This window comes from Panicum virgatum, chromosome 2K, assembly GCF_016808335.1.
Source record: "Panicum virgatum strain AP13 chromosome 2K, P.virgatum_v5, whole genome shotgun sequence".
NCBI classification, from domain to species: domain Eukaryota; kingdom Viridiplantae; phylum Streptophyta; class Magnoliopsida; order Poales; family Poaceae; genus Panicum; species Panicum virgatum.
This window is the reverse complement of record NC_053137.1, coordinates 7,075,035-7,136,430: the sequence shown is the minus strand read 5'-3', so window position 1 is coordinate 7,136,430 and position 61,396 is coordinate 7,075,035. Positions and strand designations below refer to the sequence as shown.

The window sequence follows — 61,396 nt, the reverse complement described above, 5'->3', positions numbered from 1 at the left end:
AGCTGCTACAGTTGCGAGCGGCGACCAGGGGCGATTTCGAGTCTCCCCGTCGATTCGCCGTCGCCCTTGCCTCTGGCGCCCTCGCCGGCGTCGGAGGACGAGGGGGCTGGTTGAATCGACGGAGGATTTGTATATACCCGTACTTATTAGGCTTTGGTTAATTAAGTTAGGGTTCTTCTCGCCCTCCTGTTCACTGTCGTCTTCGGCAGCGTTGTCCTGGCTGTCCTCGGGGGCGTGCTCCGGCGCTGCGGCGGCGGCTCGGTGGCCGTGCTCGGCCCAAGCGTCACCCGCCTCTGGCTTGAAGCCGCGTTCGTCCGTGGTGCACAGGTGCTACGCGACGGACGGGGCCGGGTGGCTATTGTGGCTGGGTAGGTGGCCGTGTCGGGGTGCCGCGCGGCGCGCGCCTTCTGGGACGGCGGCGTGCTCGTCCTGGGCGGTGAGGCAGGGGTTCTTCTTCCTGGGCTCCGTCTCCAGCGGGCGACGACGTGGGCGTGCGGAGGACGACTCCGACATCTACGACGGCTTCCCCGACTTCGGGGCGTCTCCAGCGGGCGACGACGTGGGCGTGCGGAGGACGACTCCGACATCTACGGCGGCTTCCCCGACTTCGGGGGCGGCGACGGCACCAGTAAAGACTTCGAGCTCGCCGGATTTGGAGTTCTGGTACCTGTGGATCTGGTTGAGTCCACCTTTTGTCCCTTTCTTTTCTTCGCCGGTAGTGGCGTCGGAGGCTGGCCCCTCCGGTGAAGATTTTGGAAGGTATTATCCCTTCCAAGTCTACATTGGCAGATTTGGAAGGTTTGCCTACCAACTTGCTAATAAGTCGGGTTGGGATTTGTGTACCACTACTTTTGGTGGTTTATTTTCCCTTCTGGAAATCTCGTCGGGGAGCCGGGGTTGTTGGTGATTGAGGCGCCAGATGCCTTAGTTCGTCGGCGAGGTGATGGCCTCTGGTCATCTCGATTGGCCTGTTCGTTCAGTGCTCAAAAAACATGTCAGTCTCCCTGATGTTCTGTTTATGGTGCCGCTGAAATTCTCTACTATTCTTCGTCAGCAAAACGGTCGGCTTCACGGGCGGCAGTTTCCATCGTCGGCGACGTGACAGACTGGGAGTATCTTGTAAGGGCGTGGATGTACTTTATTTTTCTTTCGTTTAAGTAAATATAATCCGGGTTTCTCAAAAAATAATCCAAGCAAAGAAAAGAGGCGGCGAAAATTGGTTGGACAGCGGAGAGTCCCCGCGCCGCGCCCGCCGTGTGCGTGTGGAGAGAGGAAGAGAGAGCACGCTGACCGTTGTGGGGGGATGCCTCTGGTCCCCTGCTGGTCTGGCGCCTGCTACGGCGTTTAACCGTTGGTCCACCCGCCGCTCCGTCCCATCTTTTCAGCGCCGGCTCCATTTATTCACTATTTACTGCTCCGTCTCGCCACCGACCCACCGTCCTCTACTTTTACTGCCTGTAGCTGTAGCAGTATCAGCAACTAGCATGGGCCAGCGCTGGTACACGGGCGGCCGGGGTCCCTTCTCGGTTTTACTCTTCTTCTTTACAGTACCTCCATCTTCGTTGCCAACAGCGAGGAACCTCACCGATCAAGACATCAAGTAGTTGTTCTCTCTTATACTCAGCCACAGAACCTCATCAGCCAAGTTTAAAACCATTGAAAAGATCTGCACCATCTAGCAGTTACTGCTGCACTGCAATCTTGCTGTAAATGTTTTCCAGGTTTCCCTGAAAATACAATTGCTAATGCATAGACCAGGCCACCTCTATCAGATACAGTACAGCCTATCAGATACAGTACAGCTTTACCAGTTGTGCTTTGACCTCGCATACAGCTTAGGCGTATCAACCACCTGTCTTGGCTAAAATCCTAGCTGGTGGTTCATACCCAAAATCTGTAGGCTGCCTCCAAAGTCCAAACAAACCAATCCTGGGATGATACTATTTCCATTTGAACAGTCTGTAAACAGAGCAAGCCTTCCTCCCAGTACTATTCTAGCCGCCGGCGCCTATTTGTTGCAGTATTAACTGAAATATTTTGAGTTAATTCCCTGAATGCCATTGAAATTTTCGCCAATCCCTTGAATGCCACTAAATGACATTGAAGGGATTTTTTTGTGTCTGACATGTGGGGCCAATGGCAATCAAGGGATTAGCTAAAATTTTAATGGCATTGAGGGAATTGGCCCAAATATTTTCGGCTGCATCGACTCTGCCTACCATAGCCAACACTCACCTAACACAGACTTCTTGTTCTTGGGCCACCCATGCTGTGATGATTTAGGTCGCATCTCATTCTGGACCATTTTATATACACAGCTATCTTGAATATCTCAGACGATCAAAATTTATTCTATACGTCCGTTCAAATTGATCAAGTTGACTCACCTGAGCAAGAGATCCCAGAAATGGTTCATTTTGTTGTGCTGAACCCTTTTGTTTTTGCCATCTGCCTGAAGGCAACCCCCACCCCCCGGCCCCCCCTCTCCCCCAAATCACTTGGCTGCACAAAGGTAATATTTTTTCCTTTTAGATTCAACATGTGAAGATATTGTCAAAGAAATAATAAAATTTTCCTATTTTTTAGAACACATGGATTGAGTCATTACCAAAGAATGAATGTACATCAAGTGCAGAAGGATTCTACTCAGAAAGCAGAGAGACAGTGCTGGCCGCTTCAGCTCTTCAGTCAAGGATAAACATTTCTTTCTTTTTACAATAACCTGGTAATTTCTGCCAGGTATGGCTTGGGAAACGGGAGCAAAATGCCGCACAACAGAGAACATTCCATTCCTGCTGTGCGATTGCGCATCTACATATGCTAAATCTTACCAAACACCAACATTGCTGCCACTAGAACTTCCCATTCCTGCTCACACTGAGGAGTTAGCACCCGCAGTATTTAATACACTGTTCCGAGGTATGGCAACGGATGGGCTCAAAGAGACAAAACGGGGGTCCGTAACCTAATATGAAACAATGGCTGCATATGTGAGATTGCCAGAATCAATAGCCTGCTCTCTTCTTCATGTTCCTCCACTTGACTCTCAAGTCAGATGGGAGGCGCGTCCTGTGGAACACATCCCTACCGTACTCTAGTATCTGAACCCATGGAATTGGCGTGTCATCCTGTGGGGTGAATTTTGCCATTGCTTCCTGGATTAGCAGCAGTGAGAAGTACAAATATCTACAATTATTGCGCGTCTAACCATAGAACACCCAGCTCAGGAGATGATGCAAGGATTCGGCAGTGAAAATTTACAGCCAAGTATGATTACCTTCAGAGCTGCTTCTTCTTCTTCTGTCCAACAGAGCTTTGAACGCCTTCCACTTGGTACAACAGGATTGGAACTGCGAATAGATATGTTTAGTTCTTGGAATAGCATACATTGACACCATAAAATGGTAAATTTTCCAAAAATGAAATGTCCCACAAAGCCACAATAATAGAACATCTGAATATATGAAAAAGGAAGATAGTGGTCTCTTAAGAAAGCTGGGACAAATTTTACCATTCAGTCTCCTTTCTAAAGCCAAAGCTGGTACATAATAATTTATCATGGCTATCAACACACAACAGAGTGTGAAACCGTGTGATCATTCAACACTATGTTAAATACCATTGTTGCCTAAGGTTGTTAGCCCAGTTGGTGCGAAGCAACCGGCGGCACCCCACAGGTGGGGGGTTCGAACCCCTACTGGGGCGGATTTACCCCGCCCGTGGGGAAAAAGCCCCCTCGCTGTGCCCCCATTAAGCTTGGCTGTGCGACACGGCTCTTGGGCTACGGACCCGGCCCATGAAGGTTACGGACCCGGCCCAGGGCCAAGGTGCCGCCAGGCCAAGGCCGGAAAGAGCCGGCTTTCGGGGGTTTTCTCGGCTGGGGTCAAACTGGCCTCTTCTTAGTTGAAAGCCGCAGGGGCGGTCTTTCCCCCGCCCGGTCGAGTTTTTTTTTTATAAAAAAATACCATTGTTACAATAGTATGTATTGCAACATAACAGAATGACCATTGATAAACAAAACTCCATCTGAATTTACATTTATGCTGAAAAATGAGGTCCACTTTCCATCATACAATCAGCATGGCATGGTTAATGTTCTCTTCAAAAACTTCAGATCTTTAAAGCTCAAACTTAGGGGTGCAACTTGATGACCTTTAGGTGCACCTCCAACCCTCCTTAGTTCAAAATTTTGTACTATTTCTCAAAGTGGGATCCTATTTTAGAGAAGTAGTACAAAATTTTAAACTAAAGAGGGTTGGAGGTGCACCTAAGGGTCATCTCTTTGCACCCCTACTCAAACTCAAGCTAATGGGCATTATATTATCCATGATATTGGGCTTAGAAAATAGTGGAAAAAGTTTGAGCAAGAACACAATAACATTACCATAAGAAAAAAAAGAAAAACAAGAGAACATTCGGACTCAACACATGCCAGCACACTGGCATCTGCAGTAGAAGTTTTAGATATAGCATATATAAACCCACACTCTCAATATGATTCTAACAGACCTCAGTAATGTTTAGTTAATCCAAAGAACAACTAAATAATTTAGGCTTTTGGCTATATGAAAAAGCAAGTGAGAATAAAGTCAGAGAAAGAAATGGTAGTGATAACACTTACTAACGCTTCTGTTGATATGCATAATTTCTTTGTCTCAATGAAGATGGCATGTGCTGATCCTTCTGTGCAGTTTTTCTATAGCTACTTGATGCCATTGTCTCCTCCGCATGTAATCTTGCTTTGCTGTGTCTCAGGTTACGCCAAGGTGGGGATGATCTATTGCCAGAGTCATTTGAAGATGTGGCTTCTAATTTATCAGTATCATCAGGTTGGTGAGAATTTGCAAGACCATCCTCCCTGTCAGCCTCAACTTCCTCATTTGCAGGAGGACCACATTTTTTCTGAGATAAACTTCTTGTTTCATGGGAGGAATTATCATTGCCAGCTTCTTTGCTTTCCACCTGCTGCTGTTTATCTGCACCCTGGACTCTCTTGCTACTATTATTCTTGAGAACGGTATGTTTATTCACGGGTGCAACATCAGAACTCGGAAAAGGAACCTTCTCAGTAACTACCTGTTCAGGATAACCATTACCTGTAGCATTTATTTTCTGCTTCTTCCTCTGTTGATAAGGCTCTTCATCCTGATGAGTAAGGTTATCTGCTTCATTTTGATCGATATTTTTCCTTGTTGGCGAGTCACACTCATTTGAATGTCCCTTTCTGTTGGCAGCTCCTGGCAGAGCTCCAGTTGGTTGCTCATCATGTTGCTTGACCAAATGTGTTGTGCCAAGGAAAGCAGCTAGGTTTTTCCTAGCTTCACAATATGTTTTCTTTGCATTTTTATATGCTTCAGTGGCTTTTGTATAGAAGCATACTGGGCAGTAGAATAGTCCAGTATCTTCAAATGTTGCTGATGAACCAAAACAGCTATCATGAGCAGTTAACAAACAGCTGCTGCATTTCAGCAACTGACCATCTTTGCCACATTTTATGCACAAATCTTGTTGTGACAAGTCCCCAAGAGAATCATTAATGTCTTGATCCTTGGTATGGAAAGGCATTTTGTCAGTCATTGCCAGAAGACCAGCAGCAGCAGTGCCACGTAAACTATAATCTGAGCAAGGGACAGATACTTCTACAGAGGTATCCCCAAAAGTTTCCTTGTTCGGTATCTTCGTTGCACCTTTTCCGTCTCCATCCTGAGCAGAGCTTGGAACAGACGCACTGCAACCACATTTCTGAACATCACTTCTGTTCTTTCCAGTATTCTCAGATAAATAATCAGCTTCTGAAATTTTATCATGAAAGGCTATGTTGCAGGGTTGTGAACTTGGAGCAATCCGTGCATTAGGCCCACCATTAACCGCATTATTTTCCTGGATGCTGCCATCATGTAGTGCTTGATTAATCTTGTTGGCACTACTGACTTCTAGATGTGACCTGTCGACATTCTGTTGTTCAAACACCATAGTATGCTCTGTAGTATTCCCTGACTGATGGTTGGTTTCAGATTTCCCTCCTTGAATATCATCATTGCAGCTTATAGAAAGTAAAGCACTAGCAGCTTGCAGAGTCAGCTCCTCATAAACATGGTCCTTTTCCACTGGCTCAATACTTGCGCTGACATCATCTAGATGTTGGTTTACTCTCTCACCACTTCCATTCTGCAGAGTACTCAGATGAGTTCCGCTGCTGTCAGGTTGTGAAATCATGGTTGTATCCGGTGTGGTAACAAACTCAGGTTTAGATGCATTTGTTGGTAAAGCATCACTGCTTCTGTCAATATCTGGATTTACAGTGGTATGCACGGAGAACTCTTCATGCCTGGGATCCTTCAATGGCAGATCGCTAGTGCTATCATCATGTGGTCTCCCTCCATCGATATAGTGTGGTGGGCTTTGAGATGTTTCTCTATTAGATTGTCGTTGAACCACGGTAGTATGATACTCCATAACATGCTTGGACAATGGTTCAGTAATGCTTCCCTGCAAAGCTGCATCACAGCTAGCCGAAGCAGGCACGGTTTCAACTGAAATGTTCCCCTCCACAATACGACTCCTCTCTTGAGACCTGGGACCCAAACTAGCAGCATCTATAGCATCTTCTTGCAGAGGATAGCGACACTTACTGTCGGATGTGCATGGTTGGTGAAGAACAGAAGTTGGTGCGACTGAATCCTTTTCAATACTTGAGTCTGATTCATCCACTAAATTTACCAGGGCCTCTTGCTGAAGCTCCCCATTGTCCGTAGGAAGCCTAGGCTTCTCTATACTTACATGATCATTGCTACTGCTCAGGGACTGCTCATTGTCAAGTTGGGTGGTGACATTCTGCTCCAGTTGGGATGATGGGGCCATAGACTCGATGTCCGGATCAACTTCTCTTAGCTGAACAGAAAAAAAAGATGTTTAACATAAACTTATTCTATTTCTAATTTTGACATTAGCTATTTAATTAACTTACCAACTCAAAGGAAGTTTGTGGTAATGTAGGTTTCTTGATGCAAATAATATTCTGGATGTCTTGACTGAAAGGTGGAAGCAAATCCTTCTCCAAGTTTCCAGAATTTCCAACCTGCAAACTTTCCTCGTGTATTACAACATGCCTTATTTGCAAAAAAAAAAAAGACCTAAAAGCTCATGAACTTTCAAAATGTGAAAAGCAAAGTCACAATATGACAAAGTGGAAGCGATGAACACAAGGCTCCACATGGGACTAGGTACTTTCTACACTTGATGCACATGGACACTTATGCGATAAATGGTAGGCAAGTTGGCAATTGGCACCACTAGATTTTTGCAGTAGATTCGAGTATTGGCACAGCCCAGCAATGCGGTAATATTTCTGAACTTCACAATCATATATGCAACAGAGCAGTAGCAGAAGTGTCACAGCAATCAACATTTACAGAATAATTGGTGCTAACTTAGCAAAGTTTTTCTTGTATGAATTAGGTAAGGGAAATATACTGAAGCATGTCACTAGAATACATCAACTTGATTAATAGCAGTGTCCAGCCTAGAAATATTGTAAAATTACAATAGAATCAGTGATAAGGGAGGAAGCAGTGAAGCTACACAAAAAGAACAGAGAGTAGTTTAAAATGCAACAAATCCCAGACTCTAAAATGGAATGAAAATCCTATAGCATTAACCCCAATATGTCTTCATTTTTTTTGTTTCAACAAGTAATGATAGTGACATTGCCTAGCAAGACAAGTTTGCGATGGGTCGCCCTGTCTAGATTTATATCAATCCCCCAAACCCACAATCGCTAGTTTCAGGACACATTCCTTGCTCTGTCACCTGTGACTCAATCACTACCACTCTACCAAAGTCCAAAGGCCAACAAATGTGAAAAAGCGGCAATGCCGAGTTATGAACAAGGTGGCTAACAGAAACATGAACAGAAATGTCCCCGCGGCTATCCACAACCCGTTGGACGAAATGTCCCCAAACATGAACAGAAACAAATGCAAGCGCTCCACCCAGCTTCTGCGTTATCCAACGAAATCGGAAGGCGAATGCGAACCGCGAGAATGCACATGGGCGCATACGAACAACGCACCTCTCCAATAAGCTGAAGCAGCAAATCCTCACATGACCGGTCGTCATCAACCCTAAGCGCCTTCCCCGTCCCCGCGGCATCTCCCCCAGCAGCTACCACGGCCGACACCTCCTCCAGGCACCGGAGCGCAACCCGCTCCCGCGTGGCCTCGGGGGCGCCCGCGAGGGACTCCGGCGAGGCGCCCACGAGCGCTGCGAAACCGCCAGCAAGCCAAAACCAAAAACCACCCCACAGGTGAGAGACCGGAGCTGTCGAGGCCAACGGAGGAGGAGGTTAGAGGTTCGGAGCCTCACCCTTGAGGACGGAGAACTCGAGGGTCTCGTCTCCGGCGAGGGCGTCGGCGACCCAGTGGGCGGCGAAGCGGGTGGCGGTGGCCGAGGCCGAGAGAGGCGGCATGGCGGGAGGCGGAGGAGTTTGAGGGGCCGATGTGCAAAAAGGCATTTTCGTGGGGGCTGGGGCCCCGTATCGGGGAAGATTCAAAATCCGACCTGGATTTAAAGCAATAATACATTTTGTGAAAACCGGAAACAATTCTGGAAACTCAGTTCAGCATCCGGAAAAAATGGTGAAAAATATATATAAAAAAATCTCAAATCCTGACAGCACCGAATTGATCGGTCTGTCCTGCTTTTCATTCGGTCACGGGTCACCTAATTTTCATTGGACGAAACTGAGCTTCGAGTTAAGCAAACTCATCTAATTCGATTTTTTTTTAGTTTCTCACTCAAGTCTCATGGCTTCAACTGCACTACTAGATTTTCACAAGTGTGCATTACACCTAATTCCAGGCTTAGGTCATGCTACAACTCAAAAGAAAAACAAAATCCTAAACTACTCTATAAAAATAAAATCCTAAACTACTTTAAGCGTCTCTCAACACCGAACAACACTTAGAACTACCTTATCCTTAATCTCCGCGCAAATCCTTTGAACCAACTCAATGAGAACCATAACAAGGAGGGCTAAGAAAACCATGAAACCCATCATTGCACTAACTTAATATTGCTGCTGCAAAACACACATTAGTCGCAATAATTATATTGTTATTAATCGCCAAAATCAAATTAGAGGCCTAGTTGCTCTTTCAATCTCCCACTTTTTGCTGATCGATGACAACACAACCTTCAAACATATAATGTGAATGGAATGTGAGGTACGACACACTTTAAGTGCATGAACTTGTTCCAAATAAGATAAAAGTGCTAGCCAGTTCACGCAATTCGAGTCCAACAACGCCTATGAATAAAGATTTAGGTGATCAAACACATTCGCAATCACCAATAGACATGGCAAAGCATATGGATAAAGCGCAAGCACATGTCAAACACAGTAGCAGGCAATATATACAAGTGCACAAAAGTGACATGATGCATGAGAGTAGCACATCATAAGATCCAAAAGTCTAGCTACCAAACGCTCCTCCTGACTCACATCTCTCCACTCTCTCCCCCTTTGGCGTAAGCACCAAAAACTCTAAGAGCAAGTTTTATGAATTTCGGCGGCTGCGGGCTGGGAACGGGCGTCGGGTGGTGGTGGGCTCCGCTGCTGCTCGCTGCTCAGCCAATGGCAGAGCGCGGAACGCGATTTCGCCTGTGTCAGCCGGCGTTTGGCTCCCCGCCCGCTTGATTCTCTCTCCTATGCCACGTCTGCTCTCAGCCGGCATCTCGCCTCCCATAATACTTGCTCTAAGCGCCAGAAGATGGAGGAGGTGCAGAAGTGTCCTCGGGAGATGGAGTCGTGGCACGAACAGCAGCTGTCACTGGAAGAGGACTGCTCAATTGTCTGGGACGCTAAGGGTGCCACGGGAGCCGTAAACACGTGGGGAGGCCTCAGCGGTAACTGCTGTAAGGACTGGCGCAACTAAGGATCCTACAACTGAAACTGTCGGAGCTGCTGGTGCTGAAGTCTGAACTGCAGCCTGCTCGGTCTCCATTTACTGGAACATATCCTCGGCCTCCTAAAGTGCTGAATCAATGTAACCAAGTGGGGCAGACGATGGCGGAGTAGCCATGCCGGTGAGCAAGCTGTAGGTAAGCCCGAGCTAGCGGGGAGACGGAAGACTCGGCGAGCCCACCGGTGGACGCTGGCAATGAAGCAAAAGCTGCTAGTGTCGAAGTGGTGCCATACTGTCCAAACAGTGCTGAGGTGGGAGTGCGGAAGGACGTCGAGATGTCTGGCAGCGCTGGTGAGTGAGGTACTGAAGTAGCTGACAGCGGTATCTGAGGAACAGCTCCTGGTGTAGCCATAGGGCAGATCGGCTGAGTCACTAACAGACTCTGAAGCTGAGCAAGAGGGACTGTCGGAACCGGTAGTGGAGGGGGAGCAGGCAGGCTAGTCCGCTGAGAAATATAGAATTCTAACCGCAGCAGCAGCTGCTGTGTGTAAAGCTCTCTCTGAATCTGCTCGTGGGCTCCGAGGCCCAGTCTCCCTACAGGTTATCATCCCCCATTTGCGGGTCTGCAGCAGCATCGAATTCGGCTATCGGCGGGATGTCAGCTTCGAGCTTTCCGGCCAGGACTGTGGCGAACTCCTCGACGGCTGCGTCGGCGTCGTCCATGATGGCCGACGCGGCGTCCGCATCGGCGTCGTTGGGAACGACGTACCCCGACGACACCCTCTGGAGGTCCATGATATAGTGCGTCGAGGCCACGGCGAGGGCTCGCACGACACCGAGGCGGAAGGTGCTCTTGGCGTGCTCGGCGATCCGGCCACCTAGCGCTCGCAGGCGGCTGATCACCGAGCTACCAGACACGGCGCCCTCCCCCTCGAGCTCCTGGCACACGCTCACAGCGGTCCGCTCCAGGTCAGCGTACTCCGCTTGCGCCGCCATGAGCGCGGTGTTGACCGCCTCCTTCGCCGCAGTCTCGTCTGCCACTCTCTGCCTCAGCTCTGACCAAAGGAACCAAGATAAGCTGCGAAAAATTAGAATCCAACAACAGCGAGATTTCGAGCACACACCCGCGATATTCTTCTGCGCCTCCTCCAGCTGGACTCGGGCGGCCTCCTCGAGTGAAGACAAGGAGTTCTCCTTCTCCTTGAGGGCGGCCTCCGCATTCCGGATGGCCACCTCCTTTCCCTTGAGGGCTTTGCCCTTCTCCTCGAGGGTCCCGGTGAGTGTGGCGACGGTCGCCTTCTTGCGTTGGAGCTCGGCCTCCTTGCCTTGGAGCTCGGCCTCCTTCTGCTCGAGCGTCGTCCTAGTGCGCTGCAGCTTGGCGGTTTGCGCCTCGGCTTCCTGAGCCTTCTGCTCCGCTGCGGCTCTCTGGACGTCACGCTCGCTGGCGGTCCGCGCCAGCTCCTCCTCTAGCGCCTGCTGATGCGCCCCCAGATCCGTCATCTTGGTGTTGGCGTCGATAATCTGGAGCACCAAGCCAGCATTGTGCTGCCCAAGCCAGCGCACCTGGGAGTACAGCCGGGTCATCTCGGCGCTCTTTTTGCGCGAGATGTCCCTCAGCCGCTGCAAGTGGAAAGGCGTGGGTAAAACACACGAAATCAAGACCAAATACGAACGATTCTCGGGAGGGAGCCGCTTACCTGACTGATCTGGTAATCCGTCGTGCTATGGAGCTTCAGGGCGCGATCGAGGTGGTTCAGAATCTGAGAGCCGGCCTCGATCTGCGCCTGCAAGACGGCCTCCTCCTCCTGCTCGTCGCGGAGAAACTCCGGGAGGACCCTGGACTGGATGATTGCCCCGTGATGGGGCCCCTCGAACGTCCCCTCGTTGAGCACCTCCTCGCAGGCCGACGTAAACTCGGCGATCCGGTCAGCGGCGCTTGCCGCAGCAGCGGGGTCGATGTCCCTCGAGTCCCCGAACTCCTCGCTGTTATCCGGCAGCTGCACCACCGGCACCACGCTTTTCGGCGCCGCCTGCGCCATCGTTGCCGCAACAACACCCTCGTCCCGGGCCTCTGCAGGCACCGAGACGCGGGTTTCCTCCGCCAACTCAAAGGAAGTTCCTGGTAATGTAGGTTTCTTGATGTGAATAACATTGTGGATGTCTTGACTGAAAGGTGGAAGCAAATACTTCTCCGAGTTTCCAGAATTTCCAACCTGCAAAATTTACTCGTTTATTACAACATGCCTTATGTGCAAAAAAAAACCCTAAAAGCTCATGATCTTTCACAATGTGAAAAGCCAAATCGCACTATCACATAGTGGAAACGATAAACACAAGGCTCTACATGGGACTAGGAACTTTCAACACTTGGTGCACATGGATACTTATGCGATAAATGATATGCAAGATGGCAATTGACACCACTAGATTTTTACAGTAGATTAGAGCATTGGCACAATCCAGCAATATAGTAATCTTCTGAACTTCGCAATCATATATGCAATGGAGCAGTAGCAGAATATGTCACATCAATTAATGTTTACAGAATAATTGGTGCTGAGGTACCACACAATTGGTATATCTTTACAGGAGGAAGTAGCTAAAAAAAATTTATATGAATTAGGTAAGGGAAATATACTGAAGCATGTCACTAGAATACATCAACTTGATTAATACCAGTGTCCAGCCAAGAAATATTGTAAAACTACAATAGAATGAGTGATTAAGGCGGAAGCAGTGAAGCTACACAAAAAGAACAGAGAGTAGTTTAGAATGTGTTGCACATGTTAGATAATAGAAATTAACAGTTAATCTTACAATCATAAATTCTTAAGTTAACAAACTCTCATTGCCTTCAGCATCACCTCATTCCCTACCTTTTGTACCTCGCCTCCGGAAGCAGCATGAGGCAGTGCAGTCCTTTCTGCAGCGATTTCCACTTTTGAAGAAAGGGTGTCAGCATCCATGGACACACCTAGCTAGGAATGAGTGTGCACACTATGAGGCTGCATCTATTATGTGTTTTTCTCTTAAAAAAAGGTCTAAATGGCAACCTGTGCCTGCTGTAAAAGAAGCGAGGGAGTCTTGCTACTTACCAATGGCAATGGTGGCAATATCTGGTACCGGCTACCAGGAGTGGATTGGGTGCTTTCATAGCCAATAGGGGTCAAGACTCAAGAGGAGTAAAATGGGATACATGAATGCATCTGACTCGAGATGAATTTAGCAAGAGATTGATTCCATTTTCTACAACTCAGCAATGCTCCAAACAACTGTTTCTTTTTTTTTGCGTAAAGATACATGCTGCACGACACATTTACAATGTCAACATCCGTTGTTTCAGTTCCAAGGCGCACCATACTTCATATTCTTAAGTTCCTCCAGCTGCAAGATGATATAGAGATTAACAGATCAATGCCAGTTTCATTTATGGCAAAATCATTTGTAAATCTTGCTTCGGCTTCAAAACAAAATTGTGAAATCATAAAAGAAAGATAGCCCAAATGAATGCTGTCATGTGCTCAGGAAATACAATCTTATTTTTTTGAAAGCGTAGAACTTTGCAAGTTCAAGACGCTAGCTGTCATATGATGAAATGGCACGAAAAAGGTAACTACAGCTCACAAATGCATAGGATAAACCAGGTTCAGGAATACCAACTAGCTTAATTACCAACTCCTTGTCATGCACCTTACCTACCTGTCAGTCTAACAAAAAAATTTGATGTAAAAGAAAAGGGAACACAAGCATGAGTAGAGAAACATGACCCCATACATGTTTTTTGCAGAATCACAGCGATGAAAAGGAAAAAAAAAGGAAAGCTTTCATGTATATTGGATACAACTGAACATTATGCAGGCTGGTAAAATTCAGGAACATTACCATTTACCAGTACTTAGGTTCAAGACAAAAGTTTTGCAATCAGTACTTTCTTGGAATGAAAGAGTTTCAACAACAAATAAGTGGAATCACTTCAAACAAACTGTAATCTTAACAAAATAACAATGAACCCTTGTTAATAATAAATAACATTTATGTGGAGCTCTATATTTGCATAGAAAAAATGTATGGAAGTTGTAACACCAAATACTACCGAACATTGGAAATTGGTATGCCCTGTAAACAGATACAGCAGTATGCATTGCCAACATAGTAATATGGCATACCTGTCTGCACGTATCCTTGTGGGTATCTAGAAGCTCATTATACTTCAGTTGCAAATCCAACTTCTCTGCCTTGAGCTTTTCATAGTCAGAAATTGATGGGCCGCCCAGCTTCTGCTGAACAAATCTATGATACACAAGCATGTTAGAAAATCCAGGGATAATGTTAAGGATCATCGAACAAAGATTAAGCAAAGGCCATACTGGAGTCACAAGTAAATTATACATGATATAAGTCGACTTACTCGACTGCAGATGAAGGCTTATCGTTCTCCTCATACAGCGCAACAAGAACTGCAAGGCGACAAGAAGATATAACTAGCAAGTCATGTAACTGGTGATTTACAGGTGCACAAAATGGATGGGGATGCAAACCTTTCGTGAGGGTATCGAGCACGCCACTGGACTCAAGATACTTCCTGAACGCTTCTTTCTTGGCTTCCCTATCCTATAATGGAAAGCCATAACCATCATGTTGGGAGGGAAATGTAGAATAAAGCATTAAGCAGAGTCGTGGGTCAGGTTCTCCTTTATTTGCATCTTAGTTCTTACATACAAACAAATAAATGGAAGCAATCTGCCCTTTCAATGGTTACTCCTTTCCAGTGGAAATGAAAGCTTTGCTTACCCTGGGTCTAAAAGTCAAGATGAAACTACTACAATCTAGACGAAATCAAACTGCAAGCAGAACAATTGATGACAGAAGCCAATCCATCCTCCCTCCCACATTGCGGACACTACACAGTTCAGATAAATTCAAGCTACCACTCCCTTCAAATGCTACTGCTCCGCAGTGGGAACAAAAAGCTCACCACAGAATCGGATTTTTGATATCATCCAAAGGAATGGTTGCGCATAAGCAACACGCGAAAACCCTGAATGTGGCATGATTTTCTCAACAGCTAAGAGCATAAGCTGCCTGCTGGTCCCAGGACAGCAACCAGCAAATGCAGGGAGGGAGCAGAGTGGGGAGACAAGAAGAGAGGGGCCGTACCATGCTAACGCAGATCCGGTTGAGGCTCGGGCGGGAACTTGCAGGCGGCCTCGACGTTACCGGAGCGAGGAAGGAAGGCAGGGGAGATGGCGAGCTTGGCGACGAAGTGTCGGCCGGATCTGTCCCCTGCTGTATGTACTGCCGCGAAGCCAAGCCGTAGTGTGGTGGTGGTGGTGGTGGTGGCCGGTGGGGAGACAGGTCTTTGCGTAAAGCGGTTGTACCGTGGGCCGGCTCGTGTCCTGATCTGATCTGGTTCCTATCAGATTTGGTTGATGCTTTTTCTTTTATTTTATACTCTGCCCTCCCAAATAGTTCCTGCCATATTTAGTCTCTAAAAAAATTTCTACGTTAAAAAATAACTAATTACACAATTTAACTGTAAACGGCGAGACGAATTTTTTAAGACTAATTAGTCTATGATTTTATCAAATAACAACGAAAGTGCTATAATACCAAAACTAAAAAATTTCCGCGAACTAAACAAGATCCTGGTGAAGTTCCTGGGCAATTTGTTTCCAACAGTCAATTTTAGATTTATCTGACATCAGTTTTGTATTGCTTCTGTTTCGAAACCAACCTGCGAAAGCGAAACACGTGCGCTTCAATAAAACAACAGAAGGAAGCGTAACTCAATGAAACTTATTTGGATTTGAATTAAATCTGATTTATCAAACAAACTTCTGCTTCTCTGAGTCCCTCTATTCTTTTGCCCCCATGGCTGTAAAAAGGAACAATACTCCACAAGGAAAACTGGTGAAGCTACAGAAATTCACAAAGTAACGAAAAATAAAAAATAAAAAGCGTCCGTGCATTAAAGAGAGATATACAATTGAGAAAGAATAGTAAGAATGCCGTGCTGAGCATTCACAATGTATTCTCTCTTTTTTTCCCATAAAACTCTGCTGAGTGTATTATTTGCACAGGTGCCACAGAGGGAAAAAAAATGTTTTTGAGGACGCTGAGGAATATACATTTGCAGTATTGCAGACGACCGCAACTTCCCTGGGGTCAAAAAAAAACGAACGAACTAGCTAACTAGGCAAAGAGATACGATGCTGGTTCGGGTTGGGAATCAGAGTGGCGTGCTAAAAACAATTCGACACACCTCGACTACTCAGGTAGACCTCTAACGCGGGAAACCAGCTCTTTCACTTCATCCTCGAGTCGTTCTGGGCGGCAGAAGAAATCGACGAACACCTGCCTTTTCTGCTGAGCGTTGCGTGAAGTCTGTTTCAGAATCTGCAGAGCATTTGTAAACATAGCAACTGTTAAGGCAGGCAGGCAGCTCAGGAAGAAGCACGGCGTGTTCTGAACCCGCAGCATGCAGAATACCTCGGCCTTTTGGTCTCGAGCCAGTGTCACGTCAGTAACAGAGGCAGAGACCTGTTGGCTGACCATTTCAAGTTCTTCAAGCCATTGAGCCAGTGGCTGCAGGAAAACCATTGCAAATGACTTCGTGACAGATCACAAAATAGAGAGGATGGAGGGAAAGGTAACAGTCATGGATGAGAGCCATGTACCCATGGTGTCAGTTTTGGTTGCTCATCTGAAAGGGGGACGCCGAGAATTTGCTCCAGAGTTTGGACCATCCTGCATCTGCCAAAATAGGTGGAAAGGATGTAATGATTAGACCACGAGTCTAACATACTATCCTATCCTGTCAGTAGGTGCTTGTTACTGTCATGTTCAGCCTAACACATTCATCATCATGACAATGCACAGCAAGAGAGTCAAACATCCAATGCACAGATGAAAACTAAAATTTCTGGTAAGTGGAAGAAGTGGCAGATGAAAAACAAAATATCTGATAAGTGGAAGAAGCGGCAGGGCACAATGTGCAAGGACAACTCACAGCTCGTCAGTGCATCTCCCTCGCTCTCGTGGAAGAACATTTTCAGCCTCATGCTGAAGGTACTGAAGCTCATCTTGCAGCTCCGATATCTGCTCGACCAAACCATACGATGAAACGTATGCTGGTGCCATTGCTTGAGAACCTACAGAAAATGGAAGGGATGACTCAACTGTTCCAAATTGCAGTAGATAATAATGTTAGAAACTGCAAGTGGATCCTGCTTACTGGAGGGACTGCTAAGAATATCCCTCACAGCATGAAGAAAAGAATCGCGGTCATCAACAGATCCTTCTTCAAACATTTCAGATGCAGCTTGATCAATTGAATGATATCGATCCTAAACATTCATGCAGTACATTTTTTAAGCAATACCGGGGGGGACATTGACAATAAGCTAAACAATATTCCAAACTTATAATGGATAAAATCAGTAATCAGTACCAGCCGGACATCAACAGCTGATAAGTAGCTATGCAGTTCCAATTCTATTGCTTTCAGCATTAAATAAGCATTCGATATTTTTGCCCGTTTTTCAAGCTGGCAACTTATCTTGAGAAACCGATGAGCAGCAAGCTGATTGACCAGATAATTGATGAACTGCAAGAAATAAAGGTCCACATGAGCACTTATTTGCTAAAAGGATGGGTTGCTCCAAAACAACTCGTCATAAATCGTAAAGTACCTTCTTCTGATGGCTTATGTAGCATTCCTGACGCAAAAGCTTCACATTGTGACCTCCTAAAAGGTCATAGCCTCATCGTTAGAAACATGCTATACTATTGGCTCGATAATGCAAAAAAATGGTGTAAATATCTATTGAGTTATGAGAAAATCACACCTTCCAAAATATTTGCACCTGCAAGTTGAGCAAGGTCTGCACACAGGCCTGTAACAGTCTGAAGAAAGGGCCATACATACAGAAAATTAGTAGTGTAAGGAAAATGAATGATTAATACAGAACATTAACTTTGTGCACCTCCAGAAAAACTTGGAATTCTCCCAGATAAGGTATAAGGTAGATACATGGATGATAAAAGCACCAGAAATTGGCTCAAGTATGAACAATAGAGCATTGAGCAACCATATCCCAAAAAAATGTATTGGAATCAAGTATGAAGTACAGAATTTTAAAAACATGAAAATCATGTAAACAAGTATGTGGTCATTAGTTTCATTTAACATGAAAACATTTAGATGCATTGTTTTCTCATCCAACTCAGCTGAACCAGGCATGAGCCCATGATAGGAGTCATATGGCTGTGAGATTGTTGTCATCTTTTGGGGAAAGCATATGACACTTGACAATCACAAAACATTAAACCAAGGTTCCAAGCAATGGAAACTAAAAATTCCAAATCGTCCATAGAATCCAGAGAGAAACCCTTATTAGGGGGCTCATGTTCTATTAATGAACAAAATTCATGTAATGCAATGACCTCAGATAAGCATTTCTGCACATCAAGGGAAAGATCTTTAAGTTCTTCAGCAAGTTCAGAGCTTTTCCTCCTGAAGATGAAATGAGTGAAACCACAAATCAGACGTATTAATCAACAATATTACAATAGTGCTAAGACATGCCAAGAAAGCAGATATATGAATACTTAATAGCAGTCTACCAATACAAACACTCAAGGATCCTCATTAGATTAGGTGATTGGCTAATTGCCAGTGTATTTTGTTAAATTTCCACTTGTTTGTGTTAAAATTCAAAGCAAGTAATGATCATGAAGGCATCAAGGAATCAAGCAGTTAAAGGCAAGCCAATACGGATAAACCCATGCTACTCCAATTTTGTCCCTCTTCCAGAAGCAACTAGTCATACTCACCTTAGAGAATGGCTATCCTGACGAACATATGACTGTTGAGATGCCAATTGAGTTCTTAGTGTTGACAATATAGCCTCCTCTTTTGCATATTCTACCTGTGCTTCTATGTACCGCATCTTACTTTTAGCAAATCTGTCAACAAATGAGCAGCATCAGAATAGAATCCCTTTCAGGAGAAAAAAGAGTAGCTTTTCACTTCAACGATAACAATAAAGTATGCATATAAGAGTTAATAGATGTACATCTTACGAGATCAACAGAGAAAAATACAGTTCTGAGGTAATGTCGTGAAGAATGTTAAGTATTACTATCATGGCAGATTTTAACTTGCCCTGACGAGTTCTGTGTTGAAGTGACAAAACTTGTTGCAACAGGGTTAACTGAGGTTTTGATTACATAGTGGAGGCAGGAAATAGGTGAGTATTAAACGAGCAGGCCACCTAATCTCTCAAAGATTCCACACTACACAGAGATGTTTCATGTTTGAGGTTGATGTCAAATTGGAGAAGAACAGACTAATAAGCTTAGTTCCAGAGAGAAAAATTATTCCAAAACCCATTCCATGTTGAAGATGAAGAAAATTAAACTTCAATTCTTTTCACACTAAAATCATCTGGCGAAACTAAGATTCATCAAATTTATACTTGGGTGGAAGCACAATAAGTCTCAGCAGCCATACTATGCAACTTTTATGATGGCTAAAAAATTAAGATAATTCCAAAACACTATGCAACTTTTATGATGGCTAAAAAAATAAGATAATTCTAAAACATTGGCGGTGCAATAATACACAGTTGTAGTGCAAAAATAAGCATCACTGACATTGGCAGACCAATAAATACTTACATGGAATTAATTTGGTTCAGTTGGACAACAAAGTGGTGAGAGTTCACAAAATCTCCTGTGCAAAAGGGAGGACAAATTGGTTATTGGTTTCATTCAACTTGGCATCAGTTGTTAGACAACATACGAATAGGAATGAATGGCATGACTTCATGTTGAAGGCTAAATCCAAATCTGCGTATTAATTGAGACAGAATATATGACAACCAAGGAAATCATATACAGAGTGCAGTGAGCCAAAAAACAATCACAAATAGAGATGAAAATAACAGGGGATTTTCCCAAATTTTAAAAGGTAATGATGAGATGAAACTAACAGAGAAACATCAATAATTTTCAGCTGCTCTTCCTCGCGTAAAAAAGTAAGACTATGAGACTATAGATACAGTATATGAAACAAGTCTTACCACTTGATTTGTTATCTTTGACAACAAGTTGGAGTGGTCCCTACCATTCCCAAAGAAAAACTTAATCAGCAAGCAGGTGGTAAAACAATGATTCTAACTTAGCAGTAACTTTAACCTCAATAATTTAGTTTATCTTGCATATAAGACCATTTATTCGTTCATGGGTAATAATATATTAGATTTTTCAATTAAACTTATTTGTTATTCAAATAAATTATGAAAGTGCAGGAAACTATTGCAGGATGTCAATTTACTATTTGATAAACATATGAACACATATAAAAAACAATTAATTGAAATAAAAAGAACTTGGGATTCATTTTAACAATCAACAATTGGCCAAAGTAAATAATTTCCAGCTTCATATGTAATAGATAGCTTAAAACACACATCAGATCATGTAGATCTTAGTTACCTAGCAAAACAATGACATCCTTGCGCACAAATTTCACTCTACCAGAACTTAGGACCCTCTCCTATTATGAACCTTGTATGCGGTTGCAAAAGGTAATCTCCGGATGCTCGTTTATTCTGTGCTTGAGACTTGTTTTCACTGCTTTATTAACATTCACTAATGAGTGAGCCCAAGTCACAGAAGTGTTGAAGTACCTAAAATTTAAGGCAGTGACCCTAAGGTCAAAGAGAAAAAAACACTTGTGCTTCATGCATCATGTATACCTTAAATTCAATATCAATTGTATGTGTATGGCCAAATAGGATTTTTTTTATAATCGTACATTCATGTTTCTAAACATAAATGTCGCTAATATAGGAGTAAAAAGATCATGAAAACAAAAATACCTTCTCAAACTTCTTAGAGAACCATCTGTTTAGTTCCTTCGTACAACCCAGGTTACTTCTTACATAAGACAGGAAGTCACAGTATGACAGGTAGACTCCAATATCTGCAAGGAACAAAATGCAACGCAATTAAAATATTGACAATAAATTTAAACAGTTACCACTTATATTATGCTAGACTTGACCACGTTTGCATGCACACATAAATCAAAATTGAAGTATCAGTTGATAAATGCATGTTGATGTAAGCAATGCAATCCGATGAATGGATTGCATTTCTACATGCTAAAGGAAATAGGAATACCAGCTTCTGAATGGTAATAAGATAACTCCTGGGTGGTTGCAGCCAGTTTCCCAAGAACCGCATTCATCTAAAAGAAGGTTCCAAAAAAAATCAGAACAGATAGCTATGTATACTCTTATTAAGTGATAGGATGAATTCCTGGAAAATATAGCCGAACAGCTTAGAAATGAGCATATACATGAGTTCAAGTAGCTATGAATTGACATCATCAAAAGAAACACTAAAATGGGTGCTTAACCTGTGGACTAAGCAGCCCAGCAAAACCCTGTTATTTTTTCTCGAACATCCAGTGCTTACCAGCATAACCTTTTCCTTTAGTGAAAGCAGTGTTCAGCCCTCAGAGCATTAAATCCTAGTTAATACCTTAGCCCAGTTACATGGATTACCACAAAAGATTGCCATGCTTACATTATTAAGAAGAATGAAGGATAGGTCCACAAAGAGGAGCTAAAAAGAAGGCTCCCAAACAGAACACAAACACACACAAAAACCAAAAAATCAAAGGAAAAGGAAACAGAAAAAATGCATCTTAGGAGCAATGCTCGCTTCTTACATCAGCAGGAGGATCGTTTACTCCTCAAGTTAGATATATCAAATAGCTTTCATTCATAACAGAGAAGGCGCTAGGTGACAGGTTCTAAAGCCAGATACGAGTACATAGTATAAATGAAATAGACTTATAATGGAATTAGAGTAAAGCACAGGCAGCATAGTAGTATATGTGGTGTACTGGTTTTGTAGCTTGACAAAGGCAAGGAACATTACCTCTAAATTTCTCTTAGCAAATTTCTCATCTAAGCCAGTAAGTTGTCCATTAGCTCTAGTTTTAGCGGACGAGCGGGACTTCTTTCCCTGGGTAATGGTTGTAGCTTGTGCTGTAAGTAAATCTAGCTTCCATTCCAGAGAAGCAAGCTGCTTTTCCAAATCAGAAACTTCTGCTCTAAGAGCAAGCTTTGAGTCTCTAGAAGAACAAAGAGAAAATCCTCGGTAAATGGAGAGTTCAAAACAAACAGCTAACAAGACTGCTTTTCCAAATCAGAAACTTCTGCTCTAAGAGCAAGCTTTGAGTCTCTAGAAGAACAAAGAGAAAATCCTCGGTAAATGGAGAGTTCAAAACAAACAGCTAACAAGACAATTATATGCTCTAAATGGAGTGAACCTAGTCAGATTACGCTACATGATTCACTAAACTGTCTGATATCGTAGCCAAGTCAGACTAACAATGTTAGTCAAATTCTCAAATGTCACCTATTCGGATATTCCTTGTGGATCATTTGTGAAAATGAAACGAACTATATGACATATAACCACAAATGGCATACTCAAGCAGACTAACCTCTAGAAATGAAATGACCAGCTAAATAAAACAAGTTCTTATGAGAAATGGTTCTATCTGTTATTTTTGCAAGGGTTGGGTTAGGGAAGTGCAGCTGTGAAAAGTAGTGCACAGAAATACTGGGTGTCAGTTCATCAGTTTCAGTATCAAATGAGATAGCCTACCGGATGTCTTCAAGACTTTCTTCTGATAAAAAAGTGTATTCCTGGTTCTCCCCATTATCCGAGAAGGCCGAAATACTATCAAAAGCAAAATCCAAGTCATCCCCCTGAAAATGGCAGACAAATTAGGAGCACATACCTCTCACTAGACAGAGGCATAACAATCTGATATAACAGAAAGCAATGCACAGACTTTTGTTTCTAAAATGATTAATTAAACTCATTGCATTCTCAGTACAAATAATTCGCAATGCAAATATCTTACATAATAATCAGACAAATGAAGCTAAAATCTCCATACCTCCAATAACTTCCCTTCCATTTCAAGCTGCTCATACCTGCGGTCCATGCAACGGTTGCCAGTATAAGCCTGAGAGCCATTACAAACTAAACAATGGGAAAGTCAAGGGCAAAAGGATAAACAGATATGGACAAAAACAAAGGAGTTTTTTATTCATAATTTGATACACAACATTGCTCACTATCAGTTAGATCATCGCACTAGCAGTTACATCTCCCTATGAACGAATTCCAGCACCCTTCTATACAAATCAATAATCATCCCCAGCTTAAACCATACACAGTTCTCAAAGCATGCATATGCAAGTGTGTGAGTTTCCTCATGCAAACCCTTCTGCTCCCCAAGTTTCACAGCCAACCCCCTACAACCATTTTGACCGAGCGAATGATTCTCAAGCCAATTTCGATCGAAGTTCAAAACCTAACCCAAAAGCCAACCAACCACGCCCATATTATACCGTCCCGATCGCACATCCAAAATTCCAAACCCCTCCGCCTCAGTCGATTCTCGATTTGGTCCCCATGAAACTCTAATCTCGCAGCCCAAACCCTCGCACATGGTTCATTCAACCGCTGATCATGAGATTGACAAGAGCGCGAACGTTTCAGCGGGAATCGGGGTCCGTACAGCTCCAGGTCGGCGGCGGAGATGACGTTGCCCGGGCGGAGGCGGGCGGAGATCCACGCGAGCATCCGGCGCGAGTCGTCCCCCTGGAGGAACGCCCACTCGAGGCTGTCCGGGTCGAGTGGGCCGTCGCCGTCGAACCCCGCGGCGGCCAGGGCGTCGCAGAGCTGCTTCGCGCTCATCGCCGGCGGCGCAGGGGGGCCGAGTGGTTATGCGTGGGGAAATGGAGGGGTGGGGATGCAAGTTTGCCAGGGGCCACAGGGTTGGCCGGTGGCGGGGTCCGGTGGAAGGAATGAAGGGATGGAGTGGGTGGGCCAGGGGTGGGAGTTGACTATTGACGAGATCCGGTCCCACTGGCCCGGGCATCCCCATGCCTCTGACGCGTGGGTCCCACATTGGGTATGTCCGTTGATGGCTGTAGTACTGTATCCGTATCACAATTTCTGGTTTGAATGTATTGGAGGACCTAAAATTGTGCTAAATTTTAGTATAAATTAGCACTCATATCATATATATGCAAAAGTTTTTGAGTCATGGTTGAAGTTCAGCCCGCCCCATTAACCTTTTCGTTTAGATGAGTTAGTGCTAAAGTTTAACACTTTTATCCATTAGCATTTAGATCCAAACAGGACATAATACGGCAGTCGATTGTATATGTGTATGTATTGTGTTTGTAGATGTGAAGTGTTAGTATTTGTGATTATGCACTTGTGCAAATATGTATGCCATCATACTATGACGCCTTAATAGGGAGAGTGTGTATTGCTCATGTCATATACTTCATCCAGATTCGAGTCCTCAACATGATAATAATTCAGAGTATAAATTGATCATACATGTAGTGTTATACCAACAATATTTCACTTCCACCAATAAACAAGTACGGTGTACCTGATAAATCTCCCAGAGAGTGCCTAGGTAGAGAGAAAATTATACTATCACATCTATAAAAATCATGTGCTGTAGTAATAGAACTTTCCTATACATGACTTGTCCAGACGGTCATCACTCAGCATACATTGATCATACGTATACTATTGTATGTCTTCCCAGATTTCAAGGGCTCCGGGCTTAATAATAATGGTCAATGGCTCGACGGAGGGTGGCAGTAGCCGCCGGGGCCGCTCCCGTTGGTGCAGCCAGACGGCTGAGCCGAGCTCTCAGCCGCCGCCGATGTCGTCCTCTCAGACTGCACCACCGACACCGAGGATCCCTGCCGCCCTGTCGAGCCTCCGGCTCTACTCTCCACCGGCGGCAGCCGCGCCGCCGCCGCCGCCGTCGCGGCGCCGGAGCCCAGGACGACGAGGAGGATGGCGACTGCTGCTGCTACCACGAGCTGCTGCCTCATTCTCGATCGGTCGACGCTGAAACACTCAGTGAATTTGCAGAGGAAGCCAAGACAAAACGCTAGCTCCTGGTGCTATGATAACCAGGTGATTGCATCTGCATCTCTGATCTTTGTATATATAAAAACTTGCCATGTGTACGTGCACTTTTAGTAGTAGATGGGGTGCAGGGATGGAGAGACATTCTGCCTTGGAACTTGACCAGGGGACGTTTTGTCGGAAAGCCTCGATCTCCAGAGCTGTCAATGGATACTGATCCACACTGACAGATAAGCGACCACGGTTTGTGACCTGATGGCCGTCGTTGTCAGTTAGCCGAACGTTAAACCTTCCGATCCCGGGAAGCAACAAGGAAACGGGAGGTCTGGTGGCGTTCCGTACCCGTGCAAGCATGCGAGTGGCCTTTTGGCTTTTGTTCCTGTCAAAATTGAAAAGGGCCAAAGGAGAATGCGCACATTGTTCGTCAACGGAGTCCAATAACTCATCAGTTTCTTCTGCTTACACTGCGTTCGTCCATCCACGTCCTATGGGATGAGCGGATAGATGTTCAGTGTTTACTGAAATTCATGTGTTTCAATAATTGGGCCCGTCATGAAGGTTAGTTTGGATTTCAATTTCAGTAGGTGTTTGTGATTTGGTATTGTTCGAAGCCATCTCTCGACTGCATTGAATGTTTGGAATTGAATAAACTATACTGAGCGTACATGATAGGAATCCTTCTGCTATCTGAAAGAAGACTTCTCTTCTATCTGGAATTGTTGCCAGCAGCAGGGACTTCCACATTTTCTAAACAAGGCCAGTGAAAGAGGTTTGGTGTGCCACTATGGCAGTGCACGTGAAACTGGCTTTGCGACTAGATTAAGGAGCCGTGAAACCAGAAGCAAATTAGAGGCGCTTGTGCTTCAAATTTACCGGCCGCACGCGTGGCACGCCAAGGAAAATGTCAAGCCGCGGCCTGATTGGAGCCCAAGCGTGCACGACACCATCATGGCGGGAGCCTAACTTGTTTGCCCTTTTTGACGGTGGCGCGCGGGGCTGTCTTTGAGTCGTCGGTAACTATTCCCTCTTCTCATTTTTACTGGACGCTCCGAATTCTTCACTAACGTGGTTACTTTGTGTGCTTCTTTTTTTTTTAATTACACAGACACTCATTGTCGTGGTGTGCAAACCCACAGCCGGGTGGCGTAGTGCATCCGTCTAAACCCAGAGGGTGAGTACTCGGGGGTTAGCTAGAATTAGTCCAATCTAGATGCAAGAACTCGATGAACACAACTGGTTTAGAGTGGTTCGGGCTGCCTGAGCGTAATACCCTGCGTCCACTGTGTGTTGTATTGCTCGTGTTGTGAGGATCTTGGCGTGTGTTCAGCTTAGTCTCCAGTGTGCAGCGAGCGCCTCCCTTTTATATCTCAAGAGAGGCGCGTACATGGTCGTTGAGTCCCCGACAGGTGGGCCAAACGATGTAGTATAAAACGACATACTGTTCAGACATTATGGCGTTGCAGGCGAAGGAGATCTCATTCCTGGATTTCCTTGCTCTGCCCGTGGGAATCCTCCGTCCAGCATATCCATGCCCTGTCTTGTCGAAACGGCGTCAGGGTGTAACTTGTGGCGTTGCCTGCGTAGCTGAATTTGCCGCGTAGCTTGCGGCGTAGGCAGTATGATGAAAAGGTGTCGTGCCATCGTATCCATTTAATGCGGCAGACGGGCTCTGCACGGATGCGGCGCATGCGGCTTCACTGTGTACCTCGGTACTATGCGGTCTACAATGAGGCCTGACAAAGGCTGCCCTGCGTGCTGCGGCGGCAGAGCACGCCTCAACCACCCGCATTGAATGCGGTGGGTGGGCGAGTCGCCCCCGGACCCCGCCCCGGCGGTATGCTGGTTCTACGCGCGTGGGAGGTCCGGACGGACGCGGGGAGGTCCCGGACCCCTATGGGAGGTCCCGGACCCCTATGGGGGGTCCGAGCCCTCAGCTGTTGGCTCGGAGCTTCCCCTCAAGGACACGTGGCGTCACCGGACCCGTCCCAGAGCGGGGAGCAGGTCCGGGGCCGTTGGCCCGGTGAGGAAAGAGCCTGACCCATGGGGTCCTGCTGCTCCGCCCCTTATGGCGTAGTTACGGATGACTACGCGAGTCCTGCCTTGCTGCAGTAGGAGTTTGTATCCCTGCTACGGGGTACCGACACTCATACAACGTATGCACAACACTCACCCCTATGAACGCACGTGCGCAAACTCTACCTCTATGAAACGTGTCACTGTCGACAGGAACGTCGTCTACCACTAAAAGTACAATGCCATTAAATCTTAGAATATTCGCTCCCACGGGAAGTCGAATCCAGGCAGAATGCTGCGGAAAATAGGTTAGTTCACTTTTATTGAACAAGTTTTGTCGATGGTCAAGTAAATCTATACATCCACAGTCACTAAGAATTTCCCCCGAGTAGTGAAGCTCAGAAAACTTCTTTGATTCCTGTTTAGGAAGGAGCGTTCACAGACGAATTAGGAATAAATAGAGAACTTTCCTCTCTTTTTTGAAAAAACAAACATTGATTTGCCATTTTCATTTTTTTATAATGTTCTTTATAATATCGAATTCTCCCATAGCTCACTTTACATGGATCATGACATGACACTGACTATCCTGACTGAGCACAGATGCGAAGCTACTGTAGTCAGTAGTGCACATGTTTGACAAGCCATTTGCGCGGCTTCCTCGTTTAGCACACGAGTAGAAAACATGGAGAAAGTATGCCACCTTGCAAAGTCAAATTTGCACGAAGTCAGATTTTGCCAACCAAATCGTATCATACAGATTTAGACCTCAGTATACCTTACCTCAAGTGCTCAAATCGCACATATCCACGAAATGAAAAATTGTGCTTCCAGGTTCAATGTCCTTTTTTTAAGAGCAGGTCCAATGTTGTTTGATACTAGTTCAATTAAACTGCAGCTTAATTTGACAGCGATAGGTTTTGATGGTCGTTGTTGTAGTCACAGAATTTGAAGAAATCATAGAAGTTAGTCCATTCAACAAATGTAAGCCATCGCCTACAGATCTATGAAACCCCTTTGTACCTTCAGAAAGCATGTGGAAGTATTGATCATTTGCCATGTCACTGCTCTTTGTTTATAATTTTGAGTTTTAGACAGAAGAAACTCAGCACAATTTCAATCCATAAGGATACATGAACGATGACCTGATCAGATTTTGCAACAAACACCCATAATAAGTTACAGCTCATACAATACATAGGATCTGCAAATGCCGCCATACAACAACAATGTTACTCACTCCAACAGCTCATCAGCTGCCAGCTTGGTTCTTGCAGAACCGACTCGGTTACCACATACAAAACCCTCAATAAATGTACAACACAGAACAGCACATGGTCTCTTGTAGCATGGTTCTTACAAGGGCAATGCAAAAAATAATCCAGCAACAAACACACTGCTGTCGGGGCATGAGGCCATCCTTTTGGTGATGTGAGGTATAAATTAAAATGAAAAATGGCATGGGAGTGAGAATGACTCATCAGTTAGGTTTGTACAGCAACATTTGCGGCGCTTGGCTTTCCAACTTTCTTAATTGTACCCTTCAGGTCTTCCCTGGATTTGGTGGTCCTGGATTTCGTAGCAGACCCAGTCTTTGGAGAGCTCTTCGGAGAACATTGTGCCTTGCTGCTAACATCTTTGGAGTTCCCAATGCTGTGACGATGCAACCGACAGCATACTGCACTGCCATTTCCTCCCTCGGGTGTTTGAGGGGAGTCACTGCAGCTCTTTCTCCGTGTCAATTTTGGTGACCTAGCACGAGTTGGAGGCACCTATAAAGAAAAAGCAAGTGAAGGCTTGCACTAGTACGCACACTAAAAACAGGCAGGCTTATTATAGTACTTTTTATGAGAAAAATCAACAGGCTATAGGTAGTGGCAAATGTAACATGAACATGTTCAAGTGCTTGAATTTCTGAAGATATGCATGAACGCTAATAATGTAGGAAAATCTTCATTTATGCTGAATTACTGATAGTTCATGCAACCTATGCTGATTTCAGCAATTTATATCAGTAATTGGGGTAGGAAGACTACCAGTTTGTTTCGTGAGAAATTTTTACACTTCTGTTGACCATGTCAGTGAAAAGGGATAAATATTTGTTTTGCAAGAACCAAATGAAATGGGGACACAGTTAGGAATCCAGAAAGTTCAAATTTTCAATTATGTTGGATAACGTGTCGAATGAAAAAGAGCAGCAGAGGAATAGTTTCATCTTTAAGCATATTTTTGTTGCATGATATGTCTTTGTACTAATGTGCGGCATACAAAAGCATCAGTAATACAAAGGAATAATGTTGGGGAATATCCTCCAACAGACTGTAGTGTCCTGACACCCAAAGAAAAGCAACATACCACCAAGCAAAAATGTAAAACTGTGGCCATAAAGATGAGGGGACAACAAAAGGCACCGAATATGATATTATGAATAAAATCTAAGCAACTCATGAAACAGACCACCTTGAGATTCCCATCAGAATAGACATATCAACTGAATAATCTGAAACAGAAAGTTTATGGATTATAATAAAAAGCAGACAGAACAAAACACATTACCTTCTTAAGTTCAACCTTTGGCGGGGGTCCCTCTTGGTAGAAGCTCGGCATGGGTTTTGCTCGGACAACCAAGTTCTTCCTTAGTTGTCTTAGAGCTTCTTCTTCCTCTTCCTAGAAAAAAAAACAGAGAGATAATAGCAATAATAATTAGCCCCAGAATGATTTAATCAAAAGGAGCATCATAAAACAAGGTTGATAAGCAGAAGTTTCATCCTCTTGGTGGGCAGATATCCAAGCTTTTTCATAAATTATATTATTAAATAAAATACACACACATAATGGTGTTTACAAGAGGAGAAAGAGACAAAGAGTACAATCATAGTGCGAGTATTTGTGTACACGAAACAACTCTACTTTCACAAGCTTCAAATCAAGTGCGAGTATTTATGCAAGAAAAAGAATAATCAATTTAAATAGAGTAAGCTGCCCTAAAAAATTTAGCTAGAGTACGCTTCACAGAATTACAATTATTTTTGACATACTCACTTGAACTACAAATGATTTGACAACAAGTACCATAGAACTACAAAATCTTGTCTCTGCTACAACTACTGAATTAAAGGTGCCTTAGGCAAGAACACTAATGGATTAAAAAAAGGATAGACCTGGCTCTAGATACCTAACTTGTCAACTTTTTGCATTTTTACCTAAGTAACCAAATTCATCGTTTAACAAGACAGAAATAATATAAATTGCTGAACTGGTGGTTTCCAAAACCTTGAGCTATTAATATTTCAGAGACAAGGCAGGACTCAAAGTAAATGACAGCTTTGATAAAGTTCAAAAAATTATACAACAAAACCTGGGAAAAGGTAGTTCAAAATTCCAATTCATTTGCTACAATTTTTCTGTTCATTATGAAAAGCCATTTTGTATAGGAAAAAGTCTAAATTACTACCCTCAACCATAGCCAAAGTCAGGATAACCCCCTAAACTATCATTTGGTTTATTTTAACCCCAAAACTATGCCCTTTGGTTCAAATTATCCCCTAATACAATTTGTATTTTTCATTTCTCCATGCATAGGTGGAGTTTTAAGTTGAAATTTTACAAGATAATAGTACCCACCATAACACATGTTAGAAAAAATACATCATAATTTTTTATCATTATTTTGATAGGTTAGGATATTTAATAATACATTAATCATTGGAGTTTAAAATTATATGGAAACTAGTGGAGAAAAATTATAACATTTTTCTAAATATGTATTGTGATGTCCACTGCTACCCTACAAAATTTGAAATTAAAATTCAACTTGTGTATGGAGAAATAAAAAAGACAAATTATATTATGGGGTAAATGAACTAAATGGTATAATTTAAGAGGTAAATGGAACCAAGTTATAGTTTAGGAGGTTACCCAGACTTTGTCTATAGTTGAGGGTAGTAAAAATTGGACTTTTTTGTTTTGTATAATTGTGTTCTTCATGATACCAGATGCCACAAAACAAAACAGACAACCAACATTCAAGCAATTCAACAAAACGAACTGTAGCAGACTTACCTTTTTCCTGGCCTCTGCTTGGAGTCTCTCCTCTTCCAAAGCCTTCCGCTTTTCTTCTAATTTTGTATAGAACTGATGAAATCAACAAAGCTCTGATTACTAGGCCTCTCTAAAGCCAAAGAGCAATCAAGATATATTACCATGAAGTTATATGCATACCTCTCCTCTCTTCTCAGCACGATTATCGCAGACAAATGTAGGTGCAACAGCAACTGTTGTCTTCTTAGTTTTTCCAGCTCTTGCTGAAGTTACAGTTCTGTAAGCAGCTCAGGAAACTGGCTAATATAAATGTGGGAAGCAATATTTTTTAGTAACGATCAGTTACGAAGATGAAGAGAAGAGTTCCATTGAAAGGTTTTATGGAGTTCATACCGATTTCACTATACATAAAACATTAAATAAAGAGAGGCACTAAACATAGACACAAAACAATAAGTCCAATGGGAGAAACTGAATGCGATCCATATTTGAAAAGAAAAAGGAAAGGATACGAAGAAGTGACGGAATATGAGTCATCTTCTAGACTGTGAGAAGTATTGTCAGATTGGACAGGCTTCCTGGGTGTGACTAACGGACTCTGCAACTCATAAACAGTACAATGTTTGTCACAAATGCTGCCTAATTTCATCTGCAAAAGTTAACTTGGAGCATTCTGTAAAATTGAATCACAGTTATAGCCAGGTATAAACAGAAAAGAGAAGTCACATAGTTACACCAATATAACAAGTCTAATAAAACAAATTTGTGTGTTCATTCAGGATGATGTAAATAAATCAAACTGCTAAGGGTAATCAGATGCTCAGTCAATATCAAAACATAAGCTCAGGCCCACAATGTGGAGAAGCCAAATAAGCACAAAATCTAAGAGAAAAAATTATGTTATTTAACCATACATACTCCTATCAAACTGCACACGGCAACTTAAAACATCTTTTACAGCAGTAAACAGGTGTAACTGAGTGGAAGTATTACGATAACTAAACTCTTAATTTTCACAAAGATGGGGAAGCAACCATCCCAAGAGAATGGACATGTTGCAAAATGGAGGGAGTGCCTGCTTATACCATCCGAAGTGAAAGATAGCAAACTAAAATATTCAGAAATTTTTCAAAACAGTGCTTACCCCATAGTGGTTTACATATTTCTTTAACCAAACAGTGTCATGCAGGAGACTGTGAAAAAAGAAGCAGCAGATGAAGCATGAATGATGCAATTCAAAGGAGGGTGCAGATGACTACCAGACCTTCTTTGCCATGCTTCTTGGTGAGGAGCTACTTTTATCAGAAAATTTTTCACCACTGCTGGTGGGATGAGAAATTGGAGCACAATTTCCAGCTGTAGAAGACCTCCTTTCAGCTGCAACAGTGCATGGCTCAGGAACACTATGCCTAGACCCTGGCTGTCCAGCTATAGCAGGCTGTGCTGGTGAATTGGTGAGAGACGACTCCTGCTCATCAATCAGCTTTGGTGAGTCTTGGTTTACAGGCATGTCTTCCTGGCCATTGCTGTCCATATGCGAGTCTATGGCATGAGGGGTCTCATGCCTTTCTGGAGAATCTTCGTCATGGCTGCCACTCACAACTTGCTCGTGATCAGCATTTCTGTTAGGTGGGCATATAACTACACAATCTGATTCTTCATCTGTAGACATATCTACATCTTCTTTCTCCATTGCACTGCAGAATAAAAAAATATATGTATAAATACGTATATGAGTGTGCAGAACCAGATAGTGCCTGTAAGCTCCTTACAGTCCAAATCATAATGAATAACAGAACAATAATAGAGTCAAACAGTAATATAATATAGCACTCCATCAATCATTTACATCTAAGAAAAGAATAATTATATAGTTCATATGAATTATCAATGACATGCAAGCAACTACCAATTACAACTACTGCAAAGCAGAAGAACTCCAGTATGCTAAAATGCTAACCGACAAATATAGAATAATCATACAAAAATGGTCAATTGCACCATCTCAGATTTCTAAAGCCCGCATGTAATAAACATCACAAATGCATTTCTTATTTAGCTATGTTCTATTCAGGAGCTAATGTGTAGAGCTTAAATGAATTTGGTAAACTGTCATTTAGAAGGTTCAAATTTATAGCATTGTTGTAAAACTTGTGCAGATTTCTTTGTTGACCTTGAATCATAAAACTTTCGTAGGTTGTAATATACGTCAGTTTGCTGAAATGAAATGCCATCCTAGCGAAATCCCACAAAATGAACTGCAAGTCGCAACATAGCTCCTACAGTTCTACTTGGCCTGGCCTCCAAGTTCACATCAGGAGTTAAATTATGATAACTTCAAACAACGCACAAATTTCATTTTGTATGTTTAGGATAAACTGATACCAACAGAAATTGAATAAACCATATACTTTGAATCGTTCTCCCACACAAACCCTGACCCGAGCAAAACAAGAATTCTAGAGGCCGCCCTTACATCATGGCCACTAAGGCTAAAATAACAAATTCTTCACAGCATATAGCTTAGAATCAGCAAGACTTTTATTATCAAACAATTTTAAAGTTTCTGCAGGATGTGGCATGAGATATATAAAATGGGGCACCGTTTAGTTCAACACCACGACTAGAAACATTCAAAAAAAAATCCATTTCAATTGCAACGCGCCCATTGGACAACCATTTCACAAGAACACGACCTCGAATAATCCAGTCAACGCCCTCATTCCACAAATTATTTAAGCATCCACGCGAAGGCGACTCCAGAAGCTCATCCCATTCCCACTGCTTGCAGAGGAAGCATTTTCAGGACCCCGACAATGTCTTCCACGAAAGCTAGAAACGAACACCGGCCATTTCAACCAAAATTTCCTAGGAAAACCGGCCATTTCAGCTGTGACATAACGAGGAACCATTCAAGAGCCGGAGACTCCCCCCCAAACGCGCGAAACCCTAATCCGCCCCCACCACCCCGAAAACAATCGTGCAAATCACCGAAACCGCCTCCGGAATCGGCCCACCGAGCCAACCGGATCCACCACCCAGCTCAGAAACCCAAGCGCCGACGCCCGACCCCGGAAACAAGCCCCCAACGGCCAACGGCCAACAACAGGAACGGAATACCAGCTGGAGCCAGCGCCATTACATGCTCCCGGCCGCCTTGCCGGGCAGATCCCAGCGCCGCCTCGCCGCCGCCCCGGGGTCCCCGCCCCCGCCGCTGGCCTCCGCCGCGGCCGCCGTGGTGCCCGGTCGCTCGGTGCCCCCACCGCCGCCGGGAACGTCAGCTCCCCGACGCGCACCTCCCGCCGACCTCGCAGTCCGCGGAGGCGGCCGCCGACGCCCGCGCCTCGCCCCGCTCCGCTTCCTCCCGCCCGCACCCCACCACCGCCGCGCCTCTGCCCGTGTGTGCGTGCGTTTGGGCGTGGGTCGCGGCCAGGCGGGGGGCGGTCGGCTGTTTGTGGGGGCGGAGCGGGGGCGCGGTGGGCCCGGCGGTGAGGGTACCGCCCGGCCGGGGAAGGTGAGGCGAGGGGTGGGGCCTGCTGGGGGGTTGCCTTGCCGGAGAGGCAGGCGCGGGGTTGGCCCCGGCGGTGGGGGCGATTTTGACCGGCCACGTGGAAATCAGGTTCGTTAGCGCTGGGTTTTTTTTTTGCGATAATAATGGATAAAGCCAGGGTGCTTATATTTTTTTCCCATGATTAAATAGTGTTTCTTCGTTGCGGAGATGTTGTCCGTGAGCAGCGAGGTCTCGAGGGGACGAGAGCTTGATGTGGTAGCGGCGCCGGAAGCTGACGTCTCAACTCGCTGCTAGGGCACATAGCATGTCTGCTCGCTTGCTGATGGTTGACGTGCAGGACCATGGGAGGTTTTGTGCGCTCGTGTTTGTGTTTTTGTGTTAGGTGGTGTGCTTCTGAAAGCGAATTCGTGGTGTCCTTTTAATGTAGGAAATGGTCGCGTTTTTTAGTTGCTTTGTCACAACGAAATTGTCCCTAGGGTAATAACCAATAACACTGCAAATGTACCAATTTTTTCCCCGGCCACACTAGAATATAGTTGAATTACCAAGCCAAGGAAAAATTAGAGAGAGTGCTCGGTAGTGTTGGCTGTAGCAGCTACTATTATCCTGTTCTGCTCCAGCACCAGCCAACAGTGTTTTTCTCCCACACCACTTCAGCAGCCGTCTCCGGCCACCAGCCAGCCAGCAATGTTTTTCTCTCACACCACTCCAGCAGCAGCCACCAGCCACCAGCCAGACAGCAGTGTTTTTCTCTCACACCACTCCAGCAGCAGCCTCCAGCACCAGCACAACGAACAGGAGTTATGTACATCTAACTTGATGCAGCAGCGGCCGCAGCTTAAAAGAGCTGAAGCGAGCACGCTGAGAATCTTCTTTTTACAAAAGAAAAATATTGCTTGCCGATCGAAACCCAAGACAATGATAAAGGAAACTACCGGGAAACACTCAGGCTTGTTATAGTCGGCTTTCCTCTTAGTGTTACGTTAGAGCCGTGCATGAGTGAATCATAACTCAATTCACATGCAAAGACACCAAAGATCGATAAGATGAGACAAATTCGTAATACTCCATGGACACTCAGGCTCAACGTAATCCCCCTGGGAAAACAAAGACCTGTGTGTGATTACGTTGGCCTAGAGGGGTAGTCTAAGGCCAGTATCAATGAGAGTTTAATGGAAAGAGTATCAATGAGAGTTTAATGGAGAATTTCATGATATTAAATACCATCAATTTTGCTGACATGGCAAGGAGAGAAAATGATGGAGTTTCATTAGATGTGAGTAGAGTTTTATCACCATGAAACTCATCTGACAAGATTACTTAGTTTTCAGTCTAAATATCTATCTGTGTCCGTAAAACTCCCACTGAGATTGACCTACTAAGGGCAGCCCCAACCCAGACTCTATCATGGAGTCTAAGCCTCTAATTTATTGTATTTTGCTGATGTGGCAGTATATTTATGGAAGAGAGAGGGAGAGAAATCAAGACTCCAAGTCTTTACGCAAATCAAGAATGAATGTGTGAGAGACAAGTGGACCATATAAACTAAAGTAACACACTTTGCATTGGGAAGTATAGTTTCTTGTGATGGAGTCTTTGAGGTTTAGACTCTATAAATAGAGTCTGCATTGGGACTGCTCTATTCATGCTAGCTAAAAAGAAACAAAACAACCGACCAACCGCTAAAACGCCAACCCCACCCCGCTCCCGTTCCCGACTTCCCGTTCCGTTCCGCGCACTCGGCGGTGACCCGACCCCTCTCGCTCGAGCCCACGCACACGGTGCACGAGGCCCACTTAACCACCGCGGGTCCCTTTCCCACCGCATCCTCGCGCACCCGTGTCGCCCCATCACGGGCCCCACGGACCCTGGTCCCACTTGTCATGGAATATCTATTAACGGAGCCCGTCCCGGCCAGGGGCGTGGAACACCGTCGCGTCCCGCCCGTCTACGATTAAAATCCGAGCGCCAATCCCGACGGAGCTGGCGCGCCTACGGATCCCTCCGCGGCTCGCGCGGGGCGGGATCGGGGCCGTCGATGGACCCACGGACGGCCGGGATGGAACGTGCCGGGAGTAGCCCAGGACACGTCGGTGCCGCCGGTGCGGTGCCGCTTTTGAAACGCCCCGGGGTTTAGGCGCGGCGCGGCGCGGTGGGTCGCGGATCCTCTGCGGCTGGGCTGGCTCCTGTCCACGTCCGGGGCGCTGCGAAGTCAAAGAGGGTCGGAGACCGAGACCCGCTAGCCTCCGGCGCCGGCGGCAGCGGGGATCCGGACCCTCACTTGGAAGCGAGCTCCGAGCCACCGGCGCGTCCGGTCCCTGTCCACTGTCCAGTGAGTGATGATAACGGCCGGAAGGGCACGTTGGGGTTTTCACACCGGCACTGGTTACGGGTGAACTAACCGTCCTAATGACCCGAGGCAGTACGTACCAAGCTTTACTGTTGCGAGATTTGCGAAGATTGCATCTAGAGATGCAAGTTAGATGGATCGAGCTAAAAATTGATAAAATAAATTAAAATGATATTCTACGTAAATAATTTGAGAGAAGAAATGAATGAAGTGGCATCACATCACAATTGATTAGCTGATCCAAAATACCATTAGGTACCCACTCGCATTCTTAATCAGGCCTCATCATATAGTGCTGAGAACGATCAGGGTGTGGAAATTAGGGTGGGGCGGCCTTCAATGCCATCGCGTAGGTGATGTTCGTGTTAGCTTTCGCGGAAGGCAACAACAGGTTTTCTTCGACATGTCGCTCCGGATTAATAATTGGGAAAAGGATGGTTTTTTTTTCTTTCCTTTCCGTATACTTGTGTTGATGGGTTTGTGTGGACGCTTCAGCGAGGAAGTAGTTGCGTACGTAGCTCTCGTGTCAGGTCCGTCTTTGAGAAAAGACTTGGCAGTCCAAAGGTGTGGGGCAATATTAGTAGTGTCCAAATGATTATTGCTACTTGACATCATAATTGGCACTAGCTTGGAAGGCACAAGGACATGTCAGAATAAATTGGTCTTGTCTCTGTAGCTTACATAGTTATACTTCACATGATGTTGTAGATAAAAAGAGCAAATAAAAAAGTAGAATTTTGCAATACAACTTTCAGAAAGAAAAAAACATGCTGATTGCAGCGATGATTGGTTGCGATTTTATCTATTAAATTATTATTATACTCTTGAGCTACTTTTAATTAAGCAAGAGCGTACGACCTTCTGCACTTGCTTTTCCTCTATAATTGAATCAGATATATACATTATTGAGGCTTTACCTTAAGATTTTATAGTGTTTGGCACCGTATTAACATGAGAACAGTCTAGAATAGATGGACTGATGGGGTAACAAGGTTGTGGTGGTTAAAGTAGTGGAAGAAAATAATCAAATTTCAGGTCGTCACACTTTTGTTATGTGCCAAAGACAAGAACAAAATTTGTGACATCTAAAAAAAGCTATGTGGTTTGCTCAAACTTTAATATGAAGAAACTTGAGAGAGAGAGAGAGAAGAGAGAGAGAGAGAGAGAACCAAAAATTTTGGCTGCATGGGCATCACTGTCTCAGTTGCGCCCTTTGAACCTAAAGGAAATGTGTCCCTCCAAGATATCCCCACCTAAGGTGACATTGGCTTGGTAACAAAATGTCTGGGTTCAATTTTGTTTCCAATTCGATCGACATTGTGTATGAGAAGATAAAAAAAGGTTAATTTGACGTGTATTGGACCAAAGGATTCAAACTGTTGAATCACTCGATCCAGACATCTCGCAAATAAGTTGGCGTAGTGACCAGAACTAAGGACTTGCAATGTGTCCTAAGTCCAACATATTGATGGGCATTCGCAATCATATCCACTTATTTAGTATGGTGAGGCACCATATCAACCAACTTCACATTTATACTATAATTTTCTCTCTCCCTCCCCCCCACCCTAAGAGTTTTTTAAAAGCGTAGAACATTCTATAATTTGTGGAATTTCGGAGAAAATCGTCGGAATGGTACTTAGAAGTTGGCAAGATGGACTATCTACATGCACATGAAGTAGACCTTTTCTCTCATGTCGGTTTTTTATGAAATTTTTCAAGACCACCACCCACATAAGATTAAAAAAAGTTGAGAAAAAAATGAAATGATTTTAGCTACCACATACTAGACATCGTTATCTCAGTCGCGGTCTTTGAACCTAAAGGAAAGGTATCCCTCCATGTTGTCCGTACCCTAATGTGTCATCAACTTGGTAGGATTCGAATTCACATCCGATCAACATCGTCCATGAGAAAATAAAAAATATCAATTTGACGTGCACAGGAGATGAAGGATTCAACCTGCTAAATCGCTAGATCCAGACATCTCGCTAGTGAATGAAAATAAAAAATGAATCGGCACACGGTCTAGATCTAAGAACTTCCAATAATGTCACTAGCGCCAATGGGTCGATAGGCATTCATGCATTCACACTCATATTCGCTATGATGAGGCGTTACATCCTTTTCAAATTTATAACTAAAGGCAAGTTTTTATGATTTTTGTTTTCTCCCATAAGAGCTTTATTGATTGTTAATTCCCTGAAAGGTCTAGAAATCATGAAATTCCAAAAGAAACCAGCTAAACTGCAATTGTAGTCGAAGTTGTTTAAGACAGATTATCTCAATACGTGCTAAATGTAGTAAACTAAGAGCACATGCGGGTACCCAATGGCGTTTTCTATATCACGTGATTAATTGAGTTTGGAAGCTATACTTTAGGTCATTTAATCTTCTTCCTACAATCATGTAGAACGTTGTTCTGTCTTGCTTTACCATGTTTTTTATCTAGAAAATGATCTGAAATAATAGGGCTTCTCATCCAAGAAAAACTCCATTTTCTCAGTTCATCATTTGTGAAATTTCTGAGGACCACCAAGCTTGAAAACAGTAAGGATATTGCTGAGGGCCTGAGGAGCCACCAGCCACGGAAGATTCAAAAAGCAAGTTTCACGAGGGTCTGTCTCGGTGCAAACCCACCCCGCACCGGATAAACTCAGCACGACAATTTTGAATTCTTCCCCTTTTTTTCCCCTCTCCATTCTCCCGCGAAGCACGTTCCAGAATGTGTCCGTTGGCAACCTGCGTCGTGACGTCATGCCGATGGAGGGGCGCCCGCACCCCGAAGCGATTCCTCACGTGGACGCGTTCGGCACCCGTGCGCGCCATTATTCCTCTTTTTAATAATCCTCTATGCACGGTGTTTGATCAGATGGAACTTGCACCTTTCGCGATCGCGCCTGACACCATCGTTGGGATATGGCGGAGGATAAGATTCTTGATGTCATTACTTAAAAATAAAGAGATTCTTGAGACCCAAACTTTTTTTTGAAGAAATATGCCCAAACTTCAAAGGGCTCAACTGGTTACCAAATCCAGCCATGGAGCACCATTCAAAACCCGGATAAGAAACTAAAGCTAAAAAAAATATAACAACCTAAGTCATTATTATGGCCCTATATATTGGATCGTGTATGCGTAGATATTCACCTTGGCATCCAGGCATGTACGAACATGCGTTCCTACACGTTCGCAGCAGAGAGACACCTAGCAGCGCCATGAATAATAATGGCACCAGGCTCATCACTGTTATCCACATGTATCAATATATTATCGGAAGATTTTTTTTCTTCATCACCTTTCACTGTTTGAGCATGCAACACCCACCCAATTTTTTTTTAGCTCCGCCACCATCTTGTCTCACTCATCCAGCAACTCCGCTTCCTCGTCTTCGTCCTCCAATCACCCCTCCGTGCCCTTGCCTCAGGCCCAGCTTCCCGCCGCCACTGCAGGGTGGCCTCCCGCCGCCGGTGCCTCCACCGCCTGCCCGCTTCGGCTCCCTGTGCTGCTGCCGCCGGTGCCTTCAGTCGCACGCCCACCACAACTCCATGTGCCGCCGCCGGACAAGAAGACAAATTGAAAAAAAATAATGTTGAATCTATTCTTTTAAGATGTTGAAATAGTTTGTTGAAGATAGTACTTTTCAACATGTTGATGTTGATGTATGTGTTTTTGAAAAATGTTAAATCTATCATTTTCAAATATTGAACTATTTTTTTTCTAAAATAGTGGATCTAATTTAGATCTGATGTGCTTTATAGATACATAGTTTATATTACGTACTTTAGGAGCCCAAACTATGTGCCCGTCGGTGTTATTCAGAAATCGAAGGCGTCACGAACACGCCGAGCCCCGCCGTCCACGAGCTATAGCCGCCGGCCTCAGCGAGGTGTACACCTGCTGCCGCGCTGGCACTCCACCTCGCCAGCATAGTCACCGGAGATCCAGGGGGCGGCCATCTTCAACGACGACGGAGAGATAGATGGGACTGACCGGTGCCCAGTCCCGTCGGACGGTCGGAGCTAATAATAATGGCCGTCCACCTCGATCAGCACGGCCACCACCAACGCTTTGGCCACAAGCGACGCCGATGATGCCGCTAATAATGAGCTAGCTAATGGCCGGCCGAGACGCCGCCGCGCCATCATGCATTCACGCCGTCGCGTCACTCGCTCGCTCGATATCTCTCCCACTCCCGGTCACGCACGTACTCGCTGAACTAGCTAGCAATGGGTCCTCGGCCACCAGCTAGCAGCTGGATCGTCAAAGCTAGCAGCTACTTGAGCCAGGCGGCAAGCGTGATTAGTTAGCCCGCTCTGATCTCGCGCGCGCGAGCGTCATTAGTGGACGGGGTCGGTTGCTTGTCCGGTGTGGCTTGCTCCGCCGCGAGGCGTGCCGTCCCATCGGTCGTGCGCGGCCGTGGGTTGCGCGCGCGGCGGCTTCTTTTTCCCAGGAGAGATATGTTGCAGCTTTCTAGCGCTTGGGCACTGTGTGCGTGGTACGGTCAGATGGAGATCCAGCACCATGCATTCCGGATTCCGCCCGACTCCCTCCATGCATGCAAACCATGTCCTGATTGCAATCATTTGGTGGTGGGCCCATTGTGTCCGTAAACCGGCCGTAAGCTTTGCGCAAGGATGGGTAGCTAGCTTTTAAAGTGCACGATTAGCCTAATCCAAGACAGACGAGCCAATTACATTAATTTCCGCACTTGAACAGAATGATTTTTCTTTGCAAATAAACGCAGGAGTTCGACGATGTTTTGTATTTGTAGGGAAGTAATGGCTGGCAGTACCTAAATTTCTCACAAAAGAATCTCGAGTTTGTTCGAAAAAGACAACAGAATCTTGAGTTTTCCTAATTCGTCCACAGTGACGTGCATGCAATGGCTTTAATTAATTTTTATCATTTCGTACGTGATAATTCCAGACGAGATAGATAGATATTTTGGGACAGTGCCCGAGCTTATTAAGAGGAGAAGAAAAATATTACGAGATAGATGCTAGCTTCAATAATGAATGAATATATATTAGCTAGCCGTGCACGTACTCATCCGTGGTACAACGACTAAAGGTGTGCAGCGCGATACACTTAAGCAAAGCGATCGCGGCTAATTGATGGGAACTGCCAGTATAGTATCTTGCTGAATCGGTACACCACGATCTGCATTTATGGTGCTGTTCAACTTGCAAACAAGCCGAAGATCGAAGCAATCAAACTGCACGTACTAGATCAGGGAAACTTTATTATTAGCTCTCTTCTAAGCTTTGCCATGTATATATGTACCAGTACTCTCCCTACTTCATCACAAAATAACTAGTGTTTTCCATACAAGATCTGCTTTGTTTTCCATACAAGTGGTCAACAGTTTTATTAGTGTCTTCGACGGATTTTTAGAATATTATATGCATATTTTCCAGTAATTTTATCAAATCAGCAATACAAAAAAAAACTTGGTAGCGTTTTGGACCTAAAAAATAGAGCGTCCGTGACATAAATATTTACAAGAAATAGCAAAAGTACAATTTCCATGAAAAATGTGTGTCGAGAACTCGCGATCTGCTCGTAGCAAAAGGACTAATTAATTTGGCAACTAAAGCGACCAGATGGATTGGAGTATGTAGCAGCCGGCAGTCGCCTTCTATTGATTAATGTTTATCATGTCATCACCAAAAAGTTTGCTGTTGGGCGAAGAAATACGAGATGCCCGGCCGGTTTCGTGCTGGAACGTCTGTATCCAGCCAGCTCTCGTTGCTATCATGGAGGTCGTATACAGCTTGGACGCACTACCAGTCTTGAGCGTGCAGCATGCCGGCAAAACTTGCGTGCCACGTGAGTAGCCCGTGCGGGGCGTGGGGCATTGTGCATCCGGTCGAATCTTCCTGCCACAATGGACAAATGCCAAGGCAAAGCATACGTGCATGCCTCATCAGAAGTAAGTACTATAGTCTCCCAACAAAAAGGAGCCAATCAGGCCAACCAAATTGGAAAGGCAAAAGGATCTATAGTAAGTACCACAGTCTATGCAGTGCACCCATATGCCACTGTGCATCATTTTTTTCTTTTTTGAGGGCATGTTCATCTTTCTTGCTGTGTGGAGCCGTGGATATGCGTCAGCTGCTCAAGCCCAAGCAAGATTTCAACGAGGCAGAACGTCGAGCCTGGCCCAAAGATTGAAAGCGAGCCCAGCACAGGTCAGGCCACGGCACACTATGAAGCAGAGGCCGGCAGGCCCAAAGCTCCAACCTGCAAGTCGATTCGCACCGTCGCCTCGCACCATGTAGGTACAAATATATGTGCATGTTTTGCTTCAATTTTTTTTTTTTGTGGATGTGTGCTTTTACAAGTCGGAACAGCATCATAGTCATAGGCATCCGCAAATGTAGAATCTCTTTGAATGTTCATGTGAAATGCTTCACTTCAAATGTAGCGACTACGGTACTCTGGATCTCCCGGAGTTTATATTATCTGTACATCTCTTGGTACTGTAAGCAGTACTGTGTTCCAGTCAGGTCGAGACAACAATTGATGGAAATGCTGGCTGAACATGCCGTTGGCGTTGGACCGTCTCCGTTCGCCTTTTGCCATCCAAGGGTGAACAAGACTTGCAGACGTGCACGGGTCGATCTACTTCATTCCAGTCTTCCAGATTTCATCACTAAAGCGGTGGAATGACAACAGTTCATGAGGTATACTCTGCCATTCAAGTAACTGAGCCTGGCCTAGTGTATGTCAGATTCAATCACATCCGATTAGCGGCAACTACCTGAAGTTGCGCAGAATGCTGATGCAGTGAGAAGACTCTGGGCTGTGGATCTCGCTCCAATGCAAGCTCCTCTGTCCTAGCAGCTCTGATTGGGCCGGATCTGGCTGCAAGCAACCTTGGGGGAGTTCAGTTCATGCTACCTGCAAAATGTGCCCCTAATTTAGAAGTCTGCTCACCGAGGAGGACATTCAGTCTGGAGTCTGGTTTTTTTGTAAGAACCGTCCAATTTGACACCGTTTTAAGCAAACCGCCGGTCATCAACCATTAACTAGAGCTATCACAACTCCATCGACTGACATGACATTCGCCTAAAATAACATCAAATCTGATAGTCCCGGTACGTACTTGCCATATGCCCAGGATTGAGCGCACGTACCGTTTACAAGGGTATATCACCAAAAGATCATAAAGAGCAATTTTAAACATGAAGGAGTACAACAATTAAATTATTACAAGTTCGACATAGGAGGATCCAAATCTGAAAATAAAAGGTTCAACATTCTAATTCAAGTTTGGCTCAAATGAAAGAGACATGAATAATAAAGTTTAGTGTTTGTCATGATCTCCCAAGAACCCATCTCGCAGCGGAAATGATAATCGCAACAAAAGTAACGGCGTCTTGCTCAAGGGTGCCATCTCCAACACCTGGACCTACTCCTCCCCCACACAAGGATCGGCGGGGTAGAACTGGCCAAAAACAAACTCCGGCTCACCTGCAACTTAGTTTAGAAAGCAACATAAGTACAAAAGGTACTCGCAAGTCTTACGCAAATTAAATAAACAAGGATCATGCAAGAGGCTTAAAAAAGGGCTTTAGGGTTAAGTGATTATTGCGCAAGCATGAGCTCTCTAACCAACATCTAGCTCTCTAGCAAAATTATTTATACTTGCCCAACCCACAACTCAAATTTTAATTGAATGAAGTTAAACCAAGTAATTGACCATATAAGTACCAAGAACCACTTCCAACGTAATCGATCTTTCTACGAAAAATTCGACGGACAAAGAGCTTACTTATAACTGAAAGCGCGGCAATTCGAATTGATTTAAACCTTGCAATGGTGTACTACTTTACCCATACGACATAAGGACCATACGGCTTACCCAACCGATCACGTTGGATAAGGGGTACTCACATCAACCGTTCCCAACAAGGCTCAACCGTTGAGGGTACGCCTAGCTTGCACGGAGAATCAACTAGGTCCACCGGGGACACCCATAAGCCTCTCTACATAGCCCTTTGGCCACGCATCTAGGACCGGGCCTCAATGACCAAGTCAAAGTAGGTAATTGGCTCATCCGTTTCATTATTTTGGATATGTGGTAGCACGATACATTGCTCAAAGCCGATGGCATCCACGGACGGTCCTTAATCGACCCGAGTGGACTATGCCCGTGACAACATTCTCTAGGCCCTACCATTCCGCTAGGATCACAAAATTATGCCCATGACAACATTCTCTAGGCCCTACCATTCCGCCAGGATCACAAAACTACTCTTCCAAACCAACACGACTCAAGCCGAACAAGTGCGATCAAGGATAACCGGATAAGTGTGACGACTCAACCAATCTTTTCTATCAAGTCACATGATACTCTAAGCATGGCTAAGCATCTAAGTGTTATGGGCCAGGCCCAGCCGGCCCAGGCGCGGGCGCCCCAACAGGCGCCGCTGATCACGTACCAGCGGCGGCGGCGCGCAAGTGGCTAGGAGGGCCACGATCTATTTTCCTTAGGGGTCAAGTTTATTTCCATAAGTCGCAATATTTGTAAGTTAAATAGGGGAACTCTGGATTGGAAAAAGATAGGCTGAGAATTGAATCTTAGTTGGCCTCACGGGGCCATCCCATATTGCGACCCCCTCTCCCTCTCGCGCACGCCCCCCTCCACGCACGCCGCCTCCTCCTCCGTCGCCCCTGCTCGTCGCCACGGCGCCCACTCGCCGCCAGCTGCGCAAGACTCTTCCTCCCTCCTCTCATCCCTACGCCATACGCAGTCGCGGTAGGATCAACGATCCTATCACTAAGCAAGTTAAGTAATTCATTAACTAACAAGTGACAAAGGACGAGGATAAATAATCAAGGAGAGGTAATGCATACAAGTAGGTAAAAGAATGCCATAGATAACATACTATATATAACCCAATAATACCCAAATGAGATAACTAAATTGCATCAATTTAAATAGATACAAGGGATCACGCTTAGCTGCTTGCTTTGGTTTTCTTCCGGGTCAACAACAAACTCCACAACGGGCTCGGTTTCAATGACTTCGACGGGCTCGGTGGGTTCGTTCTCCGACGGCTCGGTCACTATAATGCATGAATGAGATGTATGCATTAGAATGATGCCATAGTTGGTTCATGAATGATATGACATGAATAATGAATGGCACACATGTGATGATGCACAAACGTAACACATGCGATGACAAACCGATTACTAATTAACATGGGAGCTACACTACTAGAAAAATGCCCTTGTGTACCGGTTGAAAGTGCCCTTTGGTACCGGTTTCTTGAACCGGTACCCCGAAAGCGGTACCAAAGGCTCGAGCCTTTGGTACCGGGTAAAACAACTGGTACCTATGGCTAAAATATTCACACAAAATATCCTTTGGCTGGGATTTGAACCCGCGATCTCTAGCCTCGCGCGTTGCTGCTTTACCATCTCACCTACGCAGCGGTTCTAATTGAGAAGGAGATATTTTCCTTTTGAAGTAACCCATGGAGAGCCTTAGGTACCGGTTGGTAAAACCAATCGGTACCTAAGGTTCCTAAAGTACCGGTTGGTGTTATCAACCGGTACCTAAGGCTCGTCTATAGGTACCGGTTGGTGGTACCATCCGGTACTAATATAAAAATTACCACCCGGTACCTATGGAGAGCCTTAGGTACTGGTTGATAATATGAACCAATACCTAAGGCTCATTCATAGATTTCATCCACCTAAGGTACCGGTTCATCTCTGTACTGGTACTTTTGGGTGGACCTAAGGCTTGTTTTCTAGTAGTGGAGTAAGGAACTAAAGCGATAATTAAAAAAATGACTATCACAGCAAGAACAAACCATAAATTAAATTGAGCATGCAGAGAACAATACATGGAACTCACAAAACTTGGATTTGCAGTTAAATCATATTTCTGAAATTAACCATAAATATATCAATTTTCAGTCACTCTAAGCAAGATAAATAAAAAAGGACATGCAAACCTAACTGAACAAATCTAATAAAATTACCACAGATACTAGGCATGAATACAAAGCTAAAAAAACTGGTTTCACCAATTTATCACTTTCCAGCAAAAAATTCTACATTAAACTATTTTCAGACAGTGTATACGAAATCACACTAAAACCTTAATAGACAGCATAGCAACATTAAAACAAGTTGCACTAATGGAAAGAGAATTTCACAAGGAACATAACAAAATTTAGTTTGGAATTTTTAGACAAGTGCACAATTAACTAAACATTTAGCTTCCTTTTTCAATATTAAATCATAAATAAATCTACAACAAGATAACATGCAAAAAAATATTTTTCCAGAGTAGATATAAGCATTACGAACTAAAAAAAACAAGTTTATATTTTTCAAGATCTACACAAATTTACACACATTTTACAAAATCACAGCACAACATAAGCTCAATGAAAGGTTAGATCCACACAACAGGGCCAGCCCGGGCAGCTAACAGGAGGGCCCAGGGGTGGGGCGGACCCAGGCCGGGTCAAGGCACGGGCACGGCCACGCAGCCTTGGCCGCCCCCAGCGCGCGGCGCGCCCGCGGAGCGCGTGACTACGACCGGCAGGGGATGCGGCGAGGAAGGCTGGAACGGAGCAGGGAGCGCGCGCACGGCGCGTTCCCGGGGACGGCGGCCTTGCAGCGGATGCCGAGGGGAGGCGGAGAAGGAGGCGGCGCGATGAGGAATATTGGCGCCAGGCGGAGCAGTTCGCCGGGAAGCCTGCAGGGAGGAGGAATCGGCCGGATTAGGAGTGGAATCGGTCGAGGAGAGGAAGAATAGGCTCCCCGCGCGAGGAATCGAGGAGGGGCTCACCGTAGACAACGAATCGAAGCTCGCCGGTGGCAACAATGGAGGTGGCGGCTATGGTGGAGGATGGGGAAAAGAGCTATGGTTTGGGGGAGGAAAGGAGGCCGGGCTTATAAAGGAGGAGGGAGGCGAGCGGCGCGGCACCGCGGCTTGCCGTGGCCACGCTGGACTAGCCAGCGGTGGCCGGCGTGGCGCCGCCGCCCCTGCTGCCCAATGGGCGAGCGAGGATGCACGAGGAAGAGGAAGGGGTGGCTGACGTGTGGGCCCAAGCGAAGGGGAAAAGGTGAGGCAACGACTCAAGTTTGAAAATCAAAATAGAGGTGTTTCCCAGCTCAAAAATTTACGAAAACTTTTTTTTAAGGAAGATAAAATCACCAAGAACATTTTCCAACAAGAATCACTCAAAAAGCTTTTGCCGTTTGATTGCAGTAAAAAGAACAAAACAACTGTTTTTCACGTTTCCAAGAATTTTGTGGCTCGATTCAAAGGTCATAAAATTCTGCAAAAATATTTTTAAATCGACATTTGAACTCTAGTATTTAAATAAAATTTTTGGAGGCCAAGTTGCATATCATAAATTGAACTTACTTCACACGCACATATTCAAACATACACACATTTAAATTTAAATCAAACCACACATGCACATGATGCTCCATTATGCCTTAATGATGTTGTTTAAATTTTAAGCATGATTAGCAAGTTTGGGTCGTGACAGTTTTACCACTGCTACTGAAGCATAAACATTCTGCATGGGTGCATGGCATTTTTTTTTTTTGAAAAGCGTGGAACGAGTTGATGACTTGATTTTTTTAGTGGAGTTGACGACTTGAAGTTCATGCCGGTTGGTACGCTGTGGGCTTGTGCGTTGAAATTTGAAACTCCCTGTATGGGCCGCCGGCCTTCGTGATTGCCAGGGGCCCATGTCCACCACCGCAAGCATATCTCCCGCTTACAAGCGGGGCCCACCCTGCGGGATCGCGAAACCATTATCCTCTTCTTCCCGTGGCACGGCGGCCGCGTCGTCCTCCTCCTTCCGCCCCTTCCCCTTCCCCCTCCCCTCTCCCAGACGCTTCTAGAAACTTCCAGAGCCCCGCCCCGCCCCGCCGCCTCCGGTGACGCGGCGCGATGTACGGCCTCCTGACCTCGCCGTGCCCTCGGGCCCCGCTGCTCCGCGCCCTCCCGAGCCCGTCCGCCCGCCCGCTCCCGAGAACCCTAGCGTTCCCCGCGCGCCCGGCCCCCCGCGGCCTCCGCCTGCCCGCGCCCTCGCGCGCCGCCGTGGAGGCGGCGGCGGCGGCCACGGCGCTGGGCGGGCTGCTGTCCTCGCCGCTCTCGGCGATGGAGGCCGGCCTGCGGAGCGTCAACCTCGCGCCCCTGCGCGCCCCCGTGGCCGCGGCCATGTCCGCGGCCGTGCGGTGGCTCGGCGTGTACCGCGAGGTGCTGCTCGTTGGCGTGCTGCTCTCGTGGTTCCCCAACATCCCCTGGGACCGCCAGCCCTTCTCGGCCCTGCGCGACCTCTGCGACCCTTTCCTCGCCCTCTGCCGGGAGGTCATGCCGCCGGTGTTCGGGCGCAAGCTCGACCTCAGCCCGCTCGTCGCGTTCATGGCCATCGACATCATCATTATGATCCTGCGCCCGCAGCCACGCATGTGATGGCTTTCTACGGCTGTGGTACTGGTTCTCTTGCTTGCTTTGATTATTACACATCGGTATCAGTGTACAAATTATGCTGTGAAACCTTAATTAGAACAATCGGCCGTGTTATAACTTATAAGGACTCACTTGGTGTCGATGTCTTCAATCCTTTTCTTGCATGAACAGTGAGTCAGATCGATCATGTTACGTATGGCTATTGATTTGCAGGGGAGCACTGGTTGCGTTTGGACTGGTATAACACAAATCGTGCCTTGCTATGTCGGTTTGCATTTCTTAATGCTACATTTGGGAAGATGTCATGTGATTCGTGATAAAGATCATACAAACATCTTTCTTATTTGATGCATTCACATGCTTTTCATGTGTAAATTAGGTATCTGTTGACAACAGGAACGCATTTCACACTGATATATGCGTGTTTCTTCAGTTAACTAGTTGTTTGGACACAGCGAGTTTGGTCAGGTGTTGTGGTATGATTTGCCAATTTTGATCTTTTGCATGTGAATAATCACACTTGCTCTCATGCCACACACAATAGCTAGACATTTGTCATGTAGCTTCACTGATTTAGGTAAATGCAACTGAATGGAACTTTGCTGATTAGCTGGTGGGTTGCATTAAAATTCCTAATCTATTGCTAATCATATAAATGTTAACATTGTTTCTACTGATATTGTTGTTCATTCCTATTTCATCTCACTAGTTGGACTCCATTAACATTTAGTAAATAGGTCCATGATGATTACTATTTTACAATTTGCAATCATGGTGATCTTCGGCAAGCCTGTAAGTGGAGCCATGCATTGGGAATTCACAGCCCACTGCCATATCTGCATTATTCTTTTGTCTATCCTGTACACATTATTTATCCATTCACCATTAGTCACTCAGATGTCTGAAGAAGTTACTATTATGTAACTTGATTCTAAATGTGCTGCTAGATTCACTTGCATTATATAGTACAGGAAATCAAGTTATGACATCTCAGACTAATAAAGAGCTTATTGCTGAATTCTGGTAGAGGCTAGTTAGATAGCAGATGCTAAATCAGAATTGATTAGTTAAACTATGAATAGTGGCTATATGGAAGCTCATTTTCCGCCAATTTGGTAAATGGCTAAACGTAAATGTAGGTGCCACATCTATGAGCTAATTGGGAACGTAGTCACCACATATTTCCTTTAATTTCTGGACCATCATATGGGCTATTGCTATAAACTGATGTATTGTCACATTTGACAGATGCTCAAATCTGGTTTCTGGTATATCAATGTTGAATAGAGTATTTCGCCACAATTTTGTGTTGCCACGTATTGCATTGCTTCAATGCTGATACTTCGAAGTTGCATGGAACATATACATTAATGCAGATATAACCAAAGAGAAGGTTTGGTTTAATTTCTTGAGTTAGACACTCAAAACGTAGTGGGGGTATCCAATTTGCTAGCCTGGTGTACAAGCGCATATGTTGAAGAAATCCTATTAGATTCGTTCTTTTGAACCTATAAACTTGGACTGTCTCATGACATGCGACAAAATCTCTCTTGAAGCGTAACTTTCCTCAGCACAACATTATGTGCTCGTCTCGAGGCGTGGCAACACATGAGGGTTTGTTGGTGCCGTGACTGCGCTGAGCCACTTCAGCTGATTCCGACTAGTGATGAGGTGGTTGCGATCTTGTTCTTGCTTCTACGTCATTCAAGTTCAGAAGTACGTAAAGTAGATAACGATCTCATGAGTTAGCCAAAGCTACACAGATCACGTGAAGTAGGTAGTGATCACATCAGTCAGCCAAAACAACACAATCATACTCTTTGTGAGTAGCCTGATTATGTCTGTACTGGTGGGTCTCTTTAATAGTCATAATGCTTCTAAGTTCTTTTGTGCAGGCAATATTTGGGTTACTACTGCAGTCAGAAATCGAATCCAGTATTATCCTATTCCTGATCATATTGTGTGAATGATGAACACTTAGTGAGTTGATCCTAGATACTGAATATATGTGAAACCTTCAAATGAGTCAATGTGGGACTCCACATGCCATGATTTGGAAAGTGTTCAAAATGGTAGACTGAAAAGGTCTCATAGGGATTGTTTTTCCATGTTTAAGATCCTTAATATCTGCCTCCATATCCTGAGTAGGGTTCCAAATAGGACTGGGGATATTCTTCTGTTGAATTGTCATTTAGGATTGTTCGTGTGCACAAAAAGTGATTTGAAAAAATATGCATGCAATTTTTTAGTCCAAGTTGTGTAAAATTTCTTAGTTTCTTTTACTAGCAGTTCTAATAATTTCCTGTTTGGTGTGAGTGTGTGTTGTGCGGGCTCTAAACCCTTCTCTTCTTTTTAATATAATGATATGCAGCTCTCCCACGTGTTCAAGGAAAAAACAATTATTGACCATTTCTGCAAAAGAATTATTTTTTATCATTTTTATTCACAATACAGAATGATGTTGCAGGGATTGGAGAATGGTGGTTGGCATATTAGGTTTTGACTACGGGAGCGATGGATCATAGGCTATTTTTGTTCATCGGACGGCAAAGAAAGGTGCTGCTTTATTCTAAGGCAAGAAAGTGGTGTTTGGATGTAGCTTTGGGACCCCAGTATAGCTGTTACCATGTAGTAGTGCAATATGAATGATTTCGAGACGTTTGTAGACAAGTGTAGCTTTTATGCTAAAACTTATTCCATTTGCGATATTTGATGGTTGCAGTAGTCATCCATGTGTTGGCTACATATTGCAGTTTTGCTCTGTATTCATCCATTATTCCATTATATTGTCTGGCAGTATAATTTGCATACCTTTTTTGGTGTGATCCAGATGATTGGATCTTGAGCATAAAAGACAAAGAGCCCATTTGAATTAAATGTATGTTCACATGATTTTGTTATGATTTAATCCGTATAGGATTTCTTGCATCCGGAATGGAGGGAATTGTGACAACTCCCTTGAATCCCAGTAAACAAGCCTTGTACGCTGATTATATGTACATACATATTTCTTTGTGTGCATGTGTTTTCCTTTTCACGAGGTGTGCTTCTTTTCCGCGAATTGCTTTCCACTTACTAATATGTACTCCTATAAGCCAGGGTTCTTGATCTTTCAAAAAGCACAAATGCAGAATTTCCATTAACATGAGAGCAACCTAGAAAAGGTGATCACAAATTGTATCATATCGTCAAGAACAGATTAAATTAATCTAGCACTTGGCCGTCATCAGGAAAAATTTGGGACGGGAGGATTGGAACCTCCGAGTAGCTTGTAGCTGGACCAGAACCCGCACCAAAAACCGCTGAATTACCACTTATGCCAAGCCCTATTTCGTTTTATTTTATGCGATACTTGCAAAGGTTGTGCTACAGAAATACACGACACAACATTTCCCATAAAGAATTTAGTGCAAACATGCTGACACAATTTTCACTGAAAATAAAAATAAGATACTTTGGCGGAACAAGGAATGGAACAAGAGACATTCTGATTCAGTCCTCATCTGCAATATCTTGTTCCTGTTCCTGTTCCTGTTCGCGGCATGGCTCTATATGAAAACAGCACTCTTGAAAGCCTCTTTCAAAAACTCAATATCTTGATCTCTGAGATCTTTGCAAACCACCGTAAATCGGAATTCCTTAAGAGATTGGAGATGCTCTGTACTGAAGTGAGCAAATCTTAAATCTTCTTGATAAGCATGAAACTGTAACTCAAACTTCTGAAGCTTCGGCATAACACCCTCAACGAAGAATACTGGCATGACCCTACAGTTGAAACAGAGCTCCTTGAGGCTAGGGAAGCCGGATTCCCTAATGATGATGCCTTGTGAGTGCGGCTCTTTTATGGTGAGTCGAAGTCGGGTGAGCCTAGGTAATTTTGCAAGTATTTCTGTATCCCTCTCACCCACCGCAGCAACAGTTAGCTCCAGATCAGTGAGGACAGGGAGTGATGACATCCACATTGGCACTGTTAGAAACCCAGGCTCGCCTTTTATTTTCAGGCTTTGAAGTGTATCAGAAGATGCAGATAGGGACAACTGGAGTTCCAGGAACAAACCCGTAGAATATCCTAACAAATTCAAATTCAGTGATTGAAGCTTGCAGTTGCCACGCTTACCAATAATCAAGGGTAAACAAGCATCCAGTCTCTCATCTTGTGACCTTCCTACTTTTAGATTTATGTAGGACATGTCGAGTTGTCTCAAATTGGTTAGCCTAACTAACTCTTTCACAGCTTCCTTGGATGCAGCCCTGATGCACAATGTCTGTAAAGACAACATATTTCCAATCCCTTCAGGCAGTTCTGCTCTGCCAGCAAGTAGATGTACCAGCCTTTTCAATTGAGTAATTTCCTTTGGCAACTTTCTTACGTTTGTTTGTGTCAAGTCTAAAGTCTCCAAACATTTTAAGTTGCCAATCTGCGAAGGCAACTCACTGATCCATGTGCTCTTCAGACTCAAGTACTTCAGTAGGAACAGATCACCCATGTTCTTCAGGTGCCTACTGTCTAAACCCTTACAGCATTCAAAATCCAACACCCTTAGGAATTTGCATTTTGGAATAGAATGAAAGCTATGAACATTCCCATAAATTGCCAATGATCGAATGCGAGTCATGTCAAAATTTGACAAGTCCAAACCATCTGTTGCAGTTCTACAGTCTAGTGATAGCCGTCGAACATTAGGCCGTTGTGTGGATAAACCCCAGCGATCACCTACAAGCGTAACAAAGTTGTCTTCAAATGATTTCATCATGACCAGTTCAAACATCACATCATGAATTCTGCATGCATGAACTTCACCAAAACAGTCAACGTCCACAACCTGGATCATGGTCCTTTGTATTAGCTCATCAAAGTAGCTTTCCGCTACATCTTGCAAACTCATACCAGGTCTTTTGACTACAAATCCTTCTGCTATCCATCTCCGTGTTAAACGATCCCTTTCGATTTTGCAACTCCCAGGAAATGAACAAAGATACAGTACACAGATCTTGAGATATTGCGGAAGATCATCATAACCAAGCTGTAGAGCTTGCTTCAATCTACTTAGGCTATCATTGCTTTCAATCTCGGACCCTAAAGAGCTGTATATTTTCTCCCACTTTGTTGCCTGTGGCCGTGTAGCGGCCAAAAGGCTCGATATGCAGACGATGGCCAGTGGCAAACCGGCACACTTTTTCAGGATTTTCATGGACACTTCTTCCAAATCATGAGGACAGTTGTTCTCAGAACCAAAAATCCGACCAAGAAACAATGTCTTGGAGTCAAGATCGTTCATAGATTCTACCTTGTGCACGAAGTCACCAAGATTATAGCTTGAGCAACATGCATTAGCAACACACTCTTTTCTTGTAGTCGTCATAATGATGCTACCCAGATTGTTCTCTGGGAGAACAATACTAATATCCGTCCAATCTGATGCTTCCCATAAGTCGTCGACGACAATCAAGTACCTACAAAGAAAGTTCATGATAACAGAATTTTCATTAGACAAACTAGGGAAGTAATCTCGATAAATATTGAAGTCTAAAAATATTTTATTTTTAATTGCGATCAGATGATGTGTGCCCATTCTCCGGCATGGCACCTTGTATTCTGAACCTTCTACCTTAATACAAAAATATGTGATTCTCATGCGTATTCAAGAAAAAAGATGTTTTGACATGCATGTGCAACCAAATGATCAATAAGAACATAACATTGCAACAAAAATGTTGAATGAAACTGCTCATAGATTGAATTAATTTTGAGAATTTCAGAACCATGCTGGCTGGATATGTGCTTGCAGTTGAAAGCTTGCAGCCTTGTAACGAACTTCACAGTAGGCAGGCACTACTAATCAAAACTATTTGAAAGAAGATAGGACATGTGTTCTCTGTCTGATTTGTTCAATTTATTTCAAATCCGGTAATAGATTTTCAGTGTAGGCAGGCATTACTAATCAAAACTATCTGAAAGAAGACAGGGCATGTGTTCTCTGTCTGATTTGTTCAATCTATTTCAAATCCGGTAATAAATTTTCAGTAGCTAAGCAATAATCTGACTCAACTTTCCTGGACGGTAATAAATTTAAGTAACTCAGCAAGAGGTCGAATCCTGGAATGTCCCTACTGGTTAATTCAATGATACAAACTGTTACTGCATTTCAAGTACAAATGTGGAACAACAGTACTACTGCTAGAGCTGTCACGATGAATAATCACCTCTTGCACTGCAGGTTTTCTCTGAGCTTGGCCACGAGCTGGGTGATCTCCCATGTCTCGACACCAGCCATATCCGGATCCAGCATGGAAGAACTGCTGCCAACAGGGATGACCTGCTGTAGAATGTCCGTTACAAGTCTTTTCATGTCGAATTTCTTGGACACCGTGACGAACGCCCGGCACTGGAACCGGCCCTCAAGGCTGCGGTACACAGCCATGGCAAGGGTGGTCTTGCCAACTCCGGCGAATCCAACCATGGAGGCCACACGGCGGCGGCCAGACGCAGACGCATCCTTCCTTCCAGCATCCACAAGCTTACCAATGATCTCATCACGCGGGCCGTCGATGCCCACCAAATCGGACTGACCGGCCACCTCGACGTACATCGCCGGGGGCAACCGGCGGAGAGCGGCAGCGGATCTGGGAGAATCTAACGGCGGCGGCGGGAAGAGGCCGCACCCATACCTCTTGTGGCGCTCACTCACCTCCAGTGCCCGGGCCCGGAGGCTGCGCGCCTGCTCGGCGATCTGGCGGCGAGCCATGAGCGTGGAGACCAGGTGCACGGCCTTGGCAGGGATCCCCACGGGTGCTGGGCCAACACGGCATGTGAACTCATCCACGGCATCTTCGAGATCGTACGCGAGCTCCCGCACCTCTCTGGCCCAGTCCCTGACAACGGCAGTGGTGGCCTGCTGCTGGCACCTCGCGTAGTCGTGGAGGAAGGCGAGCATGCGCTGCAGCTCGGACTGGAGGAAGGCGATGTCGTCGCGCACGCCGGCCTGGAGCGCGTACTCGCTTCCAAGAAGAGATCTGAGCTTCTCCGCGAGGGCGCCCATGAGCCCCTCCGAGGCGCTCGCCACCACCTCCATGGGCGACGACGATGGATTGATTCCCTTCTACACAAAAGCCATGGGCATGGCTGAGAGTTTGTCAGTTCTTCTTTGCGGTGATTGGCCTGTTCTGTTGCAAACTTCCAACTCAAGGGCTTACGGCCTGTTCGGCTGGACATTTTTTTCTGGGCTGACGACCGTTATACAGTGCTAGTGCTGTCTTATTACCGTTGTCTCTCGCATCTACTGTAGCTACAGTACATTTCAGCCAGCCAGCGCTGGCTTATAGCCCCACCGAACAGTACTGACTTATAGGCCAGCCAGTACTGTAGTTTGACACGCTCCTGCGAATGGCTACTGGCGTGAGGATACTTGCGTTGGCCACTGGTTCAGGCCTTCACGTTTCCCATGTAGTTGTTCAGTTCCCTCTCAATCCTTCGATAATCATCGCCCTATATGAGAGAAAGAAGACAAATTTCATTATGAGGTGAATTGACTTAGTATAAATAGTTTCATCATCAGCAGTAAAACAAATCAAACTTTTGTTTTAAGGGGTCAAAATGACGCCTAAGTTCCTGCGACTAGTTGGTCGGCGGGTGCCGGTGGCACCCCGCGGCCGAAGTTCGAATTTCATGTGGGATCAATTTTCGGTCCATGGGTTCGGGGGTTTTTCGGCCGGGCGAGGAGCCGAAGTCGCTTTCTGTTAATGAAATACGGGTGGGGTCAAGAGCCGAAGTCGCTTCCTCTTAATAAAAAATACTACTTTTCTAAAATCTTTTGTCACATTCAACAGTGAAGGCCATATGAGCATGAGAACTAATAATGGATGCTAACACTTACTAGTAGGTGTGCAGACCAGTGGAAGGAGCTGAAGCAGCTCTCTCCCAGTGCTTTGCCACCTCATCCCAACCACAGTTGGCATGGCACGTGGATTGGCTCCCAAGTTGGGACAGCAGGGCGTCCGGGCTCCCCATTGCGTCGAAAACCTTGCGCGCCACGAGCGAGGGGAATGGTGACCTGCACGAGCCAACGCCATGGAACATGGGCTGAGGTGAGCGGCAAGACAAAACCTAGAAAAGAAGCCCATCTCCATCGTATTACACTCACCATAGGAAATCGAGCACCTCGTGCGCCTTGTATCACGACCCCCGTGCGCGCCCGGACCCACTCAGAAGCCCATCTCCATCGTATTACACTCACCATAGGAAATCGAGCACCTCGCGCGCCTTGTACCACGACCCCCGTGCGCGCCCGGACCCACTCACCCCTTCGCGGCCTTCCTCCCCTCCGTCGTGCCGCCGCCCGAACGGGCTGCCTGGAAGCTCGGGCGGCCCGTGGTGATGGCAGCGGCGTGGATCCTTCCCCCTCTCCTCCGGTGGGTTGGTGCGGGTGCGGCTGTCTCATCCTTCGGAGGGGGTTCGCCGGCACGGCGCTACGCGGCGGCGGCGACGGAAGGCCACGGATCCGGCATCGCCCCGTTCGGATCAGGTGCCATGTGGCGGGGGCGCGCGCCTGTGTGTGTTGGGGGGCACAAGGTGTTGATGGCAGCGGCGGCTGGCGAGGACTAGGGTGCGAGGATCTCCGTTCGGGCGGCGACGTGGCAGGTGGCGGCCGGGGCTGGCTGCTGGGCATGGCCGTGTTGCGCGCCCGATGATGGTGGCCGGCCGAGACTGGCTGCTGTTTTGGTGGTCGCGTTCGGGTGCCGTCGCTCTTCCGGATCTGGGCCATGGCGGCCCCGATGATGGTGGAGTCGGGGTGTGCTGCGAGCGGGCGACGGGTCCTGCGGTGAGGAGGTGGTGCTCCTCCTCTCCCCTCTGATGGCGATATTGGTCTGGCATCGCCTTGGTGCTGGGGCTGGGGGCCGACTGGTGCTTGCTGGTGGGGCCGTGGTGGTGCTTCGGGCTGTGTCGGGCCTCTTCCAGTAGAGGCGTTGCGGAGGTGAGGAGGGGTGAGCTACTGCCTAGTCCAAGTGTGTGCGACAGACGCGGTGCTGAGTCGGACGAAAGCCTTCACTGACGATTTTGTCGGTGGCGATGGTGGCGGCGCCCTTGTGGTGTTGTTCTCCCTGCTGGGGGCACCACTGTGATGCATCATGTCCTACTGCACGAGGTCCTCTAGGATGAAAACCATGTCCAATTATAGACGTGCGACGGCGGCGTTTTTGGCGTGGTGGCCTCCTTGAAGGCGCCGCATTTAGAGAACCGCTTTGGCTAGGCAGTGGTGGTGGGAGAGGCGAGGTGTGACGGCCCATGATTTTAAATAGCCAATTTAGGGTAATTAGTAGCAAATCATGCATCATTAAATAGCAGACTTTGAAATGTTGCATGTGTATGTTTGTGTGTTTATGTGTATATAAAATTTTGCACATAAAATGACAGGTCAAATGAACCATAGTATTCGAGGTTTTAAACAATCTTTTAAATTTTAAACAAATATGCTTTGAAAATAATTTCTAAAATATAGCTCAAATAAATTTTTGGCCAAAACCAAAGTTGTAGAGTTTTTAATGGCAAACAACTTTTGTGTTCAAAGTTTTTTTTCGAGTTATCACACAACAATGGGAGAGAAATTTTAAATTCCGAAGTATATAGTACCTTTTCACATGCACTCAAGTTTTAAATTTTATTTTTCAAACGAAGCCTCAAATGAACTTTTGCCTAAAAACGAAAGTTGTAGATCTCGAAATTTTGAACAACTTTGGTATTCAAAAGTTTTTCGTTTGAGGCCATGAAGAAGGAGAAAAACTGGTTTTACAAACTGGACTTTGGAAATTCGAGCTAATTACAGAAATGCCATCGCCTCCATCTCTGCTCTGCTCGTGCCGCCGCAGCTTCTCGACGTCGGTGCCAACACGCGTCGCCATGCCTTTGCCTCGCTGCTGTTCCAGTCGTCTCACGAAGCGAACTCCAATTTCCCCTCAGCCTCCTCCTCCGCGCTAGAGCCGAGCTCGCCCAGAACCGCACCATGGGCGCCGCCGCCTCTGCTCCCGCGGAGCTCACCCCTCCGGCCTCCCTCCGCCCCAAATGACCCCCCAGCTAGCTCCCCATCGCCGCTCTAAAGCTCCTGCACCCGGCCTCACCTTGCTTCTTCCACCAGAACGCCGCCACCACGAAGCAGGGCCGCCGCCGCCCCTAGGCCACCGTTGAGCTCCTACCTCCGCCTTCCCACGGCTCCGATTGACCTCGGGAACGGCTTCACCTCGCCCCAACGGAGCTCCCAAGCCCAGCCACCTCCATCCATGGTCGCCGGAACGCCGCCGCCACGGCACAGTTCCGCTACTGTCCGCCGGCGCATGTGGAGCCGCCGCCTCGGACCTCCTCCCCGCGAACCAAGGACACCCAGAGGTGCGGCTCAGTCCCCTCTCTCTTTTCCCCAACTTTCCCCTCACCTCCGGTGCCTCTCCTCGCTGGAAACGGCGCCGTCCGACCCTCCTCTGTTCTCCAATGTCCGCCAGGGACCTCTAGTTAGAAGAAACAGAAGTTCAGGGGCCTCTGCGCAAAAAGAGATCCTTTTTCCTTTTTCTTTTCCAAAGCAGTGAACTTTGAAAATTCGTATAAAATCGTAGAAAAATCATAAAAATACAAACTAAAATGTTTTGGAAGTCCTTAGATCAATACCTACAACTTTTGTTACAGTCACATGTTCATATTATGCTTCTATTTTAATCTGGGAAAAAGATTAGATTAATGGGACTTTAATTGTTCTAGGAGTTTTGCTCAGTATCTTTGTGTGATTTTGATAGGTAGCTACTTCATGGAATGCTTAGCTTGGTGTAAAAATTTGAGCACCAGATAAGACCTTGTAACTAGATGAAACCCTTTTCTTTGTTGGATCTAGCATAATACTTTTCATTTTTTTGTTATTGATGTTATAATGAATATTTATGGATGAAACTTTTTCTGTACACATAATATCCTGAAATAACAGTGCAGTAAAAGTTGAAAGCCATCACATGTCTCTATATATGGTTTGATTTAATCCATGTGTAATCGTGCTATCTCATGATAAATAGTTCTAGTAATTAGAAAAATCTGACATTTATACCATCTATTTAGTTTTGGGTATATGAACCTGCATGCCAAGTTTGAGGGTCAAATGTGGAGTATAACCTGAGATGTTAGTTACTCTTGATATCACCTTGCTTAGTTTGTCATTTTTGCTCTGGTCTTTATGCTACATATTTATATATGAATTTTGCAGAGAAATGACATTCTATGATATATAGTTGCTGTACAAAAAGTTTGAACATGTCTACTTAACAGAACTAGCTGGATTATTTATACATGTTGTCACATAAGTAAATGCATTACTGAAGTTGTAAATGGTTTTTAAATGCTGAATTTACTATTGTATGTGTGTTGAGTTTGTTATTTATTTAGCAAACCATGATTTACTTGCTTTCGGAAACAACTACCACTTGTTTATGACGTTAGTGAGCTTCTTTTGTGCCGTTGATCATGATGCCTTGTAGTTAGAAATGTTAGATACTACTCTATAAACGACTGTCCAGGGAATGTTAATTAAGAAGTTTCACATCCAATTCATTTTAGGTTAGACTACAACTTTATCGTGAAGGAAAATAATAAAACATAAATCGCTAAACAACTCGGAACTTGCATTCATACATATGCATTGTTGCATTCCATTCAGGTGCGATAGATGAACCGCATGGAGGATGTGATGTCGGAGCCGAGCCAGAAGACGGTGAATGGTGGACACGTCTAGAAGATGGGCGGTTGGATCCCGATGTGCTCGACCGAAGGAGATGCTCGCTGAGCACTTATTCTTTAACTAACACTGACCTAGTGTTATTTCCAGGCAAGCCCCGGAGCATGTCCTTCTATTTTTAAATTATGCAAACTATTATTGTTCCTATCTACTTGTGCATTTAAGTTACAGGAGTTGACTGGAACCTTAGTTGCATGATCCTAGGTACCTATGCTTGAATACTAGTATGTGTAGGACGATAGTTAGCTATGCTAATGGTTCGGTAGAAGTCGAGTGATTTCCTGTCACTCGCGAGAAATTATAGGAGTTGGTTGTTTACTACTTGCTACAACTATAAGGTCTAACGGGCGG

The 61,396-nt window shown here is 45.2% G+C and overlaps 6 protein-coding genes, 1 long non-coding RNA gene and 1 pseudogene across 15 annotated transcripts in view; 2 read left to right on the top strand and 6 right to left on the bottom strand.

The window, feature by feature from the left end:
• Positions 1-1,612: 1,612 nt before the first annotated feature.
• Positions 1,613-2,477, bottom strand: LOC120664300. Its single transcript, XR_005670829.1, has 2 exons — positions 2,388-2,477; positions 1,613-2,296 (listed from the first exon to the last, which is right to left on the bottom strand). It is a non-coding gene; the product is annotated as an uncharacterized LOC120664300 (long non-coding RNA).
• Positions 2,478-2,630: 153 nt separating this feature from the next.
• LOC120664275 lies at positions 2,631-9,547 on the bottom strand. Of its 5 annotated transcripts, none has more exons than XM_039943422.1 (6): positions 8,365-9,546; positions 8,072-8,262; positions 6,968-7,078; positions 4,622-6,891; positions 3,278-3,350; positions 2,631-3,128 (listed from the first exon to the last, which is right to left on the bottom strand). In XM_039943422.1, exons 1-6 carry the CDS (start codon positions 8,510-8,512, stop codon positions 3,006-3,008), a joined length of 2,916 nt encoding a protein of 971 aa, XP_039799356.1. In that variant the 5' UTR covers positions 8,513-9,546; the 3' UTR covers positions 2,631-3,005. The 5 variants fall into 5 exon arrangements, with proteins under 5 accessions (XP_039799356.1, XP_039799348.1, XP_039799382.1 ...); XM_039943414.1 differs by having other exon boundaries at positions 2,631-3,155; positions 8,365-9,544; XM_039943440.1 differs by having other exon boundaries at positions 2,991-3,128; positions 4,626-6,891; positions 8,365-9,547.
• A 3,569-nt stretch (positions 9,548-13,116) lies between these two features.
• Positions 13,117-15,386, bottom strand: LOC120695013 (the record flags this gene model as incomplete). Its single annotated transcript, XM_039978341.1, has 5 exons — positions 13,117-13,289; positions 14,072-14,195; positions 14,314-14,362; positions 14,444-14,516; positions 15,063-15,386. Coding segments are annotated over 5 exons (615 nt in total), but the record flags the coding sequence as incomplete, so codon positions are not given.
• Positions 15,387-15,869: 483 nt separating this feature from the next.
• Positions 15,870-23,775, bottom strand: LOC120664259 (AUGMIN subunit 3-like). Of its 2 annotated transcripts, none has more exons than XM_039943395.1 (18): positions 23,521-23,775; positions 22,894-22,930; positions 22,596-22,699; positions 21,861-22,056; positions 21,096-21,162; positions 20,792-20,895; positions 19,991-20,030; positions 19,587-19,641; positions 18,741-18,872; positions 18,351-18,420; positions 17,753-17,810; positions 17,597-17,652; positions 17,356-17,511; positions 17,140-17,251; positions 16,915-17,056; positions 16,583-16,658; positions 16,395-16,490; positions 15,870-16,301 (listed from the first exon to the last, which is right to left on the bottom strand). In XM_039943395.1, exons 1-18 carry the CDS (start codon positions 23,697-23,699, stop codon positions 16,173-16,175), a joined length of 1,809 nt encoding a protein of 602 aa, XP_039799329.1. In that variant the 5' UTR covers positions 23,700-23,775; the 3' UTR covers positions 15,870-16,172. The 2 variants fall into 2 exon arrangements, with proteins under 2 accessions (XP_039799329.1, XP_039799336.1); XM_039943402.1 differs by having other exon boundaries at positions 22,894-22,979; positions 23,521-23,659.
• A 4,245-nt stretch (positions 23,776-28,020) lies between these two features.
• LOC120664254 lies at positions 28,021-34,369 on the bottom strand (annotated as a pseudogene). The gene is made up of 7 exons (XR_005670822.1): positions 34,099-34,369; positions 32,221-32,653; positions 31,469-31,554; positions 31,137-31,233; positions 30,978-31,049; positions 29,472-29,582; positions 28,021-28,687 (listed from the first exon to the last, which is right to left on the bottom strand). The product of XR_005670822.1 is annotated as a protein WVD2-like 1 (transcript).
• Positions 34,370-48,595: 14,226 nt separating this feature from the next.
• Positions 48,596-52,136, top strand: LOC120664241 (ylmG homolog protein 1-2, chloroplastic-like). 3 transcript variants are annotated; one of them, XR_005670819.1, is made up of 4 exons: positions 48,596-49,304; positions 49,497-49,521; positions 50,840-50,954; positions 51,751-52,136. XR_005670819.1 is itself a non-coding variant. In XM_039943368.1 (3 exons), the coding sequence occupies exon 1, from the start codon at positions 48,762-48,764 to the stop codon at positions 49,284-49,286; it is 525 nt and encodes a 174-aa protein (XP_039799302.1). In that variant the 5' UTR covers positions 48,596-48,761; the 3' UTR covers positions 49,287-49,304; positions 49,497-49,521; positions 51,751-52,136. The 3 variants fall into 3 exon arrangements, 2 of the variants coding, with proteins under 2 accessions (XP_039799302.1, XP_039799295.1); XM_039943368.1 differs by lacking the exon at positions 50,840-50,954; XM_039943361.1 differs by lacking the exons at positions 49,497-49,521; positions 50,840-50,954 and having other exon boundaries at positions 48,604-49,304.
• Positions 52,137-52,559: 423 nt separating this feature from the next.
• LOC120664237 (disease resistance protein Pik-2-like) lies at positions 52,560-56,479 on the bottom strand. Its single transcript, XM_039943348.1, has 2 exons — positions 55,488-56,479; positions 52,560-54,737 (listed from the first exon to the last, which is right to left on the bottom strand). Exons 1-2 carry the CDS (start codon positions 56,354-56,356, stop codon positions 52,832-52,834), a joined length of 2,775 nt encoding a protein of 924 aa, XP_039799282.1. The 5' UTR covers positions 56,357-56,479; the 3' UTR covers positions 52,560-52,831.
• A 2,775-nt stretch (positions 56,480-59,254) lies between these two features.
• LOC120695877 overlaps positions 59,255-61,396 on the top strand; it is a 2,948-nt gene continuing 806 nt past the window's right edge. The window contains exons 1-2 of the mRNA XM_039979091.1: positions 59,255-59,661; positions 60,968-61,135. Coding sequence (XP_039835025.1) covers positions 59,556-59,661; positions 60,968-61,135 — 274 coding nt within the window. The 5' untranslated portion in view covers positions 59,255-59,555. The remainder of the gene's footprint in view (positions 59,662-60,967; positions 61,136-61,396) is intronic.

Excerpts from the sequence above, each read along its gene's own strand:
- LOC120664237 (XM_039943348.1), bottom strand. The coding sequence starts at position 56,356 with ATGGAGGTGGTGGCGAGCGCCTCGGAGGGGCTCATGGGCGCCCTCGCG. Across the intron at positions 54,738-55,487 it reads GAAAACCTGCAGTGCAAGAG|GTACTTGATTGTCGTCGACG; the intron begins GTGATTATTCAT and ends CTTTCTTTGTAG.
- LOC120664241 (XM_039943368.1), top strand. The coding sequence starts at position 48,762 with ATGTACGGCCTCCTGACCTCGCCGTGCCCTCGGGCCCCGCTGCTCCGC.
- LOC120664275 (XM_039943414.1), bottom strand. The coding sequence starts at position 8,512 with ATGCCTTTTTGCACATCGGCCCCTCAAACTCCTCCGCCTCCCGCCATG. Across the intron at positions 3,351-4,621 it reads GCATATCAACAGAAGCGTTA|TTCCAATCCTGTTGTACCAA; the intron begins GTAAGTGTTATC and ends ATCTATTCGCAG. Across the intron at positions 3,156-3,277 it reads AAGAAGAAGCAGCTCTGAAG|GAAGCAATGGCAAAATTCAC; the intron begins GTAATCATACTT and ends CTGCTAATCCAG.
- LOC120664259 (XM_039943395.1), bottom strand. The coding sequence starts at position 23,699 with ATGAGCGCGAAGCAGCTCTGCGACGCCCTGGCCGCCGCGGGGTTCGAC. Across the intron at positions 18,873-19,586 it reads CTGAACCAAATTAATTCCAT|ATTTGCTAAAAGTAAGATGC; the intron begins GTAAGTATTTAT and ends ATTTGTTGACAG. Across the intron at positions 17,653-17,752 it reads AGGTGCAAATATTTTGGAAG|GAGGTCACAATGTGAAGCTT; the intron begins GTGTGATTTTCT and ends ATGACCTTTTAG.